The sequence below is a fragment of the Anomaloglossus baeobatrachus genome, chromosome 1, assembly GCF_048569485.1.
Source record: "Anomaloglossus baeobatrachus isolate aAnoBae1 chromosome 1, aAnoBae1.hap1, whole genome shotgun sequence".
Lineage (NCBI taxonomy): Eukaryota > Metazoa > Chordata > Amphibia > Anura > Aromobatidae > Anomaloglossus > Anomaloglossus baeobatrachus.
In genome coordinates this window covers 332,204,478-332,276,566 of record NC_134353.1, presented here as the reverse complement: position 1 = coordinate 332,276,566, position 72,089 = coordinate 332,204,478, and the positions used below count along the sequence as shown (strand labels likewise).

General features: G+C 48.8%; 1 protein-coding gene across 1 annotated transcript; it reads right to left on the bottom strand.

The window, feature by feature from the left end:
- Window positions 1-16,925: 16,925 nt before the first annotated feature.
- Window positions 16,926-52,121, bottom strand: FAM47E (family with sequence similarity 47 member E). Its single transcript, XM_075337602.1, has 8 exons — window positions 51,868-52,121; window positions 45,664-46,036; window positions 41,099-41,271; window positions 40,285-40,456; window positions 35,837-36,037; window positions 34,647-34,805; window positions 32,773-32,850; window positions 16,926-17,125 (listed from the first exon to the last, which is right to left on the bottom strand). Exons 1-8 carry the CDS (start codon window positions 51,918-51,920, stop codon window positions 16,985-16,987), a joined length of 1,350 nt encoding a protein of 449 aa, XP_075193717.1. The 5' UTR covers window positions 51,921-52,121; the 3' UTR covers window positions 16,926-16,984.
- Window positions 52,122-72,089: the final 19,968 nt, after the last annotated feature.

Below are 72,089 nucleotides of genomic sequence, written 5' to 3'. Positions count from 1 at the left end.
CAAGTGAGTGAGCACTACCATGCTCAGGTAGTGACAAGTACCGAGCACCTGAGCATGTAAGTGCTCGCTCATTACAAGTTTGAGCACGTGAGCATTGTAGTGCTCGCTCATCACTAGTTACAAGTATTGAGTACCCAGGCATGGTAGTGCTCACTCAATTTATGTACACCTGTGAGCTGTGGCCAGTTCACGCATTACGGTGCGATCCCTTGTTTGTGTGGGTTTCCTCCGGGTTCTACGGTTTCCTCCCACACTCCAAAGACATACAAATAGGGACTCTAGATTGTGAGCCCCAATGGGGACAGTATTGCCAATGTATGTAAAGCGCTGTGGAATTAATAGCGCTATATAAATGAATAAAATTATTATTATTATTATCTCAGTCTGATTTCTACTGTCATCTGAATGGACCCAAAGAAAAAGAATCTACTAGGATTGTGGACATGCTGCAGAGGTTCTGTTCCCAAGCATGTCCTACACAATGCAGAATATTGTACCCCTGATTAGGCCCCCATTTAGAGCGTCTAGTGTGGGGGACTCATGGGTTTGCGACGCATGAAACCCCATTCCTTTCCATTTTTTTTCTTATTGTTGTTATTAGTCTTTTTCTCCCCCTATTTTACCTCAGGTTTGGTTTTGGTATAGTCTGTCCTACTCTCTTTCCTCCTCCCCCTCATTCTGGGACAATGGTTCTTGGCGTCCAGATTATTTTTTCAGTCAGTCAGCTAACCAGGCAGATTTTGGCAACAGGTTCCTGATTGACAGGTCATCATTTGTCGGGAAGCAGAAGATAGATATAAACTCAGTTCCGGTGATATCGGTGTCAGTGCCAGCCGGTGCAGCAGATCCCCTCCCACCGTCTCTTATTGGTTCAAGTCTCAGTTTTATTGGTTGAGTGGTCGCCCAGCCAAGCCTGGGTGGACAACTGTTATGCCGGCGTCACACGGTACAATATATCGTGCGATATGTCGTCGGGGTCACGGAATTCGTGACGCACATCCGGCATCATTAGAGATGTTGTAGCGTATGACAGCTCCTAACGACTGTGAACGAGCAAAAATACTCACATTATCGTTGCTCGTTGACACGTCGTTCATTTTCAAAATGTCAGTCCTCCTTCTGTGCTCCGGTTGTTCATCGTTCCCGAGGCAGCACGTATCGCTCCGCGTGACACCCCGGAAACGATGAACACAGGTTACCTGCAGCCGCCGGCTATGCGGAAGGAAGGAGGTGAGCGGGATGTTACGTCCCGCTCATCTCCGCTCCTCCGCTTCTATTGGCCGGCCGCTGTGTGACGTCGCTGTGACGCCGAACGTCCCTCCCCCTTCAGGAAGAGGATGTTCGCCGCCCACAGCGAGGTCGCTCAGCAGGTAAGTACGTGTGACAGTGGGTTAACGACTTTGTGCGCCACAAGCAACAAATTGACCGTGATGCACAAACGACGGGGGCGGGTACGAGAAAATAGAGAGAAATGTGAATTCAACAAATATTAATTTTAGATGCATAAAGGGGAATTATTTCTAGGGTTTCATTCAGACATCTGTTTTGGATGTACACTTTCTATCCTGTTTTTCACAGATAGACTATGATGGTTACGTGCATGTTCTATAGTGTTTTTCATACACACATGTGTGGCGCCCCTGAGGCTTCCGTCGCCACAGGTCATTGCACCCCATCCAGCGGTGTGATGCCCATTCTGGGTGAGGAAGGGAGTGAACGCCGGTCCCCTGGTAAATCCACACTACACCCATTGCTAGGAACACACTGGGACCAGGGAAAGTGGCAGACAACCCTCCCATGCTGCATGCTGGGAGGGGTCGTAAGACCCATCCCTGCTCCTATAGGGTAGAACAGGGCAATTGGGGAGGTGGGAGGAGCCATCTGAGAGCAGACACAGAGAGGAAGGTCAAGTTTAGTGAGTCTACCTCAGGGAGTGAGAGAGTGAGGAGCCAGCATGTAGTTGAAGTTAGAGAGAGAGTGGTAAAGGAGGAGGCCTGCCAGAGGCAGGCAAGGAGGAGAAGAGAAAGGAAAGAAAGCTCCAAGTCAGTCAGGAGCTGAAAGAAACAGAAAGAGACGCTTCCTGGTGAAGATCCTGGGACTCGGAGGGTCCAGGTGACACCACGCAGAGAACAGAAGGAGTCGCAGGGCCACGGGTAGTCTGTAGAGCTGTCCAGGGCAGTTTAGAGCTGCGGTGGCCTGTTCCACAAGAACATCGGTGGAGGGATCAAGCTGCAACAGGGGATGGTCCCTAGAGACTGGAGGAGTGCAAAGATCATCTCCAAACAGTAAAAACCGAGGCCCAGGGAATGTTGTAGACTCCCCGGGCCAGAACCCATAGCAGACCTCTAGAAAAGGGATAATCAGCCGACAGGTGACTCCCCAGCCTGGAGGCTGTTGTGGAGGCCAAGCCAGGTTCATCCTATAAAAGGCAAGGCTAAGGAAGACAGCAGAAGATAGAGACACTAAAGAGAAGGGTACCGGCTTTTACTCTCAGAATCACCCAGAAACGGCGGAGGTCCCTGACAGTGGTCCCAGCAGTCCAAGGGTCCCTGGGCCCAGACAAGAATTGTGAGTAAAGAACTTGAACTGCACCCTTGGAGTGGTCTCTGTTATTTCAGCTGCATAGACATTCACAAGCACCAACTGTGCCCCGGGCATTGCTCCACCTGTGGGGAGCAGTACCACCATTGCTGCCATAACATCATCCCGGAGGCCTCACACAACAGCGGCGGCTTAATAGCCGCATACCACAGGTGGCGTCACGAACACAAACTTTATTCATCAAGCCACATATTCTACTGACACCCACCAGGGCCACGGAGCCGGGCCCAGCCACCACTGACTACCACCAGACTAGTCCGGCCCGGCACCGGGTGTCCCATAGCCCTGGGGTGGGCGAGTCACATGTCTACAAAAAAATGGAGGTGCTTGTCTGTTCTGGACCCGAGTCATGGATCAAACTCTCCCAATGAAATCAATGGGTCAGTGAAATGAAATTGATAGCACTCGGATGCTATCCATCTGCTGCCTGAGTGCTGTGCACTTTTTATATGTTTAATGGGTAGGAGAACCTTTGATTTTTTTTTGTGTGTGTAGGAGAAAAACAGACGCCACATTGATGGTAAGGCCGGGACCACACGGAGACTAAAGCGATCCTCACATGACACTCGGCTCACACTGGCAGCACAGCAGGAGCCGAGTGTCATGCGAGTGTTACTGTAACTGAGGTCCGATCATGCGATCGGACCTCAGCTGCGGGGGGCGGGCCGGCACTGATGAGTGGCAGGCCGGCGCTGAGGAGTGGCGGGTCAGTGCTGAGGAGGGGCGGCCCAGTGCTGAGGAGGGGAGGGCCGGCGCTGAGGAGGGGAGGGCCGGCGCTGAGGAGGGGAGGGCCGGCGCTGAGGAGGGGAGGGCCGGCGCTGAGGAGGGGAGGGCCGGCGCTGAGGAGGGGAGGGCCGGCGCTGAGGAGGGGAGGGCCAGTGCTGAGGAGGGGAGGGCCGGTGCTGAGGAGGGGAGGGCCGGTGCTGAGGAGGGGAGGGCCAGTGCTGAGGAGGGGAGGGCCAGTGCTGAGGAGGGGAGGGCCGGCGCTGAGGAGGGGAGGGAGGGATTTCTCTCCCTCTCTCCTCCGTAGCAGGCTATTGCCATTCTCGCACTGCACTCACAGTACACCGGTGTACCACGAGTGCAGCGTGATCTTTCTCTCGCCCCATAGACTTGAATGGGTGCGAGAGAAAGAGACTCACATTATAATCACAGCATGCTGCGATTGTTTTCTTGGTCCGATTGGGGCTGAGAAAATAATCGCTCATGGGTGCTGGGACATAGGTTAACATTGGTCCAAGTGGAATAAGATGTTTTATCGCATTCCACTCGGTCCGATTTTCATGCCGTGTGTCATAGGCCTAAAAATGGATAAAGGGACCAAAAGTGGATGAAAATCTCATCCAAACCTTTGATGACAAATGATCTGTTTGAATGAGGATGAAACTTTAGTGATATAAATTATTTACCTGCTTTCCTCTATGGATTAACCCCCTCACCATTGAGCGATTTTCCTTTTTTTTTTGTTTTCGTCCCCCCCTTCTTCCTTCTTCATTAACTTTTTTATTTTTCCATCAATATAGCAATATGATAGCTTGCTTTTTGTTGGACGAGTTGTACTTCTGAACAGCATCATTCTGCCCCATATTGTACTGTAAAACAGGGAACAATTCCAAGTGCAGTGAATTTGCAAAAAAAAAAGTGCAATTGCACTATTGTTTGTTTTTTTTTCTTTTTTATTCACCATGTTCATTATATGGTAAAACTGATGTGTCAGTATGATGCCTGAAGTCGGTATAAGTTCATAGATACCAAAGATGTATAGCTTTACTTTTATCTAAGTGGTAAAATAAAATTCGGACGTTTGTAAAAAAAAAAAAAAAAAAAAGAATTCCGCTTTTGTCGCCATTTTCCGAGATCCATAACATTCTCATTTTTCGGGATGTGGGGCTTAGTGATGGTTATTTTTTGCGTCTTGAGCTGGTGTTTTTAATTGTACCATTTAGAAGTAGGTGTGATGTTTTGATCGCCGGTTAATACATTTTACTGCAATATTGCGGCAACCAAAAAAACGTAATTCTGGCATTTTTAATTTTTTCTCACTACGCACTTTGCCAATCAGATTAATAGATTTTAGATTTTGATACACTGGGTAATTTCTGAACACAGTGATACCAAATATGTGTATTTTTTTCTATTGTTTTATTTTTAATGGGGCAAAAGGGGAGTGATTTCAACTTTTAAAGGTTTTTTTTGTTAGTTTTTTTATATTTTTAAAACTTTTTTCAATTTTTATTGATTTTACTAGTCCTCCTAGGGGACATTATGCATGTATTGTCTGATCGCTTCTGCTGATCATAGTCATGTTTCATCATCGCTCTGATCAGCAGAAATGCTGAGCTCCTGTGAGTGTCAGAGCTCTGCTGGCATTCAGAGGAAGTGACATATGACAGTGACAAGGATCATCATCTGACCCCATGCTGTTATGGTAACCAATTGTCGCCCCGTGATTGCATCACAGGAGCGCCGATGACAGCGGGGAACAGAGCGATCCCCGCCAGCGCATGTTAGATGACGCCATCAGAGCTTGGCAGCATGATCTAAGGGGTTAACAGGCGCAGGGTGATCAGAGATCCACCCGTGCCTGTTAGCTGCACATTTCTGCTGATTAAATTAGCAGTCATGTACAGAGAATAATACAGGCTCGCCGCGCAAGCTTGCATTAGAGGGACAGACGGCCAAGGACATATATATACACGTCCCTGGTCGTGGAGGAGTTGATAGAACCATTCCAAATGATTAATGCCTTAGGCCTCATTTAGAAGTCCATGTTACACGTACGTGTTGTATCCATTTTTTTACGGATACAACACGCACCCATTATAAGGTGCTATTCACCTGTCTATGGTTTTATATACAAACCTTGTGTCTGTGTACAAAAATGGAGACATGTCTGTTTTTTATCAAGCAGCATGGATGACAAGGGTAAACGTCATATGTAGTGTGATGGATGGTATGTGCACACAACATTTTATTCAGGTGATCTCTGCCCAGAATCCACATGAAAAAGTGCCCCATAATGTGAATATAATGCATTGCAATCTCAAAAAGATACTAGTGTGCACATCTTCCGTTTTATCTCACTCTTTTTATACGCTCTAGGAATGGGAAACCCTAATTAATAAAACTAACGCTATACTTCACAGAGTAAAATAAGCAGGCGGCAGAGCCACCGCAATAATGACAGCTAAACTGCTGGAGAAGAAAACTCTGAGGCAGCTTCTAAAAGATCCCGTGTGCACATAGTCTGAGAACTGGTGGAGGAAGGTTGAACTAGATGGACCTAGGTCTTTTTTCAACCTAAGTAACTATGTAACTATGTAACACATTCAAATGAATAACAAATCTAATAAAATTGCTTCCGTTTTTGCTGTGACTTATTGTGGAGTATTTTCATCCAGCCTTAAAGGGATATTCTCAAGTTTGATCCTATGTTAAGGGGATAACTTATCAACTGCCGTGGCCGCCAGCAGTAACAGAAACTGGGGCTCTGAAGTCCCTCAGCTGAAAGGAGCAGAGGTCAATCATGCGCACTACCACTACCACTTTCTAATGGCAGTGCTGAAAATCAGCCAAGTGCAGCACTAGGCAATCTCTCTGATGGCGCTTCCATTAGAATGTATCAGCAGTGCGCATGATCACCCTACACATCCAGAAAGGGCCCTTTAGCGCCCCGCTTCTTGTTACCACTGGGGGACACAGCAGTCAGATACGCAGCAATCAATTTATAGGGAATATGTTTCAAACTTGAGAACACTCATTTAAGTCCCTCATACACATTAAACCTGACCTGGGCAAAGTGCGACCCACGGGTCACATCTGATCCTACAACTCTTCCAGTTTGGCCCGTGGACCAAGAAAGCTGAAGGGCTGAAAGAAGTGGCCCATGGGCCGCACCCTATCCTCCATTGCCCACTATCACTGCTATCTGCATCCCTCATTGAAATGTCTACAGATAGTTTGACACTGATGCATCCTGAGTCATCAGGACAACTTAAATTTCTTTGGAACATGCTTGAAGCTGCTTATTTATCATCAGGACTATCCTGCGTTGCAACCTTTCATCAACTTTTCTCAGCCATCCATGTCTAGGGAGATTAACTAGAGTGCTCTGGGTTGTAAACTCTTGTTGTGTACAGTGGACAAAGGAAGATCAAGATCTCTGGAAATGGACTTGTAACCTTGAGATAGTTGAAATTTTTCAACACTTTTGGTTCTCAGGTCCTCCGACAGTTCTCTTCTCCTCTTTCTGTTCTCCATGCTTAGTGTGGCACTCAGACACACAATTCAAAGATTGAGTCAAAGTCTTACCATTTTATCTGGATCAGGTGTGATTTTCATATTGCCCACATCTGTTAATTGCCACTGGTAAGTTTGAATGATCATCACATGCTTGAAACAAAGTTGTTTACCCACAATTTTGGAAAGGTGCCAACAATTTTATCCAGCCCATTTTTAGGGTTTCGTGTGAAATTATGTCCAATTTGCCTTTTATTCAGGTTTTTTTTTGTTTTTCCCCAATAAACACAATGGAAATAAACATGTGTATAACAAACTATATGTAATTGCAATAATTTATATGGAGGAATACTTCATTTTCTGGAACAATTTCAAAGGTGCCAACACTTTTAGCCATGACTGTAAGAGAATTATAGAGGCCTTATACACATCATGAAAAAATTATGAAGGAAAAACTGGGAAAAATTAGGAGTGAGGATCGCATAATGACCCTCTAAAAGATATGATTGAGAGCCACCTGTTTACTGCCTAAAAATTTGGAGCAAAGGGGGCCTGATGACCTAGAAATTTTGAGCGAGGGCCGCATGATGACCATATTGATATGCCGGAGGATGAGGACAAGTAAATGTAGAAACCAAGAACCATATACCCTTTTTTGGGTGTTAAAGGTTGCATGGTAATACACCAGAAAAAAAGTAACATTTGAATTTACTTTAGATACTGCTGCTGTTATCCGTTGTAGTTGAATATTCTAGGCCAGTCCAAGCCTTTTTTATTTTGATAAGAGTCAGCTTGTCAGTATTTTCAGTTTACATGTGGATGCACCTATCTGTTATTATGCCCCCAGTGACACTAAAAACCCGATCTGACAAAACTTTAGCGGCAGGGCAGGACAGCATCTCCAAGGCATAAAGTGACAGTTCATGCCATGTGTCCAGCTTGGATACCCAATAATTCTATGGTACCGGGGAATCACGGATGATAGTGGTATGGCCGCCTTGGTGTTCCTTCATCATCTTCCAAAACGTTTCCCTGCCTATCAGACTACCCTACGCATCAGGGCCTGAGAGCTGGGATGGTCGATTGAAACTGTCCCAGACCTTTGATATTGTTCTCTTGCCTCTGTTGGACCTGCTAACTGTCTCCCTCGTCTCTCCTCCTTTGTTACCCAAGGAACTCTGCTGCCTGCCAAATGGGAATTTACTAATTGTTTGACTAGGGCCTTCTGGTACTGCACCATTTTACAAGCCCTCTCCGCTGCAGAAAGCAGAGAAGGAAAGTTCTCCTTGTAGCGATGGTCAAAAAAGGTTAACAACCAGTAATCAGTGTTGGCCAAAATGCATTCAACACAAGGGTCATGGGAGGAGCAGTGGGACATAACGTCAGCCATGTGTGCCAATAGCAAGACTTCCCTGTCGCTACAAGGAGGACAATTCTCCAAGTCTTTCTCCTCTTCCCTCTCCTCCTCCTACCCCTATTCAGTCCATACATGCTGAACAGATGGGATGGAGCTGGTGTGGGTAGTAGCTGTAGAGCAGGCAACGATCTCCTGTTCCTTCTTCTCCTCCTCATTATGACCCAATACATGCTGAGAAGATGAGATGAAGCTGGGGTGGATCGTATCACCCTGTGTACTTTTGTAAGGGGTGGGCAGACCCCTTACAAAGGAGCCTAGTCTAACCGGAACGTTGTTATTAATAAAAATGTTTTTATTGTATATATATTGTGTTAAGGGACCCCCTAGTGGCCAGGTGGGACGGCTGTCACCACGCAAGCAGGGCAAAGGAGAGGAGGAGCCGGCAGCTGAAAGGGGGAGGAAAAGGGAGAGTGGTAGAGAAAAGTGTAAGAACTAGCAGGCAGTTGGTTATGGGACGGGAGAGGAGAAGCAGAGCAGGGGCAGAGTGTGGGAGCTGGAAAAAAAGGAGAAGCCGGAGAGTAAAGGAGCGGGCGGAATCTCAAGCGCGAAGCAGACCGGTGTGGGTCCGGTTTGTGGGTAGCCATATAGTGGGAGCCAGGTGAAGCAGATTAGCCGGGCACATCCCCACTGGAGAGGACGTCAAGGACAGGCTTTCCCCAGCTAAAGAAAATGTGAAGTCATCTGTAACTGCCGGGTGTGTGGAGAACTGTAAAATAAAGAATGTCTTTTATTTGCACCGAATCGTGCCTGGGAAGTGTTTATACGTCGGACGACATTTGCACCACCACACTCTGCCCCACCATGTCATCTCCCGACCCCAAAGTAACGGCGGAGCCAGGGGTAAGCCTAGTGTTAAGGGCCACGACTACAAGCCCGGAGGCGCCCCTGGCACCCCGTTACATGTGGCGTAGTCGGCAGGATCCGGATTGTATGCAAAGGGTCCCGACCCAAGAAGACGGAGACCAAGTGGTGCCTAGGGCACAGGATCCGGATTATTGGAGAAGACTCCCGATCCCATGGTGGGAAGAAGAAACAGTGCCTGCAGCGTTGGACCGGGCACAAGATGGCGGCAAGATGGCCGTCGTCTTCAAGGACACGGAAAGCGCGCGAAAAGTTGGCGCCAAGAAAAGAGCCTGGGGCTGGCCGGTGCCGAAAAAGAAGTTCGGAGTACTCCGCCCAAAGAGGGGAGGTGCTGGTCCCAGGGCACCGAGGAAGAGATGTGAAATGGGCGGTGTTTCAAGGAAAAAGAAGTACCGCCGCGGAGGGGTCGACCTGATGTGTGAGACTGGGGGTGGAGTATACCCAAGAGCGGGAAACGTAAGCCCGCCTCCACTTCCTCCAGCATCTCCACCGACCCTGACGCCCTTACTAGTGACTTGTACCACAGGCAAGATGGAGAACCCTGAGGAACAGCAAGTCGCGCCTGGTCTGGACCGAAGGCCCCAGAAGCAGATTGCGTCTGCGGAGGGATTTCCCTCTTACCTACCTGCTGTGCCCGGAGGACCGGGACGGGCCACCAAAGTGACCTGGGTGACCACATGGGACGCTGTGACCGGAGAGACCACGACTGAGGTCCGGGCGACGTACACCGCCCAGCTGCCGTCGGGCAATCGGCCCTTGGGAACCCCATACCTGGAGACACCCCCGCCAGTCGCGGTGGGACCGTCAACAACCGTTCAAGTTCCGGCTCCGGAAGAAGCACACGCCCGGAAGCTAGAGAGGGACAACTGGGGCTTCTTTTGGGACTCTGTACAGCCGTCGCCCTTGCCTCAACGGAAGTCCCCGTCCCCAGAACCGGACCCGGTACAGGAGCGACTGCTTGCCGAGACCGTGGCCCGGGAAATGATGGCTGGTTCCCGGAGTGAGGAGTTTGAGCAGCAGTGCTCTACAGGAATTGTGGTGAAGTTCAATCAGAAGGAGGGTTACGGCTTCATCAAAGACGAAGAAACCGGCGATGACTACTTTTATAACAGAGTGCACCTGGACGTTAAAGGCCTACCCCAGCGCCTGCACACGTTATATCCGGGGGAGAAGGTCCGGTTTATGCGAGAGGTGGGATGCCGAGGCCTCTTCGCAGTCGGCGTAACCCGGATGCCTACCTCACAAGAGGCTGCTCAATGGCAGCAAGAATTGGAGTGGGAGGAATGCCAGTACCGGCGGCGGTCGCAGCCAAGACCGGTGCTGGCTGAACTCTGCTACCCGAGACGCACCTTGGCCATAACTCCCGAAGTGATGCCCGGACCGGCCGCTGACCCGGAGAAGGGAACCCCGGCGGTGATGGCTATTAGTCAGAACATCACCACACATCCGGTAATTGTCATGGACATACCTCAGCCGCCTCGTGCAGCGACCCCGTCACCCCCATCGGGGGTTGAGGAGACCAAGGCACCGGAGCCCACCGTCGGTTATGAGCCCTTCCAGAGACTGCGCCGGCTGCCCGGGCAGTCCTTGTCGGACTACGTGAGGGCCCAACGAGCTGAATGGAAGCGGGCTTTGCACCCTGAGTGAAGCGTCCTGATCGGCTTGTTTGGAGACCGGCGTTGTTTTAAGCCGGAAGAAGTTTTACTGTTTACCACCGTTTAAGCTGCTGAGCCCGGAGAGAGCCTGCTGCTGGACTGAGCCAGGGGCTCCCTCCACATCGTTAAGAAGTTTTTCTCGAGTTGTGTTCCTGCCGTTTAACATCAAAGACCGGGAGTGCTGCAAAAGCCTCCGGGCAGAAACTCCACTAAGACCGGGAGTGCCTGCTGACGGCCTCCGGGCACGACTAAGACCGGGAGCTTCCAGGAGGAACTCCGGGCGCTGGACTGGTGCGCCCCTTGCGGTTGCCCCAAAGGTGAACATGCTCGTAGTTATATTGAAATGACTTTAATTCGTTTAAATGTAGTTTTAGATTTATGCCTTGCCGGGAGGCTTAGGCTTAAAGAGGGGAGGTATGTAAGGGGTGGGCAGACCCCTTACAAAGGAGCCTAGTCTAACCGGAACGTTGTTATTAATAAAAATGTTTTTATTGTATATATATTGTGTTAGGGGACCCCCTAGTGGCCGGGTGGGACGGCTGTCACCACGAAAGCAGGGCAAAGGAGAGGAGGAGCCGGCAGCTGAAAGGGGGAGGAAAAGGGAGAGTGGTAGAGAAAAGTGTAAGAACTAGCAGGCAGTTGGTTACGGGACGGGAGAGGAGAAGCAGAGCAGGGGCAGAGTGTGGGAGCTGGAAAAAAAGGAGAAGCCGGAGAGTAAAGGAGCGGGCGGAATCTCAAGCGCGAAGCAGACCGGTGTGGGTCCGGTTTGTGGGTAGCCATATAGTGGGAGCCAGGTGATGCAGATTAGCCGGGCACATCCCCACTGGAGAGGACGTCAAGGACAGGCTTTCCCCAGCTAAAGAAAACGTGAAGTCATCTGTAACTGCCGGGTGTGTGGAGAACTGTAAAATAAAGAATGTCTTTTATTTGCACCGAATCGTGCCTGGGAAGTGTTTATACGTCGGACGACATTTGCACCACCACACTCTGCCCCACCATGTCATCTCCCGACCCCAAAGTGACGGCGGAGCCAGGGGTAAGCCTAGTGTTAAGGGCCACGACTACAAGCCTGGAGGCGCCCCTGGCACCCCGTTACACTTTCTTCCTCAGTCTCCACCTGGTCCACATGCAAAGATTGATCTTGAATTGTCAGCAGTGAGTCTTTGAGTAGACACAGAATTGGGATGGCTACACTGATTATGGCATCATTGCCACCTACCCTCTTGGTTGATTCCTCAACATATTGTAGAACCTCACAGATGTCAGATATCCATGCCCACTCATCTGTCTTTATTTGTGGAGGCTGACTGGAATATCGTCGGGCATGTTGTAGCTGGTATTCAACTATCAACTACTGCCCTCTGCTGCTCACAAAGCCTTGCCAACATGTGCAATGTGGAGTTTCAGTGCGTGGCTATGTCACACACCAGTCGGTGAGCTGGCACTTGCAAGCGCTGCTGCAGCACGGCCCAACCAGTGGCAGCTGTAGCTGACTTGCGGAAATGGGCGCACATGCGGTTTACCTTCAAAAGTAGCTCAGGCAAATCTGGGTAGGTTTTCATAAACTAAAGAACCACTAAGTTGAACACATGGGCCAGGCATGGTACGTGTGCCAGCTTCCAAAGCTTTAGAATCTCCACTAGCTTACGGCCATTATCGCACACAACCATGCCTGAGTGTAGGTTAAGCAGAGAGAGCCATGGATCTGTCTGGTCAACAACTTTGCAGCGGGGTAGGAAGCTAGGTCTCATGGATGAGTGTGTATGTTGTGCTCCCACAGCAGGCAGCTTCACCTGGCCCACGGCCTCTGCCTTTGCACCATCTGCAGCACGTCCCTTCCTCGTCCCTTACTGCAAGCCTTTCACATTTTAAATTAGGTATATATTATATGCCTGCAAACTTTCCAGTGTTAAAAGGGAAAAGAAAATATATAGCCCTTAAAACAGGGGTGGGGAACCTTTTTACTGCCGGGGGCCATTTGGAATTTCCTACTAACCTTTGGGGGCCGCACAACATTATCAACCTGAAAAATAACCCTGCTATATTTGGTCAAACGATTAATTAACTCACCCCTATTGTGGTGGCCGGAGCTGCTTCTCTTTGGTACGATTGTGATGTTCGGTGATATTGATCATCTTGTTTCTCACAGCTGCTTTTCCAGGTTTGTCTCTGTCTGGAGATGCTGGGGGCATACACATCACAGGAGGGGCCGGGGCGCATAAATTACAGGAGACACTGGGAGTACACATCACAGGAGGGGCTGGGGCATATACATCACAGGAGGGGATGGGGCATATACATCACAGGAGGGGCTGGGGCATATACATCAGTAGGGGGCATGGACAGCCCTGGCGGTGGCACAGGCATTACTGGGGACACGCACAGCACTGGGTGGCAGCACGCACTGCACTGGGTGGCAGCACGGACTGCACTGGGTGGCAGCACGGACTGCACTGGGTGGCAGCACGGACTGCACTGGGTGGCAGCACGAGGGAGACAGACAGGTCTGGGGGAACATAGACATCAACAGGAGAGCACGGACTGGGGAGCATAGAAAGCAGTGGGAGGGTACAGACAGCAGTAGCGAGTTAAGAGCACTGAGGGGTGGCACACAGCACTGGGGAGCATGGACAGCATAAGGGGGGCACAGACAGCACTCACCGTGGCATGGACAGCACTGGTGGCAGCATGGACAGCATTAGGTGGTGCGGACAGCACTGGTGGGGGGGCATAGACATCACCCAGGGGGTACAGACAGCACTAGGGGGGGCACGGACAGCAGTGAGGGGTTACACCGCGCTGAGGGGGTACACAGCACTGTGGTGTACACAGCATTAGGGGGTACACACAGCACTAGGGGGTACACACAGCACCTGGGGGTACACACTGTACTAGGAGGTACACAGCACGAGGGGGTACACACAGCACGAGGGGGTACACACAGCACGAGGGGGTACACACAGCACGAGGGGGTACACACAGCACTAGGGGGTACACAGCACGAGGGGGTACACAGCACGAGGGGGTACACAGCACGAGGGGGTACACAGCACAAGGGAGTACACACGGCATTAAGGGGTACACACAGCATTAGGGGGTACACACAGCATTAGGGGGTACACACAGCATTAGGGAATACTCACTGCACTAGGGGGTACACACTGCACTAGGGGGTACACACTGCACTAGGGGGTACACACTGCACTAGGGGGTACATACAGCACGAGGGGGTACACACAGCACTAGGGGGTACACACAGCACTAGGGGGTACACACAGCACTGGGGGATACACACTGTACTAGGAGGTACACAGCACGAGGGGGTATACACAGCACGAGGGGGTATACACAGCACGAGGGGGTATACACAGCACGAGGGGGTACACACAGCACGAGGGGGTACACAGCACGAGGGGGTACACACAGCATTAAGGGGTACACACAGCATTAAGGGGTACACACAGCATTAGGGGGGTACTCACTGTACTAGGGGGTACACACTGCACTAGGGGGTACATACAGCATTGGGGGGTACATACAGCACGAGGGGGTACACACAGTATTGGGGGGTACACACAGTACGAGGGGGTACACACCACTGAGCGGGGGGGGGGCAGCGATGGGTTGAGTACTCGCAGTGAGGGGGAGGGAGAGTCACACACACACAGCACAGTTTCGGGAGGCTGGTAAACCTGCTGCAGCTCTTCTGTGTGACTTTATCGCAGCGTGCTGCTTACCCGCCCACCAGAGCACACAGGCCGGGGATAAGCCTAGAATGTATGGGCTGCAGTCAGGTCCTGGAAGTCAGGATCTGGAGAGAGCCCATACATTCTAGCATCTACCCACAGGGCATCAGGCAGTGGGATTTAAAGGGCCGGCAGCCGGGAAAAGTGCGGCTGCCACCAAAGCACAATGGTCCCCGGGAATGTGCCCGGGGGCCGCATAAAATGTCGTCACGGGCCGTATACGGCCCGCGGGCCGGAGGTTCCCCACCCCTGCCTTAAAAGAATTTTTGTTTTTAGGTTGCAGCAGCAGTGTACCTATAGAAGGACTATAGAAGACCAGGTAGGTAATAAACCCTGCCTATATGCCTCTAATTTAAAACTATCCCTTCTCCACTAGCTATTCTATACTGATAGTCCTTGTCCTAGATCATACTCCAAAATAACTGGTGTGAGCAGGTAATCTACAAACCCCACTTCCACTTCCCTCTGGGTGGTATCCGAAACAACAGGCTTGGTGGGGCCATCCATGAACCCCACTTCAATTTCCTCCTGGTTAGTCCCCGAAATAACAGGTGTGGGGAGGCTGTCCATAAGTTCCATATGTACCTCTTCCTGGTCAGACCCCAAAATAACAGGTGTGGGGATGCTGATCATAAGTTCCACATCAGCCTTGCTCTGGTCAGACTCCACAATGACAGGTATGGGGAGGCTGTTCACAAGTCTCACATCGATCGCTTTCTGGTTGGTCCCCAAAATACCAGGTATGGGGAGGCTGTTCACAAGTCCCACATCGATCGCTTCCTGGTTAGTTCCCAAAATACCAGGTGTGGGGAGGCTGTCCACAAGTCTCACATCAACCTCTCCCTAGTCATTTCCCAAAACAACTGGTGTGGGGACGCTGTCCATAAGCTCCACCTCGACCTCTCCCTGGTCGGTCCTTAGGTCCAACTGAACACATGCCAGAGGGATGTTCGAGCGCTAGCCCTCAGCCAGGGAGATGAATAATTGGGAATCTGGTAAATAGTCTTCTGGAGAAACAATAACTGGGCTTACCAGGGTACTGGAGGAACCAGTGTCTCATAGTCCCTGGCTCTGTATGTCACAGACCTTGTCCGGCTGAGCTGGCAGATGGGCTCCAAGCATGGGGCCTCGGTTTTGGAGACAATCTCTATCCATATGTCCAAGGCTTCACATATATAACAGCGCCGTAGATTGGGCAAGTCACAGGCCCTGTTTGTAGACCTTTGTTTTGGTGCAGATTCTGCTGGGTAGCGGGACCATCCATCTCGAGCGGCTGGTGTTAGCAGCATGGCAGCTGGAACCCCATAAACAAATTCCAGAACACAAGCCCTCTCTTCTCTTTAGGATTTAGGCCCCAATGCAGCCAACAACTCTGTGGCTCAGGCTATTTGGGACCAAGTTGATCCTCCTCAGTGCTGGCCCGACCCCCACAGCTGTTGTCCAATCGCACAATAGGACCTCAGGCGCAATGACACACGCATGACACTCGGTTGCCGCTATGCTGCCAGCGTGAGCCATGTACTGCGAGGATCGCATTAGTCCCCGTGTGGCCCCGGCCTTAGAGAGAATGTTACTTCTTTAGTAGTTCACTGTGATACTATATTGTTAAATCAGTTTCTTAATACTAAGGGGCACTTTGCACACTACGACATCGCAGGTGCGATGTCAGTGGGGTCAAATTGAAAGTGACGCACATCCGGCGTCGCAGGTGATATCGTAGTGTGTAAAACCTTTATGATACGATTAACGAGCGCAAAAGCGTCGTAATCGTATCATTGGTGTAGCCTCAGTCATTTCCATGAATTGGGAAATACCGATGTTACGATGTTGTTCCTCGTTCCTGCGGCAGCACACATCGCTGTGTGTGAAGCCACAGGAGCGAGGAACATCTCCTACCTGTGTCCTGCGGCTCACGCCGGCTATGCGGAAGGAAGGAGGTGGGCGGGATGTTTACGTCCCGCTTATCTCCGCCCCTCCGCTTCTATTGGCTGCCTGCCGTGTGACGTCGCTGTGACGCCACACGACCCGCCCCCTTAATAAGGAGGCGGTTCGCCGGCCAGAGCGAAGTCGCAGGGCAGGTGAGTGCATGTGAAGCTGCCGTAGCGATAATGTTCGCTACGGCAGCTATCACCATGATATTGCAGCTGCGACGGGGGCGGGGACTATCGCGCACGGCATCGTAGCATCGGTGTGCAAAGTGCCCCTAATACCTCACCCCATTGTGGATCGTAACCTGTTACGAGCAGGGTTGTCTTTATTTTTGCTTTAATTATTGTATCTTCTGTAACTGTTACTTATGTTTGTTCATATATCAATCTCTGAATTTTAAAGCGCTGCGGAATATGTTGGCGCTATAGAAATAAAGATTATTAATATTATTACTAATAGATTTGATTTTTTACATGTTTATTATTTGCTTGTCATTTCAATGTATCTGAAGGCACAAAATACACCATGTTTACAAGTTAGTTTATTATACTAGATTCATGGGTGGAGGCTGAGCTGGAACGGTACCAGGTGTTTCTAGCGGAAGCTGTTCTGGATTCAGTTACAATGGTGCTGTCGGAGGTGACGCCATCCTTCTTAAAGAACAGTTTATTGAGAAACTGAAAGAGAAATGAAATGCACTCTTGTGAAATGTGATTTGGGAACTTATTTGACACAGATCCGATTGTACAATAAGTGAAAGATGAAAACTATCTGCAATAATAAGTAACTGAATCACAAATAAAAGTGTCTCATCAGTGTTTAGCCAATAGGCAGATAACAGTATTCGCTGAAGATAATACAATAGAGAATGTGGATCCATTTTATACCATCATTGTCTTTTATGTATCATATAAATATCACTCAGTAAAAGAAAATGTATTTGATATCCATTTAAATGAAATTAACTAACCAGCCTTTATTTTTGTGATACATACTATGCAATTCACACTACCAGTGGGACTATCAATGCCTTTTGATGGCCAACTGTTGGACAGTGAGACGTCAACCAGTTTCCTGAATGTCTGCTGCAGCGGCAACTCTGTAGGTGACTGTCTGTGTTATGATCTAAGGCAGAGGTCCCCAACTTACTGACCTTGTCAGCCACATCCAGCACCTGCCTCCCTCACAGTAGAGATATTCAGATGCCCCATTACCAGCATAATGACAGCCAAAGCTTGTCCTCAGAAATCACACCGAGCCAGTATAGCTAACACCCTTTCAGATCTTCTCTTCTATGCGGTGCCACTCACAAAAGTCACTGTAACGCCCATACTAGCATCCTCGCACTCTCCTAACGCCCTACCCCGGTGGGGATGCCAGTTTTCTTACCAATCCTGGTGTCTTGCGGCAGCGGTCCTGTTCCATGATGCTGTCTCCCGGAGTGTCTGCACACCTTGCAGGCCTTTCAGCCTCTGCCCGTAGGGCGCACCCATGGCCACACCCCTTCTCTTAAAGGGTCAGCGTCCTTCTAATCCGGATGTACTTCTTGGGTCAGATGGGATGCTGCAGGTACATAAGGCACCTCTGCCCTATGGGAGGTGCCTGGTCAACACATTACTTTAGTTGCTAGTTTTCAGGTCCTCAGTGCTGCTGCTGTTACTGATTTAGTATATTGCTGCTGCTGACTGTATCTCTGCTACAGTGCCGTTCCTATCTGTGGCTGCTGCGACCATCCAAGCCGACTGTCTCCTATCATTCAAGCTGCCGCAAGTATCCACGCCGGTTGATGCTGCCAATTCATCCATCCATCCCGGACATATCCACAACTCTACCTGCTGCTGCCGCCTTCTACACAGACACTGTGCTGTGTCTATGGCATCAGTCTGACGGAGTACTGCTTATCCCCTGGGGCTGCCCTCTGCTTGCTTCTTACCAGTGCCTGGAGAAAACTTGGCGGCCAGTTCAGTTGGTTCCTCCAGGCAAGTGAACTGTACCTTCGGTCCAGTGGGACCACTAAACAGCGCTCGCTCTGCTAGCATAACAGTCACCATCTAGAAACCCGCTATTCATAGCTTTTTGCTAGACCTAATGCTCATGTACTAAGATGGAAGCCAGTCGCAAGCTACACATCACAGGCTCACAACCCACATGTGGCTCCCGAGCCACAGATTGGGGACCCTTGATCTAAGGGATATGGTTTTTCTTTCTAAAGAGTAACATCCTAGCTCTGGCATTCCAGTATGAGGAGACTTAAACACCTTGCATGCTCCTTTGGGAAATTAAATAATCTAGTTAAATCAAATCTCATTCTTTGCACTGATGAGGGCAATACTCCGAAACACTGAGTCTGCAAATTGAGTTTCTGGCTTGGCTTCTAAATTAAGTCAAATGGTAAGGCTCGTTAAAGGGTCGATATTGACTTAGGATTTCTACTTTCAATAAGTGGCACTAGAGTTCAAATTGTCTTCCTCTTTGAAGAGACAATTTGCATGTCTGTGTTATGTAAGACAAAGATTGTTAACATTGCTGGCGGTTTTACTACATGTTGTAAATGCCCAACCTAACAATTGTGAACTCATCTCATGATTTTTTTACAAGGACTTATTACCAACCCTCCCAGACATTATCCACCCAATCACAGATGTGCCATGTATGAGAAATGTTGTGCAATAAAATCAATAATTTTTTCATGGATAGGTTTGAGTTGAACAGTTAGCTTCTGCTCACACAGTCAGTATCATACATCAGTGTTTGTAAGCCTAATCCAGGAGTGGGTGATAAATACAGAAGTGGTGCCCCGGTTTCTATTATACGTTCCCTCTGATTGTTCCACTCCTGATTTTGGCTACAAATACTGAGGTAAAAAAACCTCTCCAAATACTGAATATGTGAATGTGGTCTCACCCTAGAATTAAGATACTAACTGCTGATAAGTTTTTATTTGCTAGAACATATTTAGATTTCAGTGCAACTATTTTTATATAAGGAAATGGTCTTTACTCCCAGGTAGTCTGTGAATAAAGTATGAAAGCCAAGGGTCACAGGGCCTTCAAAAAGGGAACATTTGTTTACACCATCCTCAATGCTGATATATGGCGTTACAGAGCTTGAATAAGAATCATCTCTACATTTAGACGTATTTTAAGGTATAGGATATGAGACTTGTTTACAATGTAAAGATATAATGTATATTCATTACGAGAATGCATCATACTATTGTATTTTTCTATTAAGTCACATGACAGACTATGCTTTTGTAAATGTTTAAAAAAAAAATGAACACTGCCAGGATGGAGGCCAGATAGAGCCCAAAGAGACTCCGTCAACCTCATAATAGTGGCTGGTTCCAGTGGCGAACATCTAGCCGGTGCCACTGCACCGAGGCCCAGGGGGGAAGGGGGCCTTGCAAGCAGGGTCTAAGTGGCCTGGTGGGACAGTAGAGGATCCCCCGATGTCCATGAGACCTCAGCAGGCCCTCTGTGCTTGATATAAAAGGGGCCCACCGCCGGGCCTATGCGCCATCAAATGTCACTGGTATGCGCTGCGTGGTGACGTCAGCATGCAGTGCATAGCAGAGACGTTTACTGGTCGCCTGACCATGGGGGACAGTATGGATAAGTGGAACCATGGTGCACAGTATGGATGACTGGGAATATATGAGGGACAGTATAGATTGGGAGCATAGGGGGACAGTATGGATAAGAGGGAGCATAGTGGGGCAATATGGATAAGTGGAAGTATATGGGGACAGTATGGATAAGTAGGAGCATAGTTGGCAGTATGGATAAGTGGGAGCATAGGGGGCAGTATGGATAAGTGGAAGTATTTGAGGGATAGTATGAATAAGTGGGAGCATAGGAGGGAAAGTATGGGCAAGTGGGACCATAGGGGGCAGTATGGCTAAGGGGGACCATGGGGGACAGTATGGATAAATGGGAGTATATGAGAGACAGTATGGATAAGTGGGAGCGTAGGGGTCACAGTATGGATAAGTGGGACCATGGGGGAGAGAATGGTCAAGTGGGAGCATAGGGTGGATTGTATGGAGTAGGGGAACTATATGTTGCAGTGATCCCAAGTCAATTTTGTTGTTTGTTTTATTTTGTTCACAGCAGTGTACAGGCATCTTCCCCATCCCGAAAAGCTTGTTGATTGGCTGTGCTGCAGCCTTTCAACTAACTTTATTCAGCGTCCGAACAGCACCCGAACTCCAAGCCAAGATACAAACTTCCATGAAAGTCCGTGTTCGAGTTTGAGCCTCGAACACTAGGTGTCTAGTACGAATCCCGCACTTTACAGTTTGGGTTCGCTCATCCCTCATATTAAGTGATTAGACGGATTTAATCTTTGGGTTGGTACAGCTATAGTGATATAAGATTATTATAGTTTTTTAGTCAAACACCCCGTAAATTAAGAGGGCACGCCTTACTACAACAATGCCAAACATATGGACGTTAACTGTGGTTTAGGCACATTGCAGGTCTCAGAACGGAGAGGGACATTTGAAGTTTGTAGTGCATATTTTTGCTGGATTTCTTTTAGAGGGGAGCCATAGTGCTTTTCCAGAACTTTGGTGATACCTCATTTCTGTTAACAGATGACAGACCTGAGTGGGGACTTGTTTTTTTGTGTGTTGAGTTGAATGCTATTTTCAGCTACTCGGGATACAGAACATTTAGGATAAATGTGAACTCATCCAATGCTTCATGCTGAGCACTTACATAAGGATTTCCTTGTACAACTCTGAAAAACATGATTCAGGTGAAACCCCTGATGAATCCATTCACTGAGTTACTCCAGACTCTGTTCGTCCTCTGTTGATTGGTGTCCTTCTTTTCAAAACTGCAAAAAAAATGTTGTTGACCGCACTTTTATGCATGCTTAAAAGGACATGTAAAAAGATGGATAACCCTGGACCACAGGCTCAAGGTGACTCTCTCTGCCTCACTACATTGAATTTTCCGTTGTAAATTTTGTCTGAATCACATTTTTCAAAGATTTACACGTCAACCCCGATGTAAGGGTTCAGTGTAAAGCACGAGATAAATATGAGCTGTGCCTTACTGTAATCTTTGGGAGGCAGAATAAACAAGTCAAACAGCAGTTTAAGAATTGGCTTTATTTATTTTGTATGCCATTTACATTGCGTTATAAGTGATAAAGAGGCCTTATTCCTACGGTCAGTACGATTACAGTCATACCAGGTTTATATAGGGTTTTTTAGGTTTGGCTACTATCACACTAAAATGCACTTTTTTTTCAAAATAAAGGTTTTTTTTGCATCACTGAATATTGAAGGTTATAGTTTTGCTTTTTTGTTACAACAGTCAAGTCATGTTATTGGTACCTGTCACGGGGTCCTTCTCTCATATCACACAATCAACAGAGCGAGAGATGGCTGTACAATCCAAAGAGCATTTATTCCAAGAAAATCAAAACGGTCCATAACATAATCCACAAAACAGGGGGTAAAATTGTCCAGTAGTGGCATAAATGTCCCTATCTCTCTGAGAAGTCCTAGCTTCTCCCAGAGGATCAATCCTTCTCTCCTGAAGTTCTCAAACAGACTGACCAATTCTTTAGGTAAGTAGAGAGTTTAGGTGGATCTCACGCCCCCTACCCCGACTTAGGAACAAAAGCTTGGCAAGGGAGGAATTAAACCTGCAAATGGGACAATGTATACACAAGGGACACAGAATGAACAGTGAACCACGCCCAAACATTAACCCACACAAAATGGTACACAATCCACAATATTCCACCATCACAGTACCATTTTGAGCCGCATAATATTTGCTTTCTATTTTGCTTTTTGTGAAATAGAATCAAGAAGAACAGCAATTCAGGATTTTTTTTTCACGCCGTTCACTGTGTTGTAAATGTGATAAGACAGCTTTATTCTTTGGGTGAGTACGAATACAGGGTTATCACTTTTCCATTTTATTTTTATGTTTTGCCGCTTTAACACAATAAAAAAAAACTAAATTGTTTTTGCATTGCTGTATTCAGAGAGCTATAGATTGTTTATGTTTTGCTAATGAAGCTCTATGATTTCTTGTTTTTTTGCGGGACAAGATGATGTTTACAGCGATGATGTTTTTATTTACATACAGCTTTTTGATCGCGTTTTATTCCACTTTTTTCAGCTGTATGTTGAAAAGACAGTTTTTGCTTTGTTTTTTATTTATTTATTTTTTCACAGTGTTCACTGGGGTTAAGTAGTGTTAATTAAGCCAAGCTCCCGGCAGCCATCTTGTGGTCACAGCTCCACTGCCTGCCTGATTATCATGATGTAAATTTACTTAATTTTGCTGGAACCCCTTCCCGACCATGTCGTAAAATTACGTCAAATGTTGTGAAGGAGTTAAGAAATTTGTTTGCTACCAGTGAAGTCAAACTTGTATATTTCTAGTCCTGTTAGCAGCTAAGATGTGAATACAATTAATTGTGGTCTAAAAGCCAACTAAATCATCAGTAGTGCATCACTTTCTTGTAATGTGCTATTAACCCCATAAGGATAAGTCGATATTTAATTTTTTGTGCTTTCGTTTTTTTCATAAGCAATAGCATTTTTATTTTTTCCATCCATATAGCTGTATGAGGCCTTTTTTTTTTTTTTTTTTGCTGGATGAGTTATACTTTTGAATGAGATCATTAACTTCACCATATAATGTCCTGGAAAAATGGGTACAAAACTTCAAGTGAGATGAAATTGTGAAAAAAAAAAATCACTTCTGCATGTTTGTTTTCTTTTTTTTTTTGTATTTAAGGGGTTCATTGCTCAGTATAAATGATCTATAAATATGGTTTTCTTGGTCAGTATGATTACGGTGACACAATACTTATATAGTTTTAATTTTAACCCCTTAATAACTAAAACCAAATTTTTCAAATCTGACGTGTCACACAATCAGGAACTCAGGATGCCAATGGGGTTAAAGAGGGAGCACCCACACTCTGTTAACCATTTAGATGCCATAATCACTACTGACAGCAGCATCTAAGGCAGGCTTTGCATGCTGCGACATCGGTAACAATGTGTTACCGACGCTGCAGCGATAGTCCCCGCCCCCATCGCAGGTGCGATATCTTGTGATTGCTGCCATAGCGAATATTATCACTACGGCAGCTTCACATGCACTCACCTGCCCTGCGACGTCGCTCCGGCCAGCGACCCGCCTCCTTCCTAAGGGGGTGGGTCATGCGGCGTCACAGCGATGTCACACGGCAGGCGGCCAATAGAAGCAGAGGGGCGGAGATGAGCGGGACATAAACATCCCGCCCACCTCCGTCCTTCCGCATTGCAGCCGGGACGCAGGTAAGGTGATTCAGTTCCTTGCTCCTATGGCTTCACACACAGCGATGTGTGCTGCCTGCTGGAACGAGGAACAAGATCGTACCGTCGCGGCTGCAAAATTATGGAAATGTTGGACCCTACACCGATCATACGATAACGACACTTTTGCGCTCGTTAATCGTATGTAAAAGGATGTGCACACTACGATATCGATAGCGACGCCTGATGTGCATCACTTTTGATTTGACCCCACCGACATCGCATCTGCGATCGTAGTGTGCAAAGCCCGCCTAAGAGATCGGTGCCAACACCAATTGTGACTCATGCGACAGGGTGTCAGCTATGGTGTATTTTCACCCATCGTGGGCATGTTATTCTCTTATATCTCAGGTCAATTTTTTAATTCGAATTGGTGGTCGCTAAGGAGTCAAGTGGTAAGAAAAAAAATCACAAATTTGTTAAACATTTGCTTGTGCTGCCATTTTCCTAGCCCTGTAACGTTTTATTTTTTAGTTGATAGTGTTTTTATTGTTTTTGCAAAGCTGTGGTGACCCAAAACAAAAACACAATTCCGACTTATCAATTTTTGCTTTCTTTTTGCAGTTTTACCAGTTAGTTTAATTAATTTTATACTTTGATAAATCAAACTTTTATGGACACAGTAATAACAAATATTTGTATTTTTTTTCTTTTTAAATGTTTAAGATTTTTAGTTAAGGGACAAAAAGAAGATTCAAATATTTATGTTTTTTTTTTAATAATTTTTAAAACATTTGTATTCACTTTTTACTGTTTGTAGTCAATCTAGGGGACTTAAACTGGCAATCATCCAATTGCTTATACTATAATATACCTATGTCCTGTATATAGCACAAATCATGTAAAGTCATCATGACAGGTACAGGGGTCTTCAGTAGGCCCTTGGTTATCGTGACAATCCAGCAATACCGTGTTGTCGCATCATGTGATGGCGCAATGGGTGCTGTTGTTTTGCTACAGATTTATTATACAAGTATGTATTATTAGAGCTTGTTCACCCGAAAATGCTGAAATTTCTGCAGCGATTTGACAGCACATGTGCGCTTCAAATCGCTGCAGAAACACTGCATAATGGATGCAGCGTGACTGCAGAATAGATGCCGATTTCATGCGCTCGGGATGCTGACTCTCCCATAGGCCTCTTTCACACGTCCGTGTCTCCGGTACGTGTTTGGTCCGTTTCCTCACGTACCGGAGACACGGGCACAAGTAGACCCATTAAAATCAATGGGTGTGCTCTCACGTGCGTATTCTGCCATGGACCGTGTTTACGTGTGGAGCATACGTGTGCCTGTGTGCTCCACACGTAGACATGTCCGTTTTTCTCCGGCATCACGGGTGTAACACGGAACGAAAACGGACCACACGGAGGTGTTCCGTGTGACACGCACCGGAGAAAACACACGTGTCTGTAAAAATAATAACAAAGCTTTACTGACCTTCTCCAGCCCTGCTGTCTCTGCCGTTGCTGTCACTTGCTTCTGACCGGCGCTCATTATGCTCATTGAATATTCACTTCACTGTAGGCCGGTAGCAGCAGCAGCGGGGAGTCAGCAGGACCAGAGACCGAAGATCAGCACCACGGACAGCTACACCAGGGACAGGTGAGCAGAAAGTTCCCGTTTCCCATGTGTTATCACGGATAACACACGGAGAACACACGTGTGCCATAAAAACGGCGCACGGAGGACAATACACACCTTTGACACGTCCGTGAAAAACATGCGTGATTTTCACGGCCGTGTGAAAGAGGTCATAGACAGAGTGGGAGCAGCATCCAAAGCACACAAATTAATTGACATGCTGCATTTTTGAACGCACGGATTTGGGTCAAAATTTTAGCACCCAAATCGCTGCGTTCAAAAAAGCAACGTGCGCACTAATACTGCACAATCTAAGTAGATTGTGCAGGGGACCCAGGACGCATGCTATTATGCAACTTGTGCACGAGCCCTTATTCTTTAAGTTGCATGCATTGTACAACCTTTCTTCTGCTATGTGCTGGACTCTTTCTACAATAGTGGTGCACTTTAAGTAATACCTTACATATGTAAGGAATTTTTTTTAGTCCACAGGGCAGTGGAGTTTTGGAGATTTGTATTTTCTGTGTTTTCAGAAAATGTTTAAAATTTTCAATAAATAAACACCATATTAAAAAAAAAAAATCTTTAGGAGAAGCAAGCCTCTTAGTGAATTTAGCTCATCTTTCATTAACATTGGTGTGCAAATTGTAAGACTTGATTAATTGGTCCAGACTTGATAAATTACAAAGGTGTAGAACTTACATCCAGTGATTAAAGTGGTTGGTCAAGTAGGAGTCATCAATGCTATATTTCTTTGTTTAAAATAATAAAAAAAAGATACTCACCCCTCCTACACTGCTGCCGGTAATCAGCCGCCATTAATTGGCTTTAGTGCTCACCCTTTCCTCAAACAAAAATACAGGATTTAAGAAGTGGCTGTTCAAGTAGGGGACAATCCCTATAAATTTATAGTAAAAAAGAGACAGTTGCACTATGTAGTACTAAGATATTTTAATTCTTCATTAGCAGGTTCCTGTCCACCCATAAATTGAAGGGGGTCTTTTTAACCAAAAGAGAGGTATTGGTTTGACAGGGATCCAACATTAAGAGGTCGCCTTGGCATTGGCTGTTGGCTCACATAAAACTAGCCATTTTTGAGTGATAAGTAACTCAATTTTTACGTTTTCCATAGCAGTAATGCATGTCTATATTCCCATATTCATTATTCCACATATCTTAGCACTACAAAGTGAAACTGTCTCTTTTTTGTTACTATGTTTCATGTTCAGTCTACACCTGTTCACATTATAGTTAGGAAGTGTCATCAGTCTTTTTCTTAGAGTCATGCCTTCATATTGAGCACTCCTGCTCTTCAGCCTTAGGTGATATTAATTCTCCATTTGCAGGTTCCTGTCCTCACATAAATTGTAGGCTTTTTTAACCCAAACAATGAATTAGTTTGATAGGGACCCAACAATAAGAGGTCGCCTTGGCTGTTGGGCTCACATAAAATTGGCCATTTTTAAGTGCCAAGTATCTAATTTTTTACATGTATTCCATAGCAGCACTGGATGTCTATATTCCTATAGTCATTGTTCCAAATATCTTAGCATTAAACAGTGCAACTCTCTTTTTTGTTACTATGTTTCATGCTCATTATGCACCTGTTCACATTAGAAAGGTAAGATGTGCCATCAGTCTTTTTCCCTTTAAATTTAAGAAAAGTCAACTAGATAACTTCATTAAAGAAGGATTTTTGTGTACTCACCGTAAAATCTCTTTCTCTGAGTCTTCATTGGGGGACACAGGACCATGGGTTATGCTGCTGTCACTAGGAGGCTGACACTAAGTAAACAGAAAAAGTTAGCTCCTCCCCAGCAGTATAACCCCTGAGCCGGAGGCGGGCTCAATCAGTTTAGTGCACAAGCAGTAGGAGGAGAACCAAACAATCCTGAATAAAACAAGGTAAGAAACTATGACGATCATTCGTGTGACCAGTGACCTGGGAAAACAGGCACTGGGGCAACAGGCATGTCCTATATAACAAAAAACACAAGCAGGGTGGGTGCTGTGTCCCCCAATGAAGACTCAGAGAAAGAGATTTTACGGTGAGTACACAAAAATCCTTCTTTCTCTATCGTTTCATTGGGGGACACAGGACCATGGGACGTCCAAAAGCAGTCCCTGGGTGGGAAGAAAAACCATCACCGGAGTGGGCTTGACCCAGACCTACAAGCGCCTAATGTTGCAACAGGTGTGCCAATGCCACCCGCAAACCCTACGCCAAGACTGGCCTCTGCCAAGCTCGGGTGTGAACCTGGTAGAAAATAGTCAAGGTATGCCAGCTAGAGCGGGTGGCGGACCAGGGGACCTGGTCGATCTACGACTGGAGTCCAATCTTTCAAGGGTGCCCCCTTGCCCGGTAGACCGCGGCGGAAGTCCGTCCTTCATGCGATAGTCTACACCTATGGAGGAAAAGCTCCATGTGAAATTCTGGCCCTTGGCGCCGGCACACGCTTCTTGGGCAAGGGTGAAAGAATGTATTGACGACCGGCGTAACCGAAAGATGGTGTCCTGCAGACACGAAAAACTGAGGGCTCGCACTAGCCCTGGAACGAACTATGCCCCTTTGTGGCTGGGAGAGGAGCCTAGAGCCGAAAGACCGAAACCCAAAGTCCTCTGCTGGAAGGAACAGCGAGGTGTCTTGGACAGAAACGAAAGGTTCTGGCTGGAGCCCCCCCTTGTCCTGTTGGCGGAGCCGGAAAATGGGGAAAAAACGACGAGAGGGCTGACCGCCCTGATGCCGTCTGTAACAACCCGATGGCCATGAGGAGCCCACCTATCAAAACAGGTGGTAGCAGGGAAAAAAGGGGAACCTTGAGCGAACCCATCACTGGATTCAGGTCCCACATTTCTAGTGAACGATGAAATAAAATCTTCAAGGAAACTTGATTCCCGGCCCTCTTCAATATCTGCCATCATCTTGCCCACCGTCCTGACGAGCCAGCATCCGGGATCCCCTGATGAGGCTATGTAACTTGGGACTTCTGAGCCCTGGTAGAATAGAGGGGCCCCGACACGGAAGAATTTTGCGGTCTGGAAGGGGCCACGGGGCATTTGCGAGGAGATGAGTAAAATATGTGAAACTATGCTCGCCTGGGTCACTCCCGATCTATCGCTTGCCTTGGTCCATCTTGAGAACCCTTGAGATCATAGGAAGCCGCGGGCAGATGCACGAGAGCCTGAACAGGCTACACGACCGGACTAGGGCGTCGACATCTAGTCCGGAGCAGGTGCATACTCTAAGCACCCTTGACTGAGACTTGGATCGGAAGGCCAAAAATGGTCCACGACCAGAGGTCTTCCTTCGCCAGCGATCTGGCTGGTGATTTCCGCGTTGGAGCCCTTTACCTACGGGAGGTCCATCCTACCGCGGACATCGGCCGTCCCAACGTCCCCGCTAGGGATGTGCTGCCGAGATTAGCGAGTGAAGGGACCCGTCCCAGAGCAAGATCTTCTTGGCCTCTTCCCTTGCCATGACACTCACTGCATCTTCCTGGTGGATGATGTAATCACCGCTGTGGCATGGTCCGACTGGAACCTGGCTGGGTCACCGCGACCTAGAGAAGAAATTGTAACTGGGCTAACCAGCTGCCTCTGAAGTCCGGAATGTTGAAGGAGAGACGACGCTCTAGGAGTGTCCCTCGGGACCCTGCCGAGGAATGGTGGGATAGCATACCCTAGCACGGGAGGCTGGTGACGGTTGATAATAAGCTCCAGGGGAGGAAAGGAAGCTTTCCAGGGATGGTTGCGAAGACTGGTCCGCTAGGAGGGGATTGACGGGTCACCCGCGAAGACGGAACCTTCCTGTCTCCGTTCCTCAGCGTGCTCCATTGGAGAGTCCGGGATGAAATCTGGTATGTGCACCGTCGCTACCACCGCCACAGGCTGTGAAGGAGCCAAAAAACCGAAGGGAAGAAACGGGCACGGGAGGCAAAAAGCACGTGGGGCTCTGTGCCAGGAGACCGCAGCCATGCCAGGCGGAGATGGCTGTTGTAGGGATAAAGGCTTTCAGACGGGTTTGCGTGAGGGAACGAAACCTGGTGCATCAGGGCCGATGCCGGGAAGGGGATATACCCTTCTCTTACGTAGCCTAGGGGGGAGAGTAGCCTACCCTGACGTAGCCTAGGGATAAACTAGACTCGACCTATCTCCGAAAGGGCGTTCCCGAAAGTCGGAAAAAAAGTCAGGGACTTCCTAGATGTCGAATCTGCGTTCCTGATCCCGAGTCAGAGGTCTCGATGGTGGGAACACTGATGCTAGAGGTTCAGGCCGGGTAGTGGGCAGACATCAGCTTTGTGAAAAGAGGGTACTCACTCAAGAGGAGACCCAGCCCTGGGTCGGCATAGGTGAGACGTGGACCGCTGCGTATGGTGTCCGGGAAAACCCTGCGGAGCGGCACGATAGTGACGAGAAGCCCGGAGGAACCCAGGCGGGTCGCATAAAGGGTAGCGTGCCGCTTCCTTTCTGAGCCCCCTTCGAGAAGGGGCAAGACAAATAAACGGACTTACCACTGGGAAAAATCACGTCCGGGGATTATCCATGATCACGTAGTCACCGTGCCAACTGGCTGTCCACTGAAAACAACCGTAGTGGCCCCCACCTTGCTTCCTGCAAAGAGGCATGCCCCCTTTCTCCAGAGCCCTTTGGGGGGATGAAATGACAATAACACGACTTACCACTGGTAAACGCCGTGTCTGGTTGCCGTCTGTGATCATTAGCGACTCCAGTATAGTGTGTCCCTTCTCTTCCGAAATCGCCTTGGAGAAGGGAAAAAAGACAATGACAAGACTTACTGCTGGTCAACTCCGTGTCCGGTAGCTGTCTGTGAGCCCGTGGTAACTCAGCGAGCTCTGGATGCCGTCTGATCACATCAGGGACTGCTTCAAATGTCTTAAGGGAGACCTGCATGCACGGAGAGAAGAGGGTTGTCCGCAGCCTTACGGCTTGACTCACCATTTTTAGCAGGCTATTCGTCATGCGCCAAGACATCTAGGTCCTGCTCGGAATCCAGCAGAGGTGGAAGCCTGGGTCATCACCCGAGATGTCGGAAGACTGCCAGAGGAAGGTCAGTCTGGACCTGGGGGATACGTGGAAACTGGGGAGCCACAAGGACGAGACCTGGTCCACTTCCAGCATAGAAGAAAAAAGACCCTGGTACAGGACTCCCCTCCCCGAGGGGATTGCGCCAGTCCTATGGATGGTATGACCGAACATCGGCCGTAGACGCGGCGCATGCGCACGAACCCGAGGGACGTAGCGAGGGGAGTTGTGGCCTGAGACAGGGCGTTACAAGCCGGCAGGGGTCAAAGCAATCTGACATCTTCTTGAAACTAACTCACAAAAGGGGGGACCGAGTCTTGGGCTTACCAGCCCAAAATCACTAAAAAGTCGAGCTGGAAAAACGCCATGTACTAAAAAACGTGAAAGAAAAAACAAGTGCCCGCATAAGCAATGTAGGAGTCAATGTATGCAAGATCATGCACGTATCTATAATAAAAATCGATCCAATATAAAAAATATACACTACCAAAAAAGTGTGTTCTGTTTTTCCCATACTCTTTTTTTTTTTTTTTTTTTTAAAATAAAATGAACACTGAGGGAGCGGGAAAAAAAAAAAAAAAAAAAAATATCCCACACCCCCCTGATGATGCCTGGGGCAGCGCAGGAGGCGGGCCTGGGACGCCGAGGACCAGGCCGAAGCCGGGGGCTAAATTTTTACGCTGCCTCGCGGCCGAGGCAGCGCCGGCGTCCCCGGCCGCGAGGCGGCGGCGTCGCGGCCTAGGACGCCGAGAACCCGGCCGAAGCCGGGGGCTAAATTATGACGCCGCCTCGCGGCCGAGGCAGCGCCGGCGGCCCCGGCCGCGAGGCGGCGGCGTCGCGGCCTAGGACGCCGAGGACCAGGCCGAAGCCGGGGACTAAATTTTGACGCTGCCTCGCGGCCGAGGCAGCGCCGGAGGCCCCGGCCGCGAGGCGGCGGCGGCGCGGCCTAGGACGCCGAGGACCAGGCCGAAGCCGGGGGCTAAATTTTGACGCTGCCTCGCGGCCGAGGCAGCGCCGGCGGCCCCGGCCGCGAGGCGGCGGCGTCGCGGCCTAGGACGCCGAGGACCCGGCCGAAGCCGGGGGCTAAATTATGACGCTGCCGCGCGCGGTGCCGGCGGATCCGGCCGCGAGGCGGCGGCGTCGCGGCCTAGGACGCCGAGGACCAGGCCGAAGCCGGGGACTAAATTTTGACGCTGCCTCGCGGCCGAGGCAGCGCCGGCGGCCCCGGCCGCGAGGCGGCGGCGTCGCGGCCTAGGACGCCGAGGACCCGGCCGAAGCCGGGGGCTAAATTATGACGCTGCCGCGCGCGGTGCCGGCGGATCGGGCCGCGAGGCGGCGGCGTCGCGGCCTAGAACGCCGGGGGCCCGGCCGACGCCGGGGGCTAAAGTCTGACGCTGCCGCGCGGGCAGAGGCAGCGCCGGCGGATCCGGCAGCAAAGCGGCGGCGGCGCAGCCTGGGACGCCCAGTACCAAGCAGAAGCCGGGGAGCGGGGGTGCCCGGCGACTAGGCCCAGACCGGGGCCTAACATTTGTACAGCCGCCCGAGGGGGAGAAGGTAGGAGATGGTGTCCTACCTGATCCTCGGCGCGCTCCAGAGTGCAGGCTGAGACTCTGCACATACTCCTGTGTGCTCCGCTCGCAGAAGGGATGGCTGCGGGCACCAGGGAAACGGCTGAAGAAGGCAGGGAGGTGGACCTGGTGGGGGATAGAAACCCCTAAAAACGTAGCAGCGCTGCGGGCCCCATCCAGATCGAGACGCGCTGTGGTCCAGTCCCTATTTGCCTAGCCCCTTGCGCCCTTTGGGGTGATACCGCAGAGCGGATAGGGGTGCCCAGGAAGATTCTGCCCCGCACGAACACACCAGGGATTGGTACCGCGGGAATGGACGGGGACGAGGGCCCGAAGACTCAAACCTCTGCGACCCTAGGGAGTGGTACCCACCGGGCTGCGAGAGCTGAGGAAGATAAGTACGATACCTGCAGAAACAGAAAAGTACCACAGATGAGAGCGACGAGAAAAAATGAAAAAAATACGCAAAAAATCAAGTGGCTGAAGGGGGCCCAGTCGGCCCACATCAGCCTCCTACGACACTAAGCAAAAAACTGATTGAGCCCGCCTCCGGCTCAGGGGTTATACTGCTGGGGAGGAGCTAACTTTTTCTGTTTACTTAGTGTCAGCCTCCTAGTGACAGCAGCATAACCCATGGTCCTGTGTCCCCCAATGAAACGATAGAGAAATGAATATTACACTGGGTTGAGAGAATATAATCACTCAAATATCATATAAACCTTTATTATATATAAAGTAGATATTAAATAAATGTTAGATGAAAAATTAGAGTGGATGGGTCTAGCAACACTCACCTCTGGTTTTCTATAGCCCTTCTTCTCAATAAAATCTTTAAAGGCAATAGTTCCATGAAGCTGCAGAAGCTTTTCGTCCTACATAAATGGTTTAAAGAAAAAATTGTTTAAAATCTCCATGGTAGGTTTAATCACAAAAGCAACTGAAATTGTACACTTGTTACGTTCAATGCTGTAGTTCTTTAACAAAAAAAAAATCTACATGTTTACATGCTGTAACATGCTATAATGTGTAAGAAAAGAACAAGGCTCCGAATAATAACTTAACTCTGTCTCTAAGGCTATGTGCGCACACTGCGTCTTTTTGACGCTGCGTTTTTGTGCGTTTTTGGCCGCTAAAAACGCACAAAAACGCACCTGCGTCGAAAAAACGCATAAAAAAACGCATGCATTTTTGCCGTGATTTGGTGCGTTTTTGGCTGCGTTTTGCTGCGTTTTTGATCTCTGCGTTTTGCTGCGTTTTTCCAATGCATTGCATGGGCAGAAAACGCAGAAAAACGCAGGAAAGAACTGACATGTCCATTTTTTTATTTTAACTCAAAAATACAGGTAAAAAAAACAGATGTGTGCGGACAGCAAAAATGAAAACTCATAGACTTTGCTGGGGAAGCAAAGTCCTGCAGTTTTGAGGCCAAAAACGCACCCGAAAAACGTGCAAAAACGCCGCGAAAAACGCACTGTACGCACATAGCCTAAATGTGCAGTTTCTAATATTTAAAGGTTTAAAGAGTTGTTTCCACCTAGGACTTTTTAGGTATACCAAGATTAGAGTCTCACCAATGGTCACATTAATCTTTAGAATGGAGACCCCAGTGCACTTTACCAATATTGTTGTCTAAAGCAAAAGTACTATTCCGCAACTCTCCTAGTGCTGCAATAATTATGTAGACTCAATGTTTGTAGTACACACCATTGTACGTGTGAAAGTAGAAATCCTAAAAGTCAATATGGACTCTTTAACGAGCTTTGTCGTATGAGTTAAGGGGGCTTTACACGCAGCGACATCGCTAGTGTGTAAAGCATGTATCGCTAGCGATGTCGCTCGTGAAAGCACCCGCCCCCGTCATTTGTGCGTCACGGGCAAATCGCTGCCCATGGCGCACAATATCGCTAGGAGCCGTCACACAAACTTATCTTCCTAGCAACGTCACTGTGACGCCGTACGAACTGCCCCCTTAGAAAAGAGGCAGTTCGCCGTCCAGCGAGCAGTCTCTTTTCTAAGGGGGCGGTTCATGCAGTGTCACAGTGACGTCACACAGCAGGCATCCAATAGAAGCGGAGAGCAGCCGCATGAAAGTAACACCCACCTCGTTGCCGGAGGACGCAGGTACGGTGTTGTTCGTCGTTCCTGGGGTGTCACAGGTAGCGATGTGCGCTGCCTCAGGAACGACAAACAACCTGCATCCTGCACGAGCAACGACATTTGGGAAATGGACGACGTGTCAACAATCAACGATTTGGTGAGTATTTTGCATCGTTAGCGGTCGCTCGTACGTGTCACACGCAACGACGTCGCTAACGAGGCCAGATGTGCGTCACGAGTTCCGTGACCCCAACAACATCTCATTAGCGATGTTGTTGCATGTAACGGGGCCTTTAGAATAGAAGCCAAACCGGAATCTCAGTTTGCATAAGCGTAAGGGTGTGTATTTCTGCACTTGGCGCTCATACTCGATACTGAGTGAATCGAGATGTTTTAAAAATGCTGTTTCCTTTTTTTCTTTACCATTTTCCATATTTTACCATATCCTTAACGTAACAATCTATCCCATGAATTCCATAACTTCATAACTTTTCCTTCTTGGGGACGTTCAACATTGAAATTGCCTAAGTTTAAAGACTCAAAATGTTTATTTACATAGAAGATACCATACCATTTGACTTAGCCTTTCTATCGAATGTGCTCCCTTTTCCATGTCTTCTATAGCTGGATTTTTCAATGGCTCATTGGCTTTCTGTCTCTTCCATGTTTTAGGATCAAGGTACCAGGCTCCATATCTACTTTTTACCCAACTTGGACGGTATGTGGACTCCTATAAAAAGGCAATGGTATAGAAAATGCAGTTGCCTTTCTATTTATGTTTATAATACAAAAAATAAAGCAAAATAACCATAATGTGTTAGTATGTCCTCACTTCAATTTCGGCATTCATCAAAAATTTTAATCAGAAAGGTAAATCTTCAGAAAATCCGAGCAAGGAACAGGGACGAAGATGAAGGAAGGAGGAAAGATTAAAGGACAAAAGGAAGAAGCAGAGAATGTAGTGAACAGATGAAAAAATGGTGGCTTGAAGTACCAGATAAAAGACTAGGACACAGGAGTGGACGTACCATTGGTGCAACCTCTGCAGTTGCACAGGTGCCCATGAGCTAAGAGGGGCCATTTCTACCTCCAAAGCAGGTAGAATTGTCCATTTTGATGACCTCTTGGGCTACAAAGAGCCCATATATTGTGCTTGCACAAGGGCCCTTTTCTGACTGTGGCCGCCAGTTTTAAGACATGTGGTAAACAGAAGAGGAAGGAACGAAGGAGCAAATGGCGCAGGAGATAAAGTAGAAAATGGATCTGCAAGAAGGATCAAGGACAAATTGGGCAGTAGCAGAATGCATGAAAGACCCGAGCAAGGATTGGTGTTAAGGCAAATATGGAATAAGCAAAGGGCTTAAAAGACCAAAAGGAAAAAATGGGCAAATACAACAGTAGAGAAAGCAGGGGTACATGAGAAATAAAAAACTAGACTGAAGGATGGGGAACAGAGCGAGCAGGAGTAGCATGAAGAATTAGAAAAATGATAAGGGAATGGGAAGGAAAGTAGTTGCCGCAAGGTATTGAGGACAGGAGCAAAAACATATGACAGTGTGTTCCTTAGGAAAATTAAATGTGAGCTTCATTGTCATTTATTTAAATAAGTACTTTGCTTTACCCTCAAAAGGCTTTATACACATTATACAATATATGTGCATGAAGAACTCAATATAAAAGCAAATACTACAATAATTTATCACACAGGACCTTCATTTTCTTGATTTCTCATGAAGTGTGCTCACAGCTCATTGGATTTACCCGAAATTGGCATTCGTTCCTTAAGGCTGAGGTCTTTGCTGTGCCTTGTTGATGGGAGACTCCTACAGACATTCTCAGCTCTGGTGGCACATTGTTAAGCTCTACTACATGGATCGGGACACTGAGGGCAGGCTTGGTCTCATACCCGCTGGCAAATAAACTGAATATGGTGGATTCATTGACGTTACATGGCTCCCCTCCCTGTATGATAATGAAAATACACAATCTTTATAATATATATATAATGCATGGAATAAACTGACATATTATGATTATTTCAATAATAGGACCCATTATAATTCTCAATGTGTGGGCTTTGTGCCCATCTTAAGTGGGAGTAGGTTTCTGCGCCATCCACTTGCTTTGAGCATTATTATAACTTCAAAAGTTGTAAATCTGTTCAATGACAGAGAAATTCCTGCGGGAGGTATAAGGGGTAAATGTGTACCTGAAAATGTAGACTAACAAGTTATTTATACCCACAATGAAAATTCTTCAGAATCATAAAGTAAAGGGCTTCAATGATGGTAAGAAAGGCTATATATATGTATCATTTCAGAGAATATGTTTTTTACGTGCAAAAGTCTTCGGCTTTCAAGGATTTGAACACCTTTAGGCTATGTGCGCACTAGAGCTTTTTACCCGCGGATTTACCCGCGGATTTGCCGCGGAAATTTCTTGAGAAATGTCTGCAATCTTTGTGCAGACATTTCCCAGCAAATTCTATGGAAAAAAAAATAGCTGTGCGCACTGGTGCGGATTTTTCTCAAGAAATTTCCGCGAGAAGAATTTCTCGAGAAACTTTCTTGACAAAATGAACATGTCCATTATTTCCGCAGGTACCCTGCGGATTTCGGCAGTACAGCCTGCAGAAATCCGCAGGGAACCACCCGCGGGAAAATCGCGGCAATTCCGCGGCTATTCCGCGGCTAATCCACGGCAAATCCGCATGCGGATTTGGTGCGGATTTTTTCCGGAGGTCCGGAAATCTTTCACTCCCAGAAGTTTCTCGAGAAATTTTCTTGTGAAACTTCACATCTCTAGTGCGCACATAGCCTTAGAGACATATTTTTTACTTAACTGCATATGTATTTTTTAAAAAAAATACATAAAGTACATATACTTTATAACATAACACTCAGCTTTGTAATGATGCATATAGTCATAGAATACTTTATATACTATGTTTATGGGAATTACTTTTTTTGCATAAAATCTTCAAAGTCACTCTAGGTTTTGTATATATATATATATATATATATATATATATATATATATATATATATTTATATATATCTGAAAACACTAAAATGTCCATTGAACCAAAATGATTTTTTATATATAAATACAGGGTGGGCCATTTATATGGATACACCTAAATAAAATGGGAATGGTTGGTGATTTCAGCTTCCTGTTGTGGCTCATTAGTATATGGGAGGGGAGAAACTTTCAAGATGGGTGGTGACCATGGCGGCCATTTTGAAGTTAGCCATTTTGGATCCAACTTTACTTTTTCCAATGGGAAAAGGGTCACGTAACACATCAAACATATTGAGAATTTCACAAGAAAAACAATGGTGTGCTTAGTTTTAATGTAACTTGATTTGTTCATTAGTTATTTACAATTTTATGACCACTTTTATGACCACTTGTAAAATGTGTTCAAAGTGCTGCCCATTGTGTTGGATTGTCAATGCAACCCTCTTCTCCCACTCTTGACACACTGATAGTAACACCGCAGAAGAAATGCTAGCACAGGCAGCCATTGGATTAGACCCATATTTTTCATGATACATTCTCACTATGGTTTTTGCACTTTATTTTTGCCTTAAAGCCTATGTTACATATTACATAACTATACTATTACTACTATGTATCTTGATTTATGTTGTGTATCCATGGAATTAGCTCTATCTATTAAGATTGCAGCTTTGCACTTAAGGCCACTTCACACATAACGAGATCGTAAAACGAGATCGTTACTACGTCACAGTTTCTGTGACGCAAGAACGACTTCAATTGCGATCTCGTCATGTTTGACACGTACCAACGATTCACCCCCTGCTGCGAAATCGCTGATCGATGCCGAACAGCTTGGGCCATTTTTGGCTCGTTGGAGTCCTGCTGGGCTGCATGAATCTGTATGTTTGACACCCTATTTACGATTTCGTTGACGACCTAGATGAGATGCACGAAGGCGTGTTTTTGCGTCCCCGTTTCCACGCCCCTTCTGCACCCATTGGTTGGCGCTGAGAACAATAGTGTGTAGTTACGTCGCCATTTCCGCGCCCCCTCTCTGCAACGATTGGTTAGCAATGAGAATACTATTGCGTTCTGATTGGGTATCGCTTCATGCTTTGTTCCCTTTTGAGTCTTCTAGGAGCAAACCTGTGACTACACACAGATTCATTCGTGCTTTGTTCCCGCTTGCTTGGTTTTCGGATCAAAGCTGCATCTTCCCTCATTCGTTCCCGAGCGTGTCGCTGTATTACAGATTCATTCGTGCTTTGTTCCCGCTTGCTTGGTTTTCGGATCAAAGCCGCATCTGCACTTGTATATCCCTCATTCGTTCCCGAGCGTGTCGCTGTGAGGATCGAAACTGCGATTATTAATAGATAGCATAGACGGCTGCATTTTCTGGACGCGGTAAGTCATTTTCGAAAAGTCTTTGTTACTTGTTCTATGTTTTTGTTATAGTATGGAAAGTATTTGTGTTTATAGATAGTAATTATTTTTGCGGATCATGAAAGTGGTTGGTTGTTATCTGTATACATATTGCCTTTTGTGCGTCCATCGTCCTTTTATGTGTCCTTATCTAGTATTGCTGGTTATTTTGTCTCTCTGCTACAGCCGCCATTTTGTTTCTCTGACACAGTTACAGCTGCCATTTTGTTTCTCTGACACAGTTACAGCCGCCATTTTGTTTCTCTGACACAGTTACAGCCGCCATTTTGTTTCTCTGACACAGTTACAGCCGCCATTTTGTTTCTCTGACACAGTTACAGCCGCCATTTTGTTTCTCTGACACAGTTACAGCCGCCATTTTGTTTCTGTGACACAGTTAGAACTGGTGCACTTCTATGGGGGCGGCCATTTTAGTGTCTCTTTTACACCCCCCCAAAAAATGTGATTGGTTTATAGCAACTTTTCTCATCTTTACATGTTTTTTTGCAGTGTGGACAACATGAACGACATTCAGCGTGTTGTGCTGGGTGCTGCATTGATGTTTGAGGCCGGTCGGCTACGTGAAGTGGAACAGAGGCGTTCCAAACGAAAGCGCCGCATGTGGACCAGAGAGTGGCTGCAGAAGAGGTACAAATACTCCCACATGCAACTGCTAAGAGAGCTGCAGGAAAATAATCCTCAGGATTTCCGCAATTTTCTGCGGATGTCAGAAGAATCATTTAGCCTTTTACTCGAAAGAGTTACGCCAATTATTCAGCGCAAGAATACAGCGATGCGTGCTGCCATCCCGGCAGATGAAAGATTGGCAGTCACGCTGCGTTTCCTGGCCACCGGACGCTCCCTGCAAGACTTACATTTTTCTTCTGCAATTTCAAGGTCCCTGCTCAGCGTTCTTATTCCGGAGACATGTAGAGCAATTTTCCACAGTCTGCGTAACTACATTGAGTTCCCCAAAACTGTGGAGGAATGGCAGAAGATTGCCTCCGATTTTGAACACCTTTGGCAGTTCCCAAACTGTGGTGGTGCTTTGGACGGGAAACATGTGCGGATCACTCAACCACTGAACAGCGGCTCCTATTTTTATAACTATAAGGGCTATTTCAGCATCATCCTAATGGCCCTTGTGAATGCCAATTACGAATTTATTGCTGTTGATGTTGGCATGAATGGCAGGGTTTCTGACGGTGGGGTTTTAGAACACACAGGCTTTGGTGAACGTTTGCAAAATGGTGAACTGCACTTGCCCCCCAACTCTGACACTACCGCAAACCTTAACTTTGTATTTGTGGGCGATGAAGCCTTCCCACTTCATCCCAATCTCATGAAACCATTCCCCCAGAAAAGTCTAACGGCGGAAAGACAAAGGTTCAATTACAGGTTATCAAGGGCACGCAGGGTTGTGGAAAATGCCTTTGGGATTTGTTATCTTGTTATCTTTTTCAGACCTACAGTATATTACCAAGTATTACATTTATATATAATTGTTATATTTTATTATATTGGCAACTTTTTTCTCCTCTAGCCTACTTCCATTTTAATATGTTTATGTCATATGTTGTTTTTTATTTTCTTTTTGCACCAATAGATAAATACAATTAATGATACAATTGGTATTATCATTTATTTAGACTTGACTGGAGTATTTTTGTTGTTTATTACATATTGGTATACTCTGGCAGTTTGTTATTTTGGGTCATTTATTTTTTTTTATATTTCCGTCTTCTGGTGGGGTTATAAATTTCATTATCTGCTCATGTACTTACCAAAGAAGTAACCCACTCACAAAACTCCTTGGTTACTTGTTTGACATTTTCATCTAGCGCAGGAGTGAACGGTCGCATTGTCTTAGAGTTTCTCCCCTCAGGAACAGGGTCTTGGTTAGAAAGCCATATATATAGCCATTTATATGGATTTTTGGGTCTGGATGGCTCACTCCTGCGACAATGAGATTAAGGGGAACATGAAATGAGAAAACCAATAAGAAACATAAATGCCAAGAGGTGAAAAGAATAAAAACTTTGTACAAAATAACTGCAATAAAATAAAATCTTATGTCCTCATAGAAATGCAAAGCGCAGCAGGGGCGCATGCGCAGATGTAAAAAAAAAATCTGTACATTCCCCAATGCCTCTCATATTCTTCACCACAACGTCTTCAATAAAATAGCGCCGGAGATCGCAGTACGCGCATGTGCGAATGCCAGTGCTATTTTAATGAAGACTGAATTACTGGGGCAATGCGCACAAGTCACCACGATATTCAAATAAAGAAAAGGGGGCAAACCAGGATGACGCCGGAGGAGGACTTTACAGTGAGGAACCCGACCCACAAAGGCCCGCCCCCGTTGCACCCGTCAATCAAAGTGCAGTGCTTTTCTGAAACTTTGATTAAAGATATATCTGCAACCAAGTATCCCATCTTTCTACAACAGGTATGCCTGGATTCAGCATTTTAGTGCCAGTATGGTCCTGCCTTTACCTCATATAGCAAAATCCTGGTGGGTGGTCTTCTTTAAAAGCGATGTGTGCATCAGACATGCCTATAATATAAATAGTGTTTAAAACTAAGAAATCTTACATGGACGATTGCCTTGTGCTTGTATCACGCGATTTCAGACTTTGTACTTCCACCACCTCTGGCGGCGCAAGAAAACGCTCTTCCTCCTGATCCTCTGGTATACCTTCATAGAATCCTGAAGCGCTCTTTAGTCTCATCTCTGGATCCAGGATGCCCACAATTTCCTCAAACAGCTTCGCAAATTATATAATAGGTGTACAGTTAAATTCACATCTCAAACAAGAAATTAAATGCATTTCTTTTTAAAAGCGCTAAAATAGGTAAAATATTTGTATTCATTGAAATGCTCATGGTATCTACGAGATTTGGTTTTACTAGATTATCCAATAAAAGTTCAAAAGCTGGCTCAAAAGTGATCATGTTACCGCAAAATTGTCATACAGAGTATAAATAAGAGGAGCAAAGATAATAAGTGGAATAAGGAGGGTGCTGTATAAAATATTGAATGGGTGTATTGCATAACTATATATATTGGGGGAGAATAACACATTGTTCCTCAAATTGCACCAAAAAATGGCATACATGCTATGTGCCAAATTAGGACATGGCAACGGGATAGAAAAATGTGGAAAATTTATGGAAGTGAGATAAAGAAGATAAATGTGCCCAACCTGTTGAGCAATATACACCTAATCCATACTACAGTGAGCCACTATGATAAATCTGAGAGGAAACAAAAAAGACGGTCTGATGGAGCGCTATACAGGAAGAATGGACCAAAGGGATTTTTAAAAATTAGCCAACCTTTTATTAATGGTCCCTTATGAGCCACAACGCATTTCAACAACCAGTTTGTTGTCTTCCTCAGGTGAAATGCTTGTGGGAAGCACGGCAGGAACTGCTTTGAGGAAAGGAGACGATTTAGCCAAATAGGAACAGAGTTGCTGGACACCAGGTTAATTATCACGGAGACCACAGGATCTGCGGTGATGGAGCATTGTGTGTGATGACATGATGTCCGGACCAAGTACACTGACACCGCGGTGTTAGAGAGAGGATGGCAGGAATCCTTCCACGGGTACAGTCTTAGGGGCAGTTTGCACACTACGACATCGCAGGTGCGATGTCGGTGGGGTCAAATTGAAAGTGACGCACATCCGGCGTCGCAGGTGATATCGTAGTGTGTAAAGACTTTTTGATGCGATTAACGAGCGAAAAAGCGTCATAATCGTATCATCGGTGTAGGGTCCGGCATTTCCATGATTTGGAAATGACCGATGTTACGATGTTGTTCCTCGTTCCAGCGGTAGCACACATCGCTGTGTGTGACACTGCAGAAGCGAGGAACATCTCCTACCTGCGTCACGGCCGCCAATATGGATGGAAGGAGGGGGGCGGGATGTTTACGTCCCGCTCATCTCCGCCCCTCCGCTTCTATTGGACGCCTGCTGTGTGACGTCGCTATGACGCCACACGACCAGCCCCCTTAATAAGGAGGCGGGTCGCCGGCCAGAGCAACGTAGCAGGGCAGGTGAGTGCATGTGAAGCTGGCGTAGCGATAATGTTCGCTACGCCAGCTATCACCATGATATCGCAGCTGCGACGGGGGCGGGGACTATCGCGCACGGCATCGCAGCATCGGCTTGCGATGTCGTAGTGTGCAAAGGGCCCCTTAGCCTAACACTGGGGTTTTGCGGGGGCGCATAACCCTTAAAGGTGAGCAGTGGATAAAAGTTTTTTTAGTTTTCAATATCGCTGGTACTCCTCATTGCGCTCCTGTCTTATTTTTCTTACTATGATAAATCTGGAGCAGTTTTTACCTTTCTGGTCTAGCTTCATCCAACAGATGATGTAGAAAATCAAAGAAATAATCAAAAGTATTTGAACAAAAATAAACAATGCTTATTAAACTCATCAAAAAGGTAAATTAAAAGAAAGTGAACAGGTTAAAATATAGTATTATGGAGGAGACAAGGGGCAACATGTTCACCGTAGACAACTACGTAATAGCAATAAATATATAAGTAACAGATGTACAATGTAACTCAGTAAATATGAAAGGTAGAAGTACAGCATAAACAGGCAATATTGGAAGTCCCAATACACGGTAAGAAGGTGTACAAAATCTATCACAGTGGTCCAAACCTGTGGCTCAGGAACCACATGTGGCTCTAAGACCCCTCATGTGTAGCTCGTGGTAGTCTGCTCAAGTGAGTGCCACTCTTCAACTGTATTGACATACTGTATACTCGAGGCATTATTACTTGTTAAGGGGGACTGAATGGACATTATTACTATATAAGCGGCACTCAGGTCATTACTACTTTTTTACTGGGTACTTGGGGGGATTATTACTTTATAAGGGGGGCATTCAGGGCATTATTACATTTCAAGAAGGCACTTGCAGCATTATTACTTACTTTAAGGGGTACTCATTTAATTGCTACTTTATATTGGAGCACTTGGATGATTATAACTGTATATGAGGACTCTTGGCAATAATATTTTTCAAAGGGGCACTAAGTGCACTAGTAGTATACAAGGGTGACTTAAGGGTACTATACACGCTGCGATATCGGTACCGATATCGCTAGCGAGCGTACCCGCCCCCGTCGGTTGTGCGTCACGGGCAAATCGCTGCCCGTGGCGCACAACATCGCTTACACCCGTCACACGTACTTTCCTTCCCTGTGACGTCGCTGTGAATGGCGAACCGCCTCCTTTCAAAGGGGGCGGTTCGTTCGGCGTCATAGCGACATCAGTAAACGGCCACCCAATTGCAGAGGAGGGGCGGAGATGAGCGGGCCAAACGTCCCACCCACCTCCTTGCTTCCTCATTGGCGGCGGAACGCAGGTACGGTGAGGTTCCTCGTTCCTGCGGTGTCACACACAGCAATGTGTGATGCTGCAGGAACGACAAACAACCTCGCTACTCACTAGACAACGATATTTGGTGTTTGAACGACCTCTCCGAAACCAACGATATTTACCACTTTTGCGATCGTTGAAGGTCGCTCGTACGTGTCACAAACACCGTGACCCCGACGATAAATCGTTAGCGATGTTGCAGCGTGTACTGTAAAGTACCCTTTAGGCCATTATTACTTGATAAGATGGCACTCGGGGCATTATTATTTTATATAGGGGCATTTGATGTAGTATTATTATTATTATTAAGGGGGTACTCAGGGAGTTATAACTTTTGAAGAGAGGCACAGGTGGGTGCTTTATGTGCTGACTGTGATTTTAAGAGTACACTTACATTAGCGCATAACTCGGACAAGTGCAATTCGAGAAAAAAAGGGATTGCACTTGGACCCATGTTATTCAATGAGTCTGTGCAGATTTTCTCAGCTGTATTCAGCCTGAGAAAAAAATCGCAACATGCTGCGAGTAGGTAGATACATTGGACGAGAGTCACCTATTCATGTCTATGGGTGTGAGAAAAAAATCGGATGCCACACGGACCATCCCAGTGGCATCTGTCTTTTATGGCAATAATATGTCCTGCTCTGTTCTTAACTTGTGGTGGAACTCCAAATAGTGTTTTCATTTATTTGCTATACACTTACCTGTTCATCTTGAACCCTAATATGTTTTTGGGCTATAGTGGATACTTATGCTGTACATATATACCTTTCAGAATATGTACGGAGTTATACCTCCTGGCTGCGCTTCTGTCTGTGTTAGGCCCTGTGCGCACAGTGCAGTTTTTGCTGCTTTTTTGGTGCAGTTTTGGGTGTAGTTTGTTGCCCTAAACTGCATGTATGACCTAGCAAGGTCTATGAGAAATCCGAAAGGCTGTGTGCATGTTGCTTCTTTTTTGCCTGCAGTTTTGGGTGCAGAAAAAAAGAAGCAGCATGTCACTTCTTTTTGAGCTTTTACCTGCATTTTTCCATTGAATGTAGGGATAAAATGTATGGGCAAAAACGCGACAAAAATACACGTGGTAAAAACGCATGCATTTTTTGATGCGTTTTTCTGCCAGAGGGTGCATTTTTCGCTGGAGAAACAAAACTGCAGAGTGCACACATACCCCAAATCAATTTTAACCTGTTCAATTTCTTTTGTTTAATAAAGATTGTCTATTTTTGTACACATAGACCTCAGTGCATCAAAGTGTTTATGGTAGAAAACTAGTGTAAAATAATTTGAAAAGTCACAAAATGCATGCACAATGCAGAGTTGCACAAAAAAGTTGCATCGTTTGGTGTTTGCATGCCAATTTCAGGTAACTCCATAATGATGGGTGAAGCTGGGAAGTAGCCGTGAAGGGGTGATTCAATGCCCTCTTGCCAAATTCATCACTAGTGGTGGTGTTCTTTATGCCAGTAATGTTACTCCAGTCCATGACTGAAGTAGCATTTCTGACAAGGCGCACGGAGATGAAGGCCACTGATAGGATGCGCTTAAGTGGCAGGCGCTTTAATGAATTTGTCGCATCCTACTACAATACTCTCCTTTATAAAGACTGGTGTGGATAATGCTAGTTTTAATGAATTGGGCCCATACTTTTATTTTTACAATAAAAAACATTCAAATTGGAAAGCGTAATTCTTTTTTCTTACAATCATGCACTAACTCCTGATACTTGAATACATTGCACTGTAGACTATAGTTCTTACTTCGGGTGGTATTCCTTCTTCCAGGTGAGGGTACAGAGCTAGTGGGTGTTGCGCCAAGCCATATTCTATCCCCGCAATGTATTCCCTGCGCCCTTGCTGTTGTGGTAGAAGCTTAGAGAAGTAAGCTTGCTCTTTGGTAAACTTTTTCTCTTGTTTCTGAGAAGCTTCTGAGTCAGTAGCCATATTCTGCAGGAAAAGATCATGCCTCTTTGTAGCAGGAATATTCGAAGTATCGGTGGCAGATGGATAGCCATCTCGAAAATCGTCAAGACCTTTTGGTAAAAATTTCCATTGGTGGCTATTGAGAGCACCGGAAAGGTTTAGTTTATGGTTGGCTTCTTTTAGAAATTTATTTTTCAGCCTCTCTTTATACCTGAAAGAGAAATAGGGTGCACATATATACCATGGCCATCACACACAGACTCTACAATACATGGCATTTATGTATCCTGAAGGCATTGGACAATTTTTGTACTTAATTACATACAGGACTGAAATGTAAGCATATTTGCTGTCACTGTTGCATCACTCTATTTGATGTACTTAAAGGGAACCTGTCAGCAGAAATTTCGCCCAAAGCCTAAAAGATTCCCCCTCTGCAGCTCCTGGGCTGCATTCTAGAAAGGTCCCTGTTATTATTGTGCCCCATGTGAGACCAGGATAAAGACTTTATAAAGTGGTACCTTTTTGTATGCAGCTTCTGTAAATGGGACACGGGGGCGGGCTCTCTGCCGTCCGTTATTCTGCCTCCTGGTCCTGTATGCCGCCCCCATCGCTCCTTTCCATAGCTGATGCACCGCCCACTGTTCCAGCCATCCCCGCGCATGCCCAGTGCCAGTCTCACGGGACTGAGCAGTGTGACTGCTGGTGACGTGTGCGCAGACAAGTGATTATGGGCGGGACTGTGACTGTTATCAGCAAGTACCCGCCCATAATCTCGTGAGCGCGCAAACCTCTCCAGCGATCACACTGTGCTCAGTGTACATGCTAGACTGTATGGGCTGCTTCCAGGGATGACGTCCCTTTGTCACGTGATAGTATTTTGAACACGCCCCTATCACGTGACAAAGGGACGTCATCCCTGGAAGCAGCCCATACAGTCTAGCATCTACACTGAGCACGGTGTGACCGCTGGAGAGGTTTGCGCGTTCACGAGAGCACAGTCATTCCTGATTTTTCATTAAAATTCTCAATTGTTCTCATGTTTTTGTAGATATATACAATATATCTCAAAACTGAGTACACCCCTCACATTTTTGTAAATATTTTATTATATCTTTTGATGGGTCAACACTGAAGATATGACCCTTTCATACAATATCAAGTGGTTAGTCAGTGTACAGCTGGTATAACAGTGTAAATTTGGTGTGTCCTCTAAATAACTCAACTGCTGGCAAAAACCCCAAACCTGCAGCATTGACGTATCTAATGTAATGCGCCAATTCTGAGGCGGCTGCATGCTGGTATGTTTAGGCAGGGATAGGGCCAATATCCATGGACCTTCACAGTCTGCAACTGTCTGCTTTACCTTGGCTGGTTATCAAAAATGGGAGGACCCTACGCAATTTTATACAAAAAAATATTCATTAGTTCTCAGCAGGGACGTGGGAGTCCAGGTGTCTCCTTCATGCTGTTCCCATTCCATTTGAGAGCTGTTTCCATCCATTTCAGTGATTTTACAGCCCCCCAGCCCTCCTGGTCTTTTGGAAAAAAGCTTGAGGTCCCCATTGACTATCATTATACTCGGTACTCATGTCATCTGAGTGTCCGACCTGTTCGATTCGAGTATTGAGCATTCGAGCATTTTAGTGCTCGCTCATCAATAGTCATATCTTCAGTGTAGTCACATGAAAAGATATAATTTTTACAGAAATGTAAGGGGTGTACTTACTGTTGTGATATACTGAAGATAGATGCTGATGATAATCATGACATACAAAGCCATCCACAACCTGTCTCCTCCTTACATCTGTGACCTAGTCTCCCGGTACCTACCTGCACGCAACCTCAGATCCTCAAAAGATCTCCTTCTCTACTCCTCTCTTATCTCCTCTTCCCACAATCACATACAAGATTTCTCCCGTGCCTCCCCCATACTCTGGAACGCTCTACCCCAGCATATCAGACTCTCCCCTACCGTGGAAAGCTTCAACAGGAAGCTGAAGACCCACCTCTTCCAAGCCTACAACCTACAATAACCCTCAGTCCAGTACACCACTGAGCAACCAGCTCTGTCTTCACCTATTGTACCATCACCCATTCCCTGTAGACTGTGAGCCCTCGCGGGCAGGGTCCTCTCTCCTTCTATACCAGTCTGTTTTGTACTGTTAATGATTGTTGTACGTATACCCTCTTTCACTTGTAAAGCGCCATGGAATAAATGGCGCTATAATAATAAATAATAATAATAATAATAATAGATAGATAGATACAAAAGGTATAGCTTTTAATACAAAGGTAACGATATTAGATACTAGATAGCTAAATACAATGTATGAGATAGATGATAGAAAATAGATAGATATAAATAGGGAGAAATGACATAGACATATAGATACAATAAAAAATATATATTTGAATTATATTTGAATACAAAAGGTAAAGATATTAGATACTAGATAGATAAATACAATGTATGAGATAGATATGTGATAGATAGATTATAGAAATAGATGATAGATACATAGATAGATAGATAGATAGATAGATAGATAGATAGTGCGATGAATAGATAGATAGATGATATAGCAACTATACCTACCTTGGTCTGGAGCTAAGCAATAACGGCAGCCTCAAGCAAGCAGCAGAAGCCCTGAAAGGAAAAGCGTGCAGAACCTACTAATCAGAAGACAACTGTACCACCTCAAACCACCTGTGAGAGTCTGGCTCAAGATATTTGACAGCGTCATCACCCCTATACTGCTGTATGGCAGCGAGGTATGGGGCCCAGCGACCTACCCAGACCACACAAAGTGGTATTCCAGCCCAACCAAAGTCTTCCACATGGAGTTCTGTAAATATCTCCTCCAACTCCATCGCAGCACCTCAAACATAGCCTGTCGGGCAGAACTGGGCCGATTCCCCTTATGGCTCAGTATATACAAGAGGGCGCTATCACACCAGGCGCACATACAGAATAGCAACCCCAGCTCCTACCATCATAAAGCCCTGCTGAGCCAGAGTCCAGAGCAAGCCTGGAACCCCGGCAGCCAGTCCAGCCAAAGTCACCAACACACCCTGACAAAAGCCCGAATAAAAGAGATCTCATAGAGCTGCAAGATGTAATACATAGAGGATTGGAAGAGTGAATTAGAGAACTCCCAGAAACTCACCATCTACCGGTCACTGTGGAGGGACTACACTCTGGCCTCATATCTGGAAAGGTTACACCACCCCAAAGACAGGCAGACCCTGAGCCTGTACAGACTGAGTGCCCACAGCCTAGAGGTGGAAACAGGGCGGCACCGACAGACATACAAGCCGTGAGAGAAGAGACTGTGCCAGCACTGCCAGCAGGGGGCTCTGGAGGACGAGGCGCACTTCCTGCTGCACTGTGACAAATACTCAGCGGTGAGGGCCTCCCACTTCCAGAAACTTACCACTCATACCCCGGACTTTCCATTCATGGACGAGGAGAGGAAACTCCGCATCCTACTGGGGGAAGAGGAATCAATGGTGGAGATCACCACCCAATATGTCTCCACTTGTCATAAGCTGAGGGGAGCATAAGGCCCCTAAATAGACTTTTAGAGCCCAAATTGTGCCCCCAACTCCCCATAACCCTGATCCCCTCCCACCACACTTACTGTATTTCTCTTGCTTTGGCAACACTAATTGTATTTTGGTCCTGCCAATAAAGCAGATTTGAATTTGATAGATAGATAGATAGACAGATAAAAAATGAAACAAGTGCAGCACATAAAAAATTATAGATGGGTGCAAAGCCTACCAGGCAATTTTTCAAATGCCAAAATATTATGTTTTCTAAATAGATAGATAGAGGGATATGTAGATAAATAGATAGGTAGATAATAGATAGATAGATAGATACATGGATAGATAATAGATAGATAGATAATAGATAGATAGAGGGATAGATAGATAATAGATAGATAGAGGGATAGATAGATAATAGATAGATAGAGAGATAGATAGAGGGATAGATAGATAGATAGATAGATAGAGGGATAGATAGATAGATAGATAGGCAGATAGATAGATTATAGATAGATAGATAGATAATAGATAGATAGATAGATAGATAGACAGATAGATAGATAGATAGATAGATAGAGGGATAGATAGATAGAGGGATAGATAGCAAAACCTTGTATGCCATCCGAAGGAAATTGTATCATCTGAAGCCACCAGTGAGGGTCTGGCTAAAAATCTTCGATTCCATAATCGCCCCAATCCTCCTGTACGGCAGCGAAGTCTGGGGCCCTCACACTTACCCAGATTGGTCAAGGTGGGATTCCAGCCCAACAGAAATATTCCACCTGGAATTCTGTAAGCACCTTCTCCAGGTCCATCGAAGCACCTCCAACAGTGCCTGTCGAGCTGAGCTGGGCAGATTCCCTCTACACCTAGCAGCTCTGAAGAGGTCACTATCATTTCAGGCCCACCTACAGAGTAGCAATCCAAGCTCCCATCACCACAAAGCTCTGATATATATACGTGGGCCAGATGAACCAGGGCCCCTGGCACAGCTCTCCCAAACCCAACTGGACAAAATAACCAATCACAGCAGCCTGACAAGAACCAGAATCAGGAAGATGGTAGACGAGGGCCAGGAGAGGTATGTCAGTGACTGGAGGACCGACATCAACACCTCACAGAAACTAACCACGTACCAGAGACTACAGAGAGACTACAGACTGGCCCCATATCTGGAAAAACTCCCGGACCCCAGAGACCGCAGAACCCTGAGCCGATATAGACTCAGTGCCCACAGTCTAGCCATCGAATCCGGTCGACACAAGCAGAGCTACAAGCCCAGGGAGGACAGACTGTGCCAACACTGTGACCTGGAGGCCCTGGAGGATGAAACCCACTTCCTGCTACACTGCACCAAGTACTCAGCAGTGAGGGACACTCACTTCAGGAGACTCTCCCATCTCTTCCCGGATTTCAGCTCCATGAAGGAGGAAGAGAAAATATATATCCTGCTGGGGGAAGAAGAGAGTGCAGTGGAGATAGCAGCGCGGTATGTGAGCGAATGTCATAGACTTCGAGAAAGAGAACTATAATAAGTCATGGACTTCCATAGCCCCCCATCCCAGATATGGCCCCCCAGACCCCACCATGGATATGCCCCAACCACCGTTACTACAGTCCCCACCCTGGATATGCCCCATCATAAGCCATGGACTTCCATAGCCCCCATCCTAGAAGTGCCCCCACAGTCCCCACCTTGGATGTGCCCCATCCATCCTTCCTACAGTCCCCACCCACCATCCCCACAGCCCCAGTCCCTAATGTACACTTGCTTTGGCAAAACTAATTTGTATTTGGTCCTGCCAATAAAGCTTATTTGATTTGATTTGATTTGATTTGATAGATAGATAATATAGATAGATAGATGATGGATAGATAGATGGATAGATAGATAGATAGATAGATAGATAGATAGATAATATATATAGATAGATAATAGAGAGATAGAGAGATAGATAGATAGATAATATAGATAGATAGATAGATAGATAGATAGATAGATAATATATATAGATAGATAATAGAGAGATAGAGAGATAGATAGATAGATAGATAGATAGATAGATAATATATATAGATAGATAGATAGATAGATAATATATATAGATAGATAGATAGATAGATAGATAGATAGATGATAGATAGATAGATAGATAGATAGATAGATAGATATGATAGATAGATAGATGATAGATAGATAGATAGATAATAGATAGATAGATAATAGATAGATAGATAAGAGATAGATAGATAGATAATAGATAGATAGATATATAGATAGATAGGTAGATAGATAGATAATAGATAGATAGATAGATAGATAAGAGATAGATAGATAGATAGATAATAGATAGATAGATATATAGATATATAGATAGATAGATAGATAGATAGATAGATAGACAGGGCATTGAACAAATAAGAATATCCACTTATTGTGCAGAATATTAGACTAACCATAACAGTATACTGTACATATTGACTCACCATGGATAACGAGGAGGCTGTGAATTAGTTTCCAGGCCACTGGCTCTAGACATGGCTTATATAATAGAGCTAGAGCTGGAGCATATTTCTTCTAATATAAATGGGAATATATCTATGTGTGGAACTAACTGCTTAATTATTAATGCACGGACAGTGCAGAATAAAACACACAAGAAAGGTTACTATGAGTACGTCCTGTAAATGCTTAAGCTCTACACAGGACTAACCAGTTTGTATACATTCCCATGTTGGTGACCATGGCAACTTAGCTACAGCTGACGCATATACATGATGTCACCTACAGAAGTCGCATAGAATTTACCTCATGTGTAAGCTTGCAAACTAAACAGTGGTTAAATGTCGCCATCTAGAGATCACAAAGAAGATTACAGAATACAAAGCACAACATGTAACCCAGTGAAATCCTACTATTGGAGTGCGCTCACAGGAGTGTATGAATCGGACGAGTGCAATGAGACTCGGACCAATGTTAGTCAATGAGGGAGAGGAGATGGTCAGCTTTTTTCTCATCCAGATTCTGGATGAGAAAAAAGTAGTAGCATTCTGTGAGTGGATGCTGAACTTGTGCGAGACTCACCAATACAAGTTAATGGGTGCGAGAAAAAAAGGGCGCCACACGGATTATCTGAGTGGCGTCCGTTTTTTATGGATACAATTCTATCATATAGCACAGAACACTGTAAATGGTCCTGTAAATTACTGTAAATGACTAATAGCTGCTGAGAAAAAAATGGATGCACACTGAGAGCACACTGAGAGCACACTGAGAGCACACTGAGAGCACACTGAGCGCACAACTGAGATTACACGGATGACAAGTCCTACTCTCCTGGTAAGAATGGAACCGTTTTTTCATATGCTCATGTGACTTCAGCCTTAGGCCGCGGTTACACGGTCGTATGACGCTTCTTTGGGTTGCATTGGCCAGCAGCACCCCTGACCCCATTGTGCGAGCTGCATAGAAATGCACGCTGACACGCTCGGGTGAAGAGAGCCGCTGGCCAGTCTGAGCGCTGTGATGCAATCCTCGGACAAGTCATATGACCATGTAACCCAGTCTTTAAACTTGCTTTTGATAAAAATGAGAAAAACCACAAAGAACAATATCAAAAAAACACCAAAAAGGAGCCAAGACAAATGATATGTGCACACAGAATGTGGTGAGCCTTCCTCATAAAGATGGCTGCAGCCGAGGTGCAAGATGCTTATGTCACAGCCACTCAACCTCCACACTAGGGGGGAGGGGCGGCTGCTTAGCATAAGACATGCACACTAATAAGGCTTGCACTGGGAGCCCATGATATAATGAGTGAAATGCACAGTGTCTGAACTGTAACCTATAAATGACGCCAGAAACCCAGGTCAGGCGGGCAAAACAGCACTATATAGGTGCATCTCGCACGGATACACGAGACGCACAGTGTCTGAATTAAGGCCTATAAATGACGCACAACACCAGGTCCAGGCGGGTCAGTTAGCACTATGAGTACATAACACATGACAGGCTCACCATTTAACCACCTGAATTCAAAAGGTCCACACACATCCTGCAAAAATGGATAAAATGTGCCATACCTCAAATAGTAAGATATTAGTTTATATTTTGGCCCAAAATATGTAAGCTCGCAATCCGTTCGTCAAGGATTCTCACACTTGCGAGTCCCTACACTGAATAAGTTAGAAAAACCACAAAGTTTTGTACACATATAGTGCTGTTTTGCCCGCCTGACCTGGGTTTCTGGCGTCAGTTATAGGTCACAGTTCAGACACTGTGCATTTCACTCATTATATGATGGGCTCCCAGTGCAAGCCTTATTAGTGTGCATGTCTTATGCCATACCTCCCAACTTTTAAAGAGGGACAAAGTTTGCGGCGCGCGCGGCAAATTTTTAGGCCACGCCCCCTAACCACACCCATTTCACAGTCACGCCCATATCCACTCCCCATCCACACCCATTCAGCATGGACACGCAGGCAGCCGGCGGGCCTCCAGCATGGACACGCAGGCAGCCGGCGGGCCTCCAGCATGGACACGCAGGCAGCCGGCGGGCCTTCAGCATGGACATGCAGGCAGCCGGCGGGCCTCCAGCATGGACACGCAGGCAGCCGGCGGGCCTTCAGCATGGACACGCAGGCAGCCGGCGGGCCTCCAGCATGGACACGCAGGCAGCCGGCGGGCCTCCAGCATGGACACGCAGGCAGCCGGCGGGCCTCCAGCATGGACACGCAGGCAGCCGGCGGGCCTCCAGCATGGACACGCAGGCAGCCGGCGGGCCTCCAGCATGGACACGCAGGCAGCCGGCGGGCCTCCAGCATGGACACGCAGGCAGCCGGCGGGCCTCCAGCATGGACACGCAGGCAGCCGGCGGGCCTCCAGCAGGGACACGCAGGCAGCCGGCGGGCCTCCAGCACGGACACGCAGGCAGCCGGCGGGCCTCCAGCACGGACACGCAGGCAGCCGGTGGGCCTCCAGCACGGACACGCAGGCAGCCGGCGGGCCTCCAGCACGGACACGCAGGCAGCCGGCGGGCCTCCAGCACGGACACGCAGGCAGCCGGCGGGCCTCCAGCACGGAGAGGCAGGCAGCCGGCAGGCCCCAAGCACGGAGACGCAGGCAGCTGGCGGGCCTCCAGCACGGAGACGCAGGCAGCCACAGTGAGGCTGCCTGTGTGGCGCCCCTGAGGCTTCCGTCGCCACAGGTCATTGCACCCCATCTGCGGTGTGATGCCCCATTCTGGAGAGGAAAGAGAGTGAACTCCGGTCCCCTGGTAAATTCACACTACACCCATTGCTAGGGACACACAGGACCAGGGGAAAGTGGCAGGCAACCCTCCCATGCTGCATGCTGAGAGGGGCTGTAAGACCCATCCCTGCTCCCATAGGTTACAGCTTAGCAACTGGGGAGGTGGGAGGAGCCACAGAAAGCAGACACAGATAGGAAAGGTCAAGTTTAGTCAGTTCGCTCAAGGGAGTGGGAGAGTGAGGAGTGAGCATGTAGGACGAGAAGAGAAGAAAGGGTCGCAGGGCCGCGGGTAGTCCTGTAAGGTACCACGAGCAGTCCTTGTTGGGTACCGCTGCCGAGGGCCCAGAGGCGCTACGGGTAGCTGCAGGCTGCGGTGGCCCGTTCCACAGTGACATCGGTGGAGTGATTAGCTGCGACAGGGGACGGTCCCTAGAAACTGGAGGAGTGAAAAGACAGTCTCCAGACAGTAAAAACCGAGGCCCAGGGAATTGCAAGCTCCCAGGGCCAGAACCCAGAGCAGACCTTCAGAAAAGGGGTAATCAGCCGACAGGTGACCCCCCAGCCTGGAGGCTGTAATGGAGGCCAAGCCAAGTCCATCTACCTAAGGCAAGGCTAGTGAAGACAGCAGAAAAAGAGACACTAAAGAGAGGGAACCGGATTTCACGCTCTGAATCATCCAGAACTGGCGGAGGTCCCTGACAGTGGTCCCAGCAGTCTGAGGGTCCCTGCAACTGTGACAGAAACTGTGAGTAAAAGAACTGGAACTGCACCTTTGGACTCGTCTCTGTTATTCCACCTGCATAGACACTTACAAGCACCAACTGTGCCCCGGGCATTGCTCCACCTGTGGGGAGCAGTACTATCATTGCTGCCACAACACCATCCCGGAGGCCTCACAACAGCAGCTGCGGCTTAGTAGCCGCATACCACAGGTGGCGTCACGAACACAAACATTAACAAGTCATCAGCCACATATTCAACTGACACCCACCAGGGCCACGGAGCCGGGCCCCAGCCACCACTGACTACCACCGGACTAGTCCGGCCCGGCACCGGGGTGTCCCATAGCCCTGGGGTGGGCGAGTCAACTTTTGGCGTCACGAACAGGATTTCGTGCCCGGTCCCACCGGGTACTGTGCGCCTGAAGAACCGTGTGACAGATTGTGTACTTTGCTGAGAAACCGCCGCCATTAGCGCTGCTGAGAGCGGGAAGAAGGGGGGCGGTGTAAGAAGAAAGGGGCGCGAAGAGAAGCCCCACCCCCTTGTCCAAGAAAAGCGCGCGAAGCGGTGCCCGCCATAGAAGGCGGAGGAAGAAAAGATGGCGCGTGAAGAAGCTAAAAGGATGGACGCCGAGCAACGAGCGGCCAGAGGAGGAGTGGCCGAGCCGGGACACGCACCTCAGAACCGGTTGTGTCCTGCGTCCTGGAGAGCGGAGAAGATCCAGCAGCCGCTGCAGAGCCGGGTAAAGAGAGTGACACCCCAGCCGGCGGAGCCCGGATTGCCAGGTGGGGTTCCTGCCCGGTCCTCCTGCAGGCGCGCGTGCCACGACCGCAGCTCCGATACCAGCACCCTGCAGCAAGACAGCGACCACCAGAACACCGGAGATGCTACTGAGGGGTGAGTCATTTAATGCCCCTGCCGGGCGCGAGAGCCCCAACCCCCGCTGCCATGCCCGCGGTCCCTGGAGGGACGCCCAGCACGGCGACGCCGATCCGGGCCGCAGCTACGCCAGATGCGGCCCGCAAAGATTCCGCCGCCGGAGCGGCGCCCATCCACGACCGCAGCAGCGACGCCAAGCCCGGCCCGTCCAGCTCGGGCCCCCAGCAGCGAGTGCCCCGCTCGGACAAGCAAGATTCCGCCGCAGCGGCGACGTTAATCCACCCGCCGCAGATGCGGCCCGCCAAGACCCAGGCCGCAGATTGTGCTGACCCGCTGTCTACCTGCTTCCAGGTGGGGAGCCGGAGAAGAATCCCTACATGTAAAGAAGTAAGAAGCAGCTGAACTGTACATAGCCCCTCATTCTTTTTGAAGAAGTCCCTCGTGTTTTGCCCCTTATTCTTTTCGAAGATGACACCCTTTCCTGATGTACTGCCCCTCATGCTTTTTGAAGACGTCACCCCCCATGTTTATGTGTACCGGGCCACTGAACTGGAATGTGGGCCCCGGTGGAGGTGTATGTGTTTATGTCCTACCACGGCCACTGGACTTAGTGGCTGGTATGTTGTTTATGTGTCCTATGTAACCAGGGCCATTGGACTTAATGGCTGGTTGATTTGTCCCATTAGTGTTTGATTGAAAAAGAACGAACTGCCGGGCTACTGGACTTGTAGTAGCCAAAAATGTAACTAGTTGCACCCGTTGTGCCCCCTACCAGAATTATGGGGGATTTGCCTGAACCGTGCAATGGACTGGAAGTGCACACTTAGAGTTTTCTTTATAAGGAGTTTGCAACGTTCATGATCTGTGCCTCCCATAAAGGGAAGAAATGTTTTACAGTTTATGTTATTGCATACCTAACATGTTTTGCAGTTTTCCATATGTTTTTGTTGTTTTTCAGCCCGAGGACGTGCTGGGATTTGCTGTGGGGGAGTGTGGCGCCCCTGAGGCTTCCGTCGCCACAGGTCATTGCACCCCATCTGCGGTGTGATGCCCCATTCTGGGAGAGGAAGAGAGTGAACTCCGGTCCCCTGGTAAATTCACACTACACCCATTGCTAGGGACACACAGGACCAGGGAAAGTGGCAGGCAACCCTCCCATGCTGCATGCTGAGAGGGGCTGTAAGACCCATCCCTGCTCCCATAGGTTACAGCTTAGCAACTGGGGAGGTGGGAGGAGCCACAGAAAGCAGACACAGATAGGAAAGGTCAAGTTTAGTCAGTTCACTCAGGGAGTGGGAGAGTGAGGAGTGAGCATGTAGGACGAGAAGAGAAGAAAGGGTCGCAGGGCCGCGGGTAGTCCTGTAAGGTACCACGAGCAGTCCTTGTTGGGTACCGCTGCCGAGGGCCCAGAGGCGCTACGGGTAGCTGCAGGCTGCGGTGGCCCGTTCCACAGTGACATCGGTGGAGTGATTAGCTGCGACAGGGGACGGTCCCTAGAAACTGGAGGAGTGAAAAGACAGTCTCCAGACAGTAAAAACCGAGGCCCAGGGAATTGCAAGCTCCCAGGGCCAGAACCCAGAGCAGACCTTCAGAAAAGGGGTAATCAGCCGACAGGTGACCCCCCAGCCTGGAGGCTGTAATGGAGGCCAAGCCAAGTCCATCTACCTAAGGCAAGGCTAGTGAAGACAGCAGAAAAAGAGACACTAAAGAGAGGGAACCGGATTTCACGCTCTGAATCATCCAGAACTGGCGGAGGTCCCTGACAGTGGTCCCAGCAGTCTGAGGGTCCCTGCAACTGTGACAGAAACTGTGAGTAAAAGAACTGGAACTGCACCTTTGGACTCGTCTCTGTTATTCCACCTGCATAGACACTTACAAGCACCAACTGTGCCCCGGGCATTGCTCCACCTGTGGGGAGCAGTACTATCATTGCTGCCACAACACCATCCCGGAGGCCTCACACAGCAGCTGCGGCTTAGTAGCCGCATACCACAGGTGGCGTCACGAACACAAACATTAACAAGTCATCAGCCACATATTCAACTGACACCCACCAGGGCCACGGAGCCGGGCCCAGCCACCACTGACTACCACCGGACTAGTCCGGCCCGGCACCGGGTGTCCCATAGCCCTGGGGTGGGCGAGTCACCTGCGTCTGCGTCACAAGGAACAAACAATTTTAAAGTTACTATATGAAAAAACGGTACAGTACTTACAAAGTTACAAAAAAGATGAAAAGGCAGAAAGACACACAAGGGAAAAATATTACAAAAATAAAAGGGAAAAAATAAGGAAATGTCATATGGATTATGAGACCTTCTGGAAGAGAAATTGCTGCAGAAATTTGGCCAGATCTACAATTCTCTGTTCTCTCACCAAGTCTGATAATACATTTGCATGAGAGATTTTAAAGAGGCTGTCCACTACTTAAACATTGATCGCCTATCTCTAAAAGTGAGCTCCACAAGGTCCAGCAACCTATAGAAGGGACCCCGTAAGGATGGCTGTAGTGGGAAACTGGACAGGCAGAGATGGCCTCGTCGGCACAACCAGCGAGTAAAGACTGGACATGAGAGCTGACCCTGTGGACCACAGGGGTCGGTGAGCAAGGGATTCTGTCTAATAGTATGGACACTCTGGGTAACACCACCTAGAAATATTGAAAAAAATACAAATTCCTGTAGGAGAAAAGGATCCACTTTCCTGATGATCAGGAGCTGGTTCCTGCAGGGGAAAAGCTGTTGGTACCTTGTCAGTAGCCTGCAAAGGACATGATCTAATCCAATCTCTGTAAGAAAGAATGTAAGCACCGGCCAACAGACACGAAAACTGAAGTGATGCCATGCTCGAGGCCACTCGGACCGCACGGTGATCAGTTATGTGATTCATGCTAGAAGGTAGGTTTGAAACAATAGGTAGTAGGTGGTGGTCTGACTCACTGGATCGTGAAGGAATAGCTAGGAGAGGTCAGAGCACTAAGGGTACCTTCACACTTTAGCGATGCAGCAGCGATGCAGCAGCGATCCGACCAGCGATCTGACCTGGTCACTGACATGGTCGCTGGTGAGCTGTCAAACAGGCAGATCTCACCAGCGACCAGTGACCAGCCCCCAGCCAGCAGCGACGTGCAAGCGACGCTGCGCTTGCACGGAGCCGGCGTCTGGAAGCTGCGCACACTGGTAACTAAGGTAAACATCGGGTATGGTTACCCGATGTTTACCTTAGTTACCAGCTCACACCGCTTAGCTTAGCGGGCCTCCAGCACGGAGACGCAGGCAGCCACAGTGAGGCGGCCGGTCGCCCGCACAGTGAGGCGGCCGGTCGCCTTCACAGACAGGCGGCCGGCCGCCCGCCTTCACAGACAGGCGGCAGGCCGCCGCACAGAGAGGCGGCGGGCCGCCCGCACAGAGAGGCAGCCGTCCGCCCGCACAGACAGGCGGCTGTCCGTCCGCACAGACAGGCGGCCGGCCGACCACACAGAGAGGCGGCCGGCCGATCGCACAGAGAGGCGGACGGCCGATCGCACAGACGGGGGGGGAAGATTCAGTTTACATACCTTAGCAGCAGCACAGAGCAGACAGAGACTAGTTTCGGGCAGCGCGCTCCTCTCTGTTATGCCACGTCACGTGTTAGAATGGTAGGAGGGAAAAGCAGTGAGGCGGGGAGAGAGTGGGTGGGCGGAGCCCGGGAGACGTCCGTCCCGCCCGTGGCAACGGGACAAACAATGTAAAGCAGCCGCCCCTCCCCCCTAGTGTGGAGGTTGAGTGGCTGTGACATAAGCATCTTGCACCTCGGCTGCAGCCATCTTTATGAGGAAGGCTCACCACATTCTGTGTGTGCACATATCATTTGTCTTGGCTCCTTTTTGGTGTTTTTTTGATATAGTTCTTTGTGGTTTTTCTAACTTATTCAGTGTAGGGACTCGCAAGTGTGAGAATCCTTGACGAACGGATTGCGAGCTTACATATTTTGGGCCAAAATATAAACTAATATCTTACTATTTGAGGTATGGCACATTTTATCCATTTTTGCAGGATGTGTGTGGACCTTTTGAATTCAGGTGGTTAAATGGTGAGCCTGTCATGTGTTATGTACTCATAGTGCTAACTAACCCGCCTGGACCTGGTGTTGTGCGTCATTTATAGGCCATTATTCAGACACTGTGCGTCTCGTGTATCCGTGCGAGATGCACCTATATAGTGCTGTTTAGCCCGCCTGACCTGGGTTTCTGGCGTCATTTATAGGTTACAGTTCAGACACTGTGCATTTCACTCATTATATGATGGGCTCCCAGTGCAAGCCTTATTAGTGTGCATGTCTTATGCTAAGCAGCCGCCCCTCCCCTCTAGTGTGGAGGTTAAGTGGCTGTGACATACGCATCTTGCACCTCGGCTGCAGCCATCTTTATGAGGAAGGCTCACCACATTCTGTGTGTCCACATATCATTTGTCTTGGCTCCTTTTTGGTGTTTTTTTGATAAAAATGACCAATACTCTGATAATAGAACAAGGAAGGAGGGGGAATTTATCTTTCCTGTAGCTTGTTTGTGACAAAGACAAGATCATTAGGCATAGGCCGGGGCCACACGGGGCACTAGTGCGATGCTCGCATGACACTCGGCTCGCGCTGGTAGTACAGCAGGAGCCGAGTGTCATGCTAGTATCTATGCGACTGAGGTCCGACTGTACGAGCGAACCTCGCCTGCGGGGGGTGGGCCGGTGCTGCGGAGGGGCGGGTTAGTGCTGCGGAGGGACGGGCCGGCACGGAGGAGGGGAGGGAGGGATTTCTCTCCCTCTCTCCTCCATCGCCAGCTATTGCGATTCTCGCTCTGCACACCGGTGTACCGCGAGTGCAGTGCGGTTTTTCCCTCGCCCCATTCACTTGAATGGGTGCAAGAGAAAAGAGTCTCGCATTACACTCGCAGCATGCTGCGATTGTTTTCTCGGTCCGATTAGGGCTGAGAAAATAATCGCTCATGTGTGCTGACACACAGAGTAATATTGATCCGAGTGGAATGCGGTTTTATCGCACTCCACTCGCACCGATTTTCTTGCCGTGTGGCTTAGGCCATAGTAACATAATTTCTCTCAGCTTACAGTATACTCCTTCCACCAAGCCAGATTGGGGATGTGTACTACACAAATCATATATACACATTATACTATGTATTTCTAGCACCTTACAATGTTTACAGTAAGAATATAAGAATGTCACTAACAACCTCCAGGGTGGTATCATGAGCCCTGACATCACCAAAACTGAAAGTGAACTATTTAGCCCCCATAAAAGCTATATTGATACTGAAACATTCAATGCCTGTATACACAGTGTCTCGTGTCTGTACCAGCTGACTGCTGCCCACAGATATCACAGATGTATGTGCCCACAGTATACAGGAGATGGAGATGAGAGCAAGTGTGATGCCCTGGACTAGCCAGGTAGTCACACATAGCACCCAACCACATAAACACTAGTCACCTCCCTCAGAGCTTAATGGACACACCAGGGGGGCGAAGCCAGGTGGTTGGCCACGCCCACCGAGGAGTTCAGAGGGCCTGAGGCAGGAAACACAGTCAGATCAGTTTTGGAAGGAAGTGAGATTGGTTGGAGTAGTCAGTCAGTGAGGAGTGAGAGGAGGACAGGCCTGTGTGACAGGCCTGTGACTGACTGTCAGCTGTGAGGGTCGTAGCCCGCACACCTTGGCTAGGAAGCAGACGGTGGCCTAGCCTGCAGGAGCCGGAAGATGGCCAGGTGGAACCGTGGTGGACCAGGACAGGGTAGTGGCCCGCTGGTACCGACCCGAGGAACCGACTGGAAACCGGAGCACACAGGGGGGTACTCAGACCCTGAAACGAGGTCGAGAAGCCACTGGACTAAGTTAATTCACTGATTGAGGTCTGGACTATAGGTCCTTTCCCAACCAAGTCCCGACTGAAGACAACAGCCCAACGAAGGGGATAGAAAGCCACCGCTCAGGCAGAGAGATCCCACGGGCCAGCGTCTGAGGGCAAACGGGCTTTCCCGACATACATACTGTACATAGCCGGGGAGCGGACTCCCATCGCTGAAGCGAAGGCAGTCTACACATACACTACACGGTGCATGAGAAAGGCAAAGACCACCGAACCGGGTGGGGGACCAGACGCAGCCGGCAGCGGTCACCGACCACCATCAACTTTGTTTACCAGAGACTTGTGTGTGTCAATAACAGTGAGTACAACAGTGCTATCCGGCCGCGCATCGCCCTGCACCGCCCAACTCTCACCAACGGGTCCCGGGGCCATCATCTCTGCCCATGGAGGGGTTAACATTTTGCTGTATAACCATCTCCCCCGGGTGCCCCGTAACTGCGGCGGTGGTGTCTACACCTTCACCACATCCTGTGGGTGGCATCACGAACTCAAACACAGCTCCGGCCGTACACCTACCTACCACCCCCCTACGTAGCACCAGCATCCTTTCAGAGCAAAGTGACCCCGAGTCCGGAGGCGCTCGAGCCACCCACCAACGAGCCTGGATCCGAGCGGCTCGGCTGCAGCCGAGCGCGGGGCGGTACACATGCACAAGATCAGTTCTCATCTCTCTGTATTGTCAGTACCTCCGCCCGCTGCTATGTAATCCTGTATGCAGTATGTGGCTGCTATACACAGGAGAGGGGTGAGAACATGACCTCTGCACACACAGACAGGGTATGCAAGTGTCAGGCTGCTCCAATGTTCTTAGGCTCAGGTCTAGGGAGTTAGATTAGACAGCGCTCCAAAGTGTATGCTGCCAATCACCATGAAGGGAGAGGTGGAGTATTGTAAATGAAGGGGCGGAAAGGTGCACCTACCCTTTGGCCATACCACAGGTGCACTGAAGCCCCCTCAGTTACTCATATAATGTTTTTTCTATCAAATACATCTATTAAAATCTGCAGTAATAGTATGATTTTTATAGAGGCTAAGTCCCTTATATGAACTTATAAATAGTTGAATTTCAGTTTTGGGGGTAACAGAATTTAATGGGAATCTGTCAGGCAAAACTGACAGTATAAACTAAGCACATAGTCTTGTAGGAGATAAAGCGCCTGGAAATTTTGCACCTACAGGCCCCGTTCATTAACACTGAGTTCACATGTCCTGTAAGTGTGGCGCCCTGGACAAGCCAGGACGTCACAGGTACTGCAACAACGCACCCCACACCCCGGTTAGGCACACAAGCCACAAACACACAAATCCTTGTTGCCTCCCTCCAGGGGCTGATGTCCACACCAGGTCGGGTGGAGCGGCCAGGTGGAACCGTGGTGGACCGGGACAGGGTAGTGGCCCGCTGGTACCGACCCGAGGAACCGACTGGAAACCGGAGCACACAGGGGGGTACTCAGACCCTGAAACGAGGTCGAGAAGCCACTGGACTGAGTTAATTCACTGATTGAGGTCTGGACTATAGGTCCTTTCCCAACCAAGTCCCGACTGAAGACAACAGCCCAACGAAGGGGATAGAAAGCCACCGCTCAGGCAGAGAGATCCACGGGCCAGCGTCTGAGGGCAAACGGGCTTTCCCGACATACATACTGTACATAGCCGGGGAGCGGACTCCCATCGCTGAAGCGAAGGCAGTCTACACATACACTACACGGTGCAGGAGAAAGGCAAAGACCACCGAACCGGGTGGGGGACCAGACGCAGCCGGCAGCGGGCACCGACCACCATCAACTTTGTTTACCAGAGACTTGTGTGTGTCAATAACAGTGAGTACAACAGTGCTATCCGGCCGCGCATCGCCCTGCACCGCCCAACTCTCACCAACGGTCCCGGGGCCATCATCTCTGCCCATGGAGGGGTTAACATTTTGCTGTATAACCATCTCCTCCGGGTGCCCCGTAACTGCGGCGGTGGTGTCTACACCTTCACCACATCCTGTGGGTGGCATCACGAACTCAAACACAGCTCCGGCCGTACACCTACCTACCACCCCCCTACGTAGCACCAGCATCTTTCAGAGCAAAGTGACCCCGAGTCCGGAGGCGCTCGAGCCACCCACCAACGAGCCTGGATCCGAGCGGCTCGGCTGCAGCCGAGCGCGGGGCGGTACACATGCACAAGATCAGTTCTCATCTCTCTGTATTGTCAGTACCTCCGCCCGCTGCTATGTAATCCTGTATGCAGTATGTGGCTGCTATACACAGGAGAGGGGTGAGAACATGACCTCTGCACACACAGACAGGGTATGCAAGTGTCAGGCTGCTCCAATGTTCTTAGGCTCAGGTCTAGGGAGTTAGATTAGACAGCGCTCCAAAGTGTATGCTGCCAATCACCATGAAGGGAGAGGTGGAGTATTGTAAATGAAGGGGCGGAAAGGTGCACCTACCCTTTGGCCATACCACAGGTGCACTGAAGCCCCCTCAGTTACTCATATAATGTTTTTTCTATCAAATACATCTATTAAAATCTGCAGTAATAGTATGATTTTTATAGAGGCTAAGTCCCTTATATGAACTTATAAATAGTTGAATTTCAGTTTTGGGGGTAACAGAATTTAATGGGAATCTGTCAGGCAAAACTGACAGTATAAACTAAGCACATAGTCTTGTAGGAGATAAAGCGCCTGGAAATTTTGCACCTACAGGCCCCGTTCATTAACACTGAGTTCACATGTCCTGTAAGTGTGGCGCCCTGGACAAGCCAGGACGTCACAGGTACTGCAACAACGCACCCCACACCCCGGTTAGGCACACAAGCCACACACACACAAATCCTTGTTGCCTCCCTCCAGGGGCTGATGTCCACACCAGGTCGGGTGGAGCCAGGCGGTTGGCTCCTCCCACTGAGGAGTTCACAGTCCTGGAGGCGGGAAAGAAGGTCAGACAGATAGTGACAAGGAGTGAAGGAAGTAGTAGTGGAGGAGGAGACTGACCGTGTCCGGGTACGTGGCCCGGGCACATACAGCAAGGTTGGCAGACGGTGGTGACCGTCTGCAGGAGAGGCAGATTGACGCACAACCGTAAGGACCGGGGACGGGCGGTGGCCCGCCGGTACCGGACCGGGGAGCAAAGAGAAGCCAGCACCATCCGGCAGGGCCTACGGACCCCGACCAGGCTAGGAGTCGCCATTAAACCGGTCAAATCCATCAGCAACGGGAACCTCCAGGGTTTCCCAGCAATAAAGACCCGACTGAAGGCAACCGTCCAGACCATGAGGGAGATAAAGCTACCGCCAGAGCTAGAGCTCCCAGGGCCAGAGCCTGCGGGCAACAAAAGGGGCTCCCTTAGCCAACACACCGCTGGGGAGTGGGCTACCGGTGGGAAGCCATCGGGGCCAAGGACATAACACCGGTGCAGGGAGAGACCGTTACCGCCAACTGACCGGGAGTGACCGCCGCACCCGTCTGTGGGACTCGTCCATCCAGCCGTTTGTTTTACAAGAGACTACATATGCGTCACTGGCTGAGTAACTACCACCGTGCCGTCTGGCACCGCGCTGCCCCGCGACCCTGCACCTGGCCAGGCCCCGCAATTCACCAAACAGACAATAGTTCCGGGACCCGGGACTACCAAAATCCCCTTACCCACGGAGGGGAGAGAAACATCCCAGCTGCTCTCTGTCATCGCTCCCGGGATCCCCGTAAAGAGCAGCGGTGGTGCCCCAACCTCACCACACACCGTGGGTGGCGTCACAAACCAACATCCCAAACCCCAACAAACCACCCTTTTCACTCACGGGCGAGGAGCGCCGCTCGAGTCCCCGGATCCGGCCCACTGCTCGAGCCACCGAGCAGCAGCAGCGCCGGACCCAAGCGTGGTGAGCGCAGCGTACCCTCCTCCGCCCGCGACAACTTGGCGTCACGAACAGGATCCTACCGCTCTGCCGTCTGGTGGAGGTGCGCCTTGTGTCCCACCGGAGGGTCCGGCCGAAAATTTTCAGTAGCCGCCATTTTGGGCACGAAAAGTCCCCGCTCGAGCATCTTCCCGAGCAGCGGAGGCGCGAAAGCCGAAGCTCCGCCGCTGAAGAGGAGGTGCCGGAAAGACACCAAGGGGGGACGGATGGCGTCTGGCCGCATGTAGATCGCAGCTATAAAAGCAGGGACGCCAGGACTCTGCGGCCATCTTTTGGTTCCTGGAAGAGGCCGCTGCTAAGATGCTGAGACCGACCGACAACACCGTAGTCCCCGCGCCCGCGCCCGGCACCGTGGCATGGGTGGAGATCCGGACCGCTCAGCTGCATAGCCGACTGCAGATCCGAGTGCAGCTCCTCTTGGGGGAGTGGGAGGCCGACATGGCGGATGTGGTGGCGGCCATACGGAGACGTGAGGTGGAGGAAGTTTTGGAAGAGCGGGTAAGCGACCCACGCCCCTGTATCCCTATAGGGTCGGCCATCGCGGCTGAGGAGCCCGGTCTGCACTCGCTCGCCCTGCTGCCTCCCCCGCTGCCTGTGTTGGCTGCTGCTGCCCCGCCACTAGGCCCGCTACCACCGCAACCGGTAGCGGTACTCTGCCAATCCGCCCAGGCGGACCGACCTGCAGCCGGGACCCGTAACCGTCCTGAACCGCTTCCCTGGAAGCTACCGAAAGCCGTGCCTGTCAGCGGAGATGTACCGGAGGCACCTGCCGTGATCGTGCCAGGTTCCGAGCCCGCGCCCGGGACCATGGCGTGGATGAGGGCCCGAATAACTGAATCCAACCGACGCCATCGGGACCAGATACGTCTCCTGACGGAGCAGTGGACCACCGAGGTAGAAGCGCTGGTTGCGACTGCCCAAATGCATGAGATGGGAGCCGACAAGACAGAGCTGGTGAGTGACCCACGCCTCCATGTCCCACAAGGACCGGCCACTGCGGCTGGGAGTCCCGGTCCGATCTTGGCCCTCGTACCATCCCTGCCATTACCCGTGGGGCACCCCAGTGTTGACCTACCTGACCTGCTGCCCCGTGCTACAACGGTGGGGCCCGACGTGCTGAGTACCGGGGGCCCGGAGACTGCGACAGCTGGCGGTAACCCGCCTGGTGCAGGGACAGATGATAGTGACTCCGGCCCTGACACGGAGCCCGTTTCAGAGTCCGAGGAAGCGAGTGAGAGCCTTCGCTACGACGGCGGACCGGTAGTTTTCTATAGCCTGCGCACCGGTGGAAATGGATACCGGGCACCCCTTTCCCAACAGGCCTGTCACCGCATGTTTGAAATGCTGGTAGCGGAGGATGAGGCCACCTCAGTAGAAGAGTCGGAGTGATGGCAGCGGTCCTCCGCCGCAAGTTGTCCCCGTTGGGACCATCAGCACCGTTAAATGTAACCGAATGATAAGAAAGTATAATCAACCGAACTGTAACACCGTGATTTAACCGGCCGTTGCCGGCAACTAGTCCCCGTTGGGACTTCCTACAACCGTTGCGTAAGGAACTGCTTACGGACAAGCCCGAGAACTTGCAGGGCAACCACAAACTTGTGGAATGTAAATAAAAATGTTGGCTTATACCGTTGCCGCCTCCGGAGAGGCTGATTTGGGAGGATGGGCCTGGAGGAAAGGGATGGCCAGGCCCGCCACTACCGTAACCGCTGGCAATCCTCCGGGGGTTCAGGGGTCCCCCATGGACGTGGGTCCCCTGAAAGAGACCGTACCCGCTCGGGCAATTTGGTTCTGGACTGGGGCAAGGGGTGCTGCCCACTTCTTAGGGGCAGCATCAGGGCGGGGGGAGAGCGGCAGCCTTTACCGTTAATAAAATTGACTACCGTTTGCAACGTTAAAAGTACCGTGCCTCCCGTTATGGGAAGTTATAAAGAAATGCTTATGTTATGTTTTTATATGTTTTTCTATTTTTCTACACTTAACAAAAATAAAACCGGGGATGGACGAGCAGCCCGCGGACGGTCTGCATTTAACCAAGGGGGAATGTGGCGCCCTGGACAAGCCAGGACGTCACAGGTACTGCAACAACACACCACACACCCCGGTTAGGCACACCAGCTACACACACACAAATCCTTGTTGCCTCCCTCCAGGGGCTGATGTCCACACCAGGTGGGGCGGAGCCAGGCGGTTGGCTCCTCCCACTGAGGAGTTCACAGTCCTGGAGGCGGGAAAGAAGGTCAGACAGATAGTGACAAGGAGTGACAAGGAGTGAAGGAAGTAGTAGTGGAGGAGGAGACTGACCGTGTCCGGGTACGTGGACTGGGCACATACAGCAAGGTTGGCAGACAGTGGTGACCGTCTGCAGGAGAGGCAGATTGACGCACAACTGTAAGGACCGGGGACGAGCGGTAGCCCGCCGGTACTGGACCGGGGAGCAAAGAGAAGCCAGCACAATCCGGCAGGGCCTACGGACCCCGACCAGGCTAGGAGTCGCCGTTAAACCGGTCAAATCTGTCAGCGACAGGAACCTCCGGGATTTCCCAGCAATAAAGACCCGACTGAAGGCAACCGTCCAGACCGTGAGGGAGATAAAGCTACCGCCAGAGCTAGAGCTCCCAGGGCCAGAGCCAGCGGGCAACAAAAGGGGCTCCCTTAGCCAACACACCGCTGGGGAGCGGGCTACCGGTGGGAAGCCATCGGGGCCAAGGACATAACACCGGTGCAGGGAGAGACCGTTACCGCCAACCGACCGGGAGTGACCGCCGCAGCCGTCTGTGGGACTCGTCCATCCAGCTGTTTGTTTTACAAGAGACTCCGTGTGCGTTAGTGGCTGAGTAAGTACCACCGTGCCGTCTGGCACCGCGCTGCCCCGTGACCCTGCACCTGGCCAGGCCCCGCAATTCACTAAACACACAATAACTCCGGGCCCCGGGACTACCAAAATCCCCCTACCTACGGAGGGGAGAGAAACATCCCAGCTGCTCCCTGTCATCGCTCCCGGGATCCCCGTAAAGAGCAGCGGGGGTGTCCCAACCTCACCACACACCGTGGGTGGCGTCACAAACCGACATCCCAAACCCCAACAAACCACCCTTTTCACTCACGGGCGAGGAGCGCCACTCGAGTCCCCGGATCCGGCCCACCGCTCGAGCCACCGAGCAGCAGCAGCGCCGGACCCAAGCGTGGTGAGCGCAGCGTCCCCTCCTCCGCCCACGACATAAGCATCCATAAAATGGATCCTGCAGAGATTTGTTGGGAAAATGATGTCTGCTGTATCCATTTTTTTTAACATGGAAGTGTCGGAGCCGGGGGCCAGTTTCCCCATCGTGGGGGCTGCTCGGGGAGATCGCGCTAGGATCTGGTGCCTTCTCCTCGGTGGCTCGAGTGGGCCAGACCCAGGGGCTTGAGCAGCGCTCCTCGCCCACGAGTGAAAAGGGGAATTGGATTTTCGGGATATATAGAGTTCGTCATACAACCCACGGGTTGTGGTGATGGAGGGCACCACCGCTGCTGGTGACAGGGTTCCCGGGAGTGATGGTGGGGGAGTAGTTAGGTGTTGACCCCTCCGTGGGTAGTGGCTGTTTGGTCCCGGGGCCCGGTAGGAGGGAGGGTTCTGTAGGATGGGTTTGCAGGGTGCAATGTGCCGGATGGCACAGGTGTACTCACTCAGACACAGATGGACAGAGTCTCTGGTAAACCAAACGGCTGGATGGACGGGGCCCACAGCCGGCTGCAATGTTCTCCCTGGATGGGTTGATGGTGGCTATTGTTTCCCTGCACCTGTGTTCTGTATCTTGATTCCGATGCCTGGGCACCGGTAGTCCGCTCCCCGGCATATACGTGTCGGAGGAGCCCGTTTGCCCGCAGAAGCTGGCCCTATGGATCTCTGGCCCTTGGCGGTGGTGCTTATCCGGAAAGGTTGGGCTGTTGCCTTCAATCGGGACTTAAGTGGGAATGAACCCCTGAGGTCCAGACCGCAATCAGTATATTTGACTAAAGGTCGGCTTCAAGATAAGTCGGGGTCTGAGTACCCTGCCTTGTGCTTGGCTCCAAGCGGCTCCCCGGTTCGGTACCGGTGGGCCACCGCCCGACCCCGGTCCTACGGTTCCGCTGACCGTCATCAACCCCTGCAGATGACCACCACCGTCTGCCTACCTTGCTGGAAGTGCCTGGGCTCCAACCCAGACACCAACAGTTTCACTCCTCACTCTCTACTGCCCACAATTGGACTGCTTACTGTGTTTTCCCGTCTCCAGGCCTGTGAACTCCTCGGTGGGAGGGGTCAACCGCCTGGCTCCGCCCCACCTGGTGTGGACATCAACCCTGGAGGGTGGCAACAAGGATTTAATGTGTGACTGGTGTGACCTGTCCAGGGAAGGGGGGGTGTATGATGTTGTGTCTGTGTCTACCTGGCTAGGCCAGGGCGTCACAGAAGTCTACGGATCCTTTAACCAATTGCTATTTATCTTACATTTGAAACGAATCCTACAAGAATAAAGCAGATCCTTTACAAATGCAAGATTAACAGATCACTAAATAGCAATCCGTTAACGGATCCGTTCTCCATAGACTCCTATGTTAACAAAACTGATCCAGCAATTATTTAACAAAGGACAAATAAGTTGTGCTTGCAGAAGTTTTTAACCAACGGATCTCTGCAGGATTCGTTCTCATGACTATGGGACATGTGAACTTAGCCTAATACTGGCAATTTCTTGTTGTCTTGCTGAGAGGCCTGGGTGGAGTCAGAGTCTAGTGTTGAGCGGACCCGGATCCACAAAATCCGGATCCGCACGGTTTGAGCGCCCGATCCGAGTCCGACCAGTATCCGTTTTTTGGGGTTTTTTTCTCTCTATCTCTATCTCTATCTCTATCTCTCTCTCTCTCTCTCTATCTCCTGGAGCGTGTCATGAGTGGTGTGTGCCTTGGTGTAGGGAATGTCTCAGCTCATCATGAATAAGTCGAATAATGGCATCTTAATCTCTGTGCTCCAAGTCCTTCCCTAGCTCTGCCCATTTTGTTAGAGCAGGGGAAAACAAAATTTTGGCACAACTCCAACTTGTGACAAATATTGCAACTTATCAATGCTTTTATGCCACTTTTTTGAGTAAACGCTTTGATGAATTGGGGACATTCTCCATTCTGCAGAAACTGAAATTCTATAAAATATGCTAATTAAGCTGCTTTGTACCCCAAATGTGCCTAGACAGCTAAATGTGCCATTCTGCTTGCTGGTTTTGGTTTTGCATATTTCAAGCTTTCTGATCAGACCATCAGTGATGAAGGTGGATTATGCAAAACCAGTGGTTGGAACAGTACACTAAGGGGCACTTTGCACACTACGACATCGCAGCTGCGATGTCAGTGGGGTCAAAGCGAAAGTGACGCACATCCGGCGTCGCAGTCGATATCGTAGTGTGTAAATCCTTTTTGATACAATTAACGAGCGCAAAAGCGTCGTTATTGTATCATCGGTGTAAGGTCCGGCATTTCCATGAATTGGGAAATACAGATGTTACAATGTTGTTCCTCGTTCCTGCGGCAGCACACATCGCTGTGTGTGAAGCCGCAGGAGCGAGGAACATCTCCTACCTGCATCCTGCGGCTCACGCCAGCTATGCGGAAGGAAGGAGGTGGGATGTTTACGTTCCGCTCATCTCCGCCCCTCCGCTTCTATTGGCCGCCTGCCGTGTGACGTTGCTATGATGCCGCACGACCCACCCCCTTGATAAGGAGGCGGTTCGCCGGCCAGAGTGACGTCGCAGGGCAGGTGAGTGCACGTGAAGCTGGCGTAGCGATAATGTTCGCTACGCCAGCTATCACCATGATATCGCAGCTGCGACGGGGTCGGGGACTATCGCGCACGGCATCGCAGCATCGGCTTGCGATGTCGTAGTGTGCAAAGGGCCCCTAAGCCTCTTGGTCACATCAATTGCATACAAGGCATCTGTGACGCCCCTGATCTTATCAGGGTGTCAGAGGGAACTGCACTTCTTTCTCTTATGGTGCAGAACTCATCCTCCATGGTTTTGGGA

Excerpts from the sequence above, each read along its gene's own strand:
- FAM47E (XM_075337602.1), bottom strand. The coding sequence starts at position 51,920 with ATGTCTAGAGCCAGTGGCCTGGAAACTAATTCACAGCCTCCTCGTTAT. Across the intron at positions 36,038-40,284 it reads GTGAGTGGGTTACTTCTTTG|GGAGGGGAGCCATGTAACGT; the intron begins GTAAGTACATGA and ends ATTATCATACAG. Across the intron at positions 32,851-34,646 it reads TAGAAAGGCTAAGTCAAATG|GACGAAAAGCTTCTGCAGCT; the intron begins GTATGGTATCTT and ends CCATTTATGTAG.